Raw genomic sequence first — 72,089 nt, 5'->3', positions numbered from 1 at the left:
CCTTTCTAATCTAGCAGAGCAATGGCCAATAGCTCTCTCTGTAGGTATGTCTTATGAGATGTATATACATATGAAAATACATGAAAAAACACACACATACAATAAACAACTAAATTTCCCCCCCTTCTTAATTGCCATGTTAATCACCCAAAATTATCAGAAAAATAATGAAATTGTGCACCACTTGAACCTTTTCTTCTTTCTTTTTTAAGTATGGGACAAAGTAGATAGTTCAGGGAAATAAAAGCACTTTAAAAAGTTCCTGGTGGATTTCAAGCCAGAAACTTTTTAATAGTTTCCTACTTTCATTTACTATTATAGCCACGGTGTTATGATAACATTTCTTGTAAGGGGAGCTCTATAATATAGTGGAAATGTTTTTCTTTTATTCTCAACAGCGCTGTAATGCAGTCGAGGTTATTATATCATGACTGTTTCAAAGTCACCATGCATCCACTTAACAAAGGAGACCAGACTACACCCCCCATCCCAATGCTGTATAGGTCAGGACTACTTTTATTCTAACAGCTATAGTAACCAACTCTTGCAAATCTGAACGTGCCTCCCCCACCCTTTATTTTTGTATGAACGAAGAATGGCCTGATATGTTTACTCAAATTAATTTCTTGGCCCAGATTCAAGCCCCTCTTACCTGACCATTGGTACCATATGACCTTGGTAGTGGCTCTTCTTCCTGTCTTTTAAGTCCATTCCCTCTGTCCTCTACACCAAGGGATCCCAAAGAGTTAAGTAGGCTGCTTGAGTCTCAGTCTCCTCATTTCCTATCTCATGCTTTAATCACAACATTATACAGATTTTCCCCCTCCCCCTTCACATCCTCTTGGTGTCCTTGGCATAGTATTTAGCATTTATTATTCAGTTTTACAGCTATATAAAGGGACACAGTGGCTCAGTAGCTAAGACACTGAGCTTGTTGGTCAAAATAATACATACATACATACATACCAGTGGTGGGATTCAAAACTTTTTACTACAGATTCTGTGGGTGTGGCTTGGTGGCCGTGGTATGGCTTGGTGGGTGTGGCTTGGTGGCCGTGGCAGGATACTGTAAAATCTCCATTCCCACCCCACTCCAGGGGACGGTTACTGCGAAATCCCAATTTCTTCCCAATCAGCTGGGACTCGGGAGGCAGAGAAGAGATGGGGGCGGGCCAGTCAGAGGTGGTATTTACCGGTTCTCCAAACTACTCAAAATGTCCACCACCTGTTCTCCAGAACCGGTCAGAACCTGCTGAATACCACCTCTGATACATACATATATACATACATACCCTGGAATATAATTCAGAGGATATGTGGCATGGTTAATACTCATAAACACATGTCTAATTCACACTAAAGTCATTAACTTCTTTCACTGATGCACATACACAGACACACAATTTTAAACTTTGGCTGCCCTTCCTTAGAGTTCTTGCAACCTTTCCTGTTTGAAAACAAGATTGGTCCTCCATCTGTCATCCCCGAATCATTTTTTCCATCTGTTCAAAAGTGTGTGGTTAAGGCATACGCAAAGTCACTTTTTTTTTTCCAAGAGTGTCATTTTCCAACTGCATTTAGCTTCCACCTCTTGAGGATAGTCTTGTATCAACCCTCTCCAGAGTGGGAGGAAAAGAAGACAGCCAAACAAAAGTGGAGTCTTAAAACATGCCTTCCTGGCAAACACTTCACTTGAGCAAAATCAACCTCATCCTTGCCATTGGTTTGTTCTTCAGAGAGCAGATCAGATAAGGAAGAACGAGGAGTTGGAGAGGGGGAAAATAACCCTAGGAATATTTTTCATGACCAAAGTTACTAAAGAAAATGAAAAGGCCAATTTTATAGAGTCATAATCACTGAACTGAGTTCATAATCTAGTTCAGAATGCAACTGTTAACAGAATCTGTAGAAAAGCAGAGAACCCTGTTTTCTTTCGGTGATGATAGCTAAAGAAACGGAGTAATATATGTCACTGAACCACTATCGTTTTTCAGCAAGGGGTCCTGAAAAACGTAGTTTGCCAATATCTCACTACTAGTTCTCCATTCCTCAGTTATATACATTCTAAAAATTCAGCAATGTGGCTCCAGGATCTGGTCTGGAAGACTATCGTTAGATAAGAACTAAATTAAAAGTATACAACATACAGTAAATACTAGCGAGAGAGCAATGACCACTAATCAGCCAGGAATTTGGAATTCAGAAATGGCAGGAAAGGGTTAAATCTGCAAAAGGTTAAATAAGGCATCAAAATACTACAACAAAAATCTCAAAGAGATTAAAATAATTAGTACTTTAAAATCTAAATGTGCATAGCTCACCCAGCATCTCTCCCCGCCCCCCTGCATCCAGCTTTGAAATACATGCTCCAACATTTTAGATCTGGAAAGAGGTTTTAAAGGATTAGTTTTGAGAAAAATGCCTTATTTGGATTTCTAGAAATGTAACATCTTATTGACCAAAACAGAAATAGTAGTGTTGCCTGAGGTCAAATATTTCCTACCTGTTGAATGAAGAAAAGCAGGTTGCAGAAACTTGCCAAAATTTATCTTCAGTGCCTTTATTTGTACTAAATGCACAAGCTTTAGAAACCTAATTAATATAACATAATATAATAACAGAGTTGGAAGGGTCCTTGGAGGTCTTCTAGTCCAACCCCCTGCCCAGGCAGGAAACTCTACACCATTTCAGACAAATGGCTATCCAACATTTTCTTAAAAATTTCCAGTGTTGGAGCATTCACAACTTCTGCAGGCAAGTTGTTCTACTTATTGATTGCTCTAACTGTCAGGAAATTTCTCCTTAGTTCTAAGTTGCTTCTCACCTTGATTAGTTTCCACCCACTGCTTCTTGTCCTACCCTCAGGTGCTTTGGAGAATAGTTTGACTCCCTCTTCTTTGTGGCAACCCCTGAGATATTGGAACACTGCTATCATATACCTTGATGAAGGTATCTTTTCTTTTATGTACACTGAGAGCATATGCACCAAGACAAATTCCTTGTGTGTCCAATCACACTTGGCCAATAAAAATTCTATTCTATTCTATTCTATGTCTCCCCATGTCCTTCTTTTCATTAAACTAGACATATCGAGTTCCTGCAACCATTGTTGCAGCCTTTTGTATTTCATGGGGCCATGTGGCTTAAGATATTTCAAGAAAGCGTTTGGCAATTTAAAAAGATCTTATGAGAAAGAGGACCTTATTCTGTGTGCTCTTATTTTGCATACGTCCCTTGTTATAGAATTAAACTGGAGGACCAGTTTGGTCTAATTGTTAAGGCACCAGTTTGGTTGTTAAGATACCAGGCTAAAAATCAAAAGTCTGAATTTTATGCCTTTAAAAAATGAAAGCTAGCTGGGTGACTATGGGCCAGTCACTCTCTCTTAGCCCAACTTGTATTGGATGAATGAGGAGGCAAGAGACGAGTCTTCAGCAACAACAGCTCTTTAATGCATGGTGGGAATCCAGCAACTGGCACCAGGGAACAGCTCCCCTTTTATACCCACTTGGCTGAGGCACCAGCCAATCAACAGCGTGTATTTTCCCACCCAAAATTCCCTCCTAAAGTTCCATACATAACACCACTCATCTCACAAGGTCGTTATGGAGAAAATAGGAGGAGAAGGAAGGAGTATAGGTATGTGCAAACCAGAATGCGTCTTGCTTCAGTAACCAGGTTAAGTGTGGGAATACAGTCTACAGTACTTTTGATCTCACATTTCTTTGCTTTTGAATAACAACCATTGAACAGAAAGCAATCAAAGTTGGTTGCAGTCCTATAAATCGGTGATTCTCAATTTAAAGATGTGTGAATGTCAACTCCCAGAATTCTCCAGGCAGCATGTTGGTTCATATATCTTGAAGTTGCTCTGGCTGAGAATCACTACTGTAGATACCTCAGCGTGAGACCAGAAATAAATTCTTGAATATAATTTTATTCAGAATATAAATGTGACTATGATGCATTTAATATATTCCTGAATAGACATAGTTCCATTATTAAAGAGTGTAATTATTAAAAGACAAAACAAAGCATGATTTTTTTTCAATTGTGGCATCAGAGAAAAGTCACGGTCTGAATTTGCTACTAATCACTTAATGGTGAAAAAAAAAGTTTTTGAGTATAAGTTTTGAGAGCTGCAAACATAGCTACCATAGAGCTATTTAGAAGAAAGCTGCAAGCAGCTTTTGTTATTGTTGTTGCTGTGTGTAATCAAGATAGCTAATGAAAAGTTCTCCGAAATCAACCCAAGGTCGTCATGAGATGGCTAACTCAAGATGTATTTGGCAGCTGAAAGCAAATAACCTCCATTAAATACATCCAGCCCTACTAATGAGGCCAGCAGGAGACATCAAAGCCAGAATGAGTTTTCACTAGCCTCTTCTGAAATTCTTGAGGTACATTAAATTAACAGACAATTATGGGAAATGGGAAAAATTGCGGCAGCTGGGGAAATCTTACACAATCTATCCTTGAAATAAGAACACTTTAATGACAAAAGTGTTTTTCCTGAGCATCTTTAAACAACTAGAAATTATTTGAATTCATGCTGCATAGTCTATATACCTTTTAGCTAAAAGTAAACACTATTTATCAAATTAAGATTTACAACTAAGTCATGTGTTGCTGTTGTTATTGTTTCATGGTCTAAATAGTCTCTTCCAGCTGTAATTTTGATTACCGTAATTGTTCTTTTTCTAACTCAATGCTTAATGGCTTTATACAATAGTCTAGAAACAGTATTATTGACATAGTGCTCATAAAAAAGTGCAGAAGAGAGCAACCAGAATGATTAGGGGACCAGAGACTAAAACATATGAAGAACGGTTACAGGAACTGGGCATGGCTAGTCTAGTAAAGAGAAAGACCAAGGGAGACATGATAGCAGTCTTCCAATATTTGAGGGGCTGCCACAGAGAGGACGGGGTCAAGCTGTTTTCCAAAGCACCTGTAGGCCAGACAAGGAATAATGGATTAAAACTGACCAACTTAGAGAGATTCAATTTAGAAATGAGGAGGAACTTCTGTCAGTGAGAACAATCAACCAATGGAACAGCTTGCCTTTGGAAGTTGTGGGAGCTTCATCACTTGAGACTTTCAAGAAAAGATTGGACTGCCATTTGTTAGAAATGGTATAGAGTCTCCTGCTTGAGTGGGGTTTTGGACTAGATGACCTATAAGGTCCCTTCCAACTCTGTTAATCTGTTAAAATCACAAGAATCACTATTTCTCAATCTTTTCTGAAGTTGAGTATTTCTCAACCTTTCTTGAAGTTGAGTGTTTTTCAACCTCAGGAACTTTAAGATGAGTTCAAGTCAGCTTTATCTACTATATAACATAGAATAAACTTTTCATGATAGTTCTTTATGAATCAAGACAATCAGACAGTTTTCAAGAAGTTTTACATAACTTCTATTGGAGTCACACTAATCTGCCCCAGTTGTATGGATACAGGATTCTGTGCTATCCTTAGATTTTTACATTTCTTCAAGAAAAGCCTCAGGTAGATAACATTCTAATCATATAAATTAGGGGTATCTAAGTATGAGTGACAGTTAAAAAAATTTCCTCAAAGGAAAAATAGTTGATATTGAAAGTTAATAAAATATTATTTTATATCCTCTTTTCTTGTAGAACAAATCCCACCTCTATAATTTGAAAAACTAAGGAGATCTTTCTGTTCATTTCCAGAATAGCTGACACGGTGGGAATCACAGAGATCTGGAACTATTTTTGAACAAGTAGAAGGTCTGGAGTCACTCATAGTGAGAAGGTGATAAATAAAGGTTACTCCTATTTTATAGTGATATACTATAAAGTCTCTGGTGGCTCAGCAGACTAAGACAGTCTGTTATTAACACAGCTGCTTGCAATTACTGCAAGTTCAAGTCCCACCAGGCCCAAGGTTGACTCAGCCTTCCATCCTTTATAAGGTAGTTAAAATGAGGACCCAGATTGTTGGGGGCAATAAGTTGACTTTGTATATAATATACAAATGGATGAAGACTATTGCTTAACACAGTGTAAGCCGCCCTGAGTCTTCGGAGAAGGGCGGGATATAAATGCAAATACACACACACACACACACACACATACACACACACACACACACACACACACGGGACATGGTGGCTCAGTGGCTAAGACACTGAACTTGTCGATTGAAAGGTTGGCAGTTCAGCGGTTCGAATATCTAGTGCCATGTAACTTCTCATATTTAGAGAAGTTAATGCAGCCACTTTTCCAAAAGTAGATTTTTTTCCCCCATTCAAAAGTGAATGTTCCACATGGCAAAAAAATTTGTGCCATCTCCCATGCTACTTGGAAGATCTCTCACTTGTCTCTGACTGGCATTCTGTAGCTGGAGCGGAAGGATTAAGGCTATCATAAAGAAAATAAAGAGAACTCCATTTAAAGGATCTCTAAATCTAAATGTGAAAAGTCTCTGTGGTATTGCTTTATTCTCAAAATGTCCATGTCTTTGCTTATGACCAAATTAGAGAATTTCAGAATAATACGAAAGACTTAGCTTTGCTTTCTAAGTTTTTGATAACATCTGTCTTTCCCCTCCTGTTGGGGGTCAAGACCAAACTTCACAGGAAAGCCCTTGATGAATTAAAATGTGAAAAATAATAATGATAATATGCATTTCAAGAAATAATTGCGGAGACGACTTCCGGTGTCCAGAGGCAACGGTCGTCTGGAGGCTTCTCCTGCCTCCAGTGCCCGAATCCGGCCGCCGCCGAGGCCCCCAGGGGCCAGGTGTTCCGAAAAGGACACCTGCCGCACGGACGGCTCGCCAGGGGTCTCCCAGCCGACATACAGGACTGGGGGGACCGATGCTGGCGCGTCCTAGGCTCGGCGGGGTTCGGAGGCCACGGGCCACGGCCATTACTTTGGTCGTCGCCTGGGCCGCTGTGCCCGGTGACACCGGGGCTTTGGATTTATAACTGCAGCAGCCTGGTGGTGAACAGGGAACGGAGAAGAATTGAGGAATGGAGAAGGGAAGGGGATATCGGTAAACGCGAGTGGAGTGCTCCGGAGTGCGGGGGGGTTTTTCTCCCCTGCGGCTGGAAGGAGCACGAGTTATTCTGGAGAGAGGAGAACTTAAAATAAGAAGATTACCGGTTTTGTGGAGCTCTGGAGAGAAGAGGTGATGGAGAAATTTAGGAGGGAGGGTTTGAGGCCCCCCCTCCCTCTGGGGAACAGTGGTGGCGTCCAGCTTCCGCCTTCACTATGAGAATTTTGATGACATCACTTCCCTTCGGCTTCCTGGTTGACTAACTGTACACTGGACTCGTTGCTCCTGTGAGTGCCCCCTGGTGGATCCGGAGGAAATTACAAGGATACTGTGCTTGCCTGAGGATTTTGAATTTTTTTTTTTTTAAATGGCAAAAGGTCAGAGACCAACTGCTGGAGAGATGGAGAGAATTCTGGAAAAGTTATCTAATATGGACAAGAAACTGGATGATTTGCAAAGAGGCCAAATGGAAATAAGAGCAGAAATTGTGACTATCCAAAAGGATTTAAAGGATACTCAACAAGTCTCAGCAGAAAACAAGCAGAAAGTGGAAGGTCTGGAGGGTGAGATGCGGGCAGTGCAGAAAAGAGAGGAGATGACAGGCAATGCTGTGCTTGGACTACAGATGGATAAAATGTCTTATTTCCTTAGGTTTCAAAATTTGGAAGAAGTGGACCAAGAAGATTTGAGAGATGTTGTGACTAAATTGTTGGGAGAATTTCTTGGGAGAGGTGTTGATTTCATGAATTGGGATGTGGATCGAGTTTATAGAGTTAATTCACAATATGCACGCACGCATGCAGTTCCCAGAGAGGTTCATGTCAAATTTGTGAGAAGAGAGACGTTTGATGAAATTCTTAGAAAACATAGGAGTGGGGCACTGACTTACAGGGGCAGGGAGATAGCCATTCTGAGGCAGATTCCCAGACAGGTACGTGAAATGAGAAAGAAATATTACTTTTTGTCAAGCAAATTGTACCAGAAGGGAGTAGGCTTCAGATGGCTGATGCCAGAGGGATTGATGATTTTCCGGGAGGGCATTACGAAAAAAATTAGTACAATTGCGGAGGCTACGGCCTACGTGGAGGAATACAAAGCCCTCCTGGAATCAGATGACCCAGGAATTGAAGAAGGGGAGGTTATAGACCATGGGGCGGAGGCGGCTGCCGCTGTTGCGGCCCTGGAGTTGGGTCAGGCTGAACCCAGAGTTCTGAGATCCAAAACTAGGAAGTGATAAAGATATTTGGTATTGTGTTGGTTTTCCTTATTCTCTTTTGTACGATATTCTGTTTATTCTTGACCCTTCTTTATTGCGTATGTAAGATTTGTAAACTTAGCTACTTCGTGTCACCTGTTTGCCATATGGCTGTTGTATGTGTTAAAAAATTTGAGTTAAATTCTTATCTTGTATAAGAAAAATGAAAATTTACCATACCTGATATGTATTTGTATAAACCTTTTTTGACCAATAAAAACTTTTTTTGGAAAAAAAAAAAAAAAAAAAAAAGAAATAATTGCCAAAATGCCCAGGCACTAGGAAATAAGACACTAAGAAATGCAGTATCAGAAAGCTGAAGAATTAATGGTCATGGGTTTGTAGAAAGGTATAGGAGTAGCAATAGCACTTTGTTGTACATACCGTTCCATAGAGCTTTACAGCACTTTCTGAGTGGTTTAAAAACATCAGCATATTGCAGCCAACAATTGTGGTTCTCATTTTACCAACCTCAAGGATGGATGCTAAGTCAATCTTGAGTTGGTCAGGATTGAATTCCAGGCTGTGGGCAGAATTATCTGCAATACTGCATTCTAACCACTGTGCCACCATGGCTCCATATTATAAGAATCATTTAGCCTAACCCTGTGCAATGTGCAGGAAAACCAACCAGTTAAACTATTCACAAGATGTGGCCATCTAGCCTCTTTTTAATGGCCTTCAGTTAAGGAGCACCCACAATTTCCATAGGGAGACTGTTTCACTGTTACACATAACTTTAAAAAATGTAAGTTTTTCCTTATATTTAAGTAAAATCTATGCAGCAGCAATTCATACTTCTGTTCATTCTTACTGTAGTCATGGAAAAATATTGACAATCTTCCCTGTAGCCTCTCTTTCTGTACCTGCGCACAGCTATCTTGACGTTTCTGAAGTCATAAATTCTGAAACTAAGCCCATCCTCAATCAACTTAATTGTTCTGCCAATCCGAACCCACCCATAAGTTCTATATTTGCTATAATAGTTGGGGAGGGGTTGGCTGGCAACACCCTGGACAACTTTGCTGAACCTGATGCCTTTACAATGACTGGAAATGATAGGGGTTTATGATCCAAAGTATTTGGATAACATCAGGGTAAAACATGCTTATGTTAGTATGTAGTAATGAAAGTCCAACAGATTTATTTTATTTTTTATTTTTTTTATTTTTTTTATTTTGTCACAACAATATAAGAAAAAGTCTACATGTGGTGGCAGAAAGATGATAGTTAGATGATAGATAGATAGATAGATAGATAGATAGATAGATAGATAGATAGATAGATAGATAGATAGATAGATAGATAGATAGATGGATGGATGGATAGATGGATAGACAGACAGACAAACAGACAGACAATAGATAGATATTGTACATCCAGTAAGTCTATGCTTAAAGACAGATGCCTCTACAAAATAGCAGTTGATCTTCCTGTCCAGGTCTTCATCATTCTCAGTTATCTAAGTATTTATTTTAGTTATAACCACATGTAACAACAAAAAAAATCCATTAAAATACCAAGCTCCATCACAGGAGACAGAGGCATTGGGTTATCTTCTAACAGCCCTGAAACAGAAGAAAGTGTTGCAAAGCACTCTAGACTTCTAGTACAAACCAAAAATCCTTAGAGGAAGCAAAAATAAGACTCAAATAACAAGAGTTTATATCATCTATTAAGTGGTTGAGTAATAATATAGAGGGGGAGTATGATTGCTTAATCCCATGAGCATCTGCAAAAATGATTATGGGAAAATACACAGCTCTGCTTTGTTGTCCTCTTGATTAGATAATATACAACCCAAATCTGTTTGTTTACAGCAATGTGTATGCACAGAATTGAATTGAATGAGATTGATTCCCAAGTATGTCTACATAGGATTGCAATCATAATGTAAGTAGAAAATAAAGTACTTGCTACCAATAGGATTTGTTCAATCTTTCCAGCAGGGAAAGACTTGTTTGAAGGGGCAGATCTTATACCTGCAGACCAACCATGGGTTGTGTTAATTCTGTACCAGTCTTTCTTGGTCTGAAAAGCAGGTTGTAATATCAGCATCTATGTAAACAACATTGTCCAAAACAACTATAGTTCAAAAATCTCCTCCAATTTTCTTTTTCTTTGTGAAGCATGTCAAAGAGAGACTACAGCCCAAGATGCTACAATTATGCCTCTATATGTTCTACTTTTCATCTTATAACTAGTTTCCTGTCGATCGTAGGAAACATGGCATAATACTTTTTTAATAATAAGTATGAATATATTATCAGTGGTTCTCAATGTTTGGTATCCTGTTCCAGCAAGTATATATCAAAGAGCCTGAGTCCCACCATGATAGAAGCAAACTCCTACTTTTCCTTTATACGTTTACAGGTACTCTTCTTTGTACTTATCATTTATAATAAATTTCAAAACCTTAAAGTTTCTGTGATTTACACTGAGGGCCACTAGACTATTTCTGAGTCTCACACTTGGCATGTGTACCACCACATGGGAATAAATGCATTAGATTATTCATTATCTCTGTGTGTTTAAACAAAATGTCCTATACTTATCGAATTAAAGTCTGATTTCAATACCAGGGAAGATTCTGGAAAAGATAATCAAGCAACGAATCAGCAAACACCTAGAAGCCAACAAAGTAATAACCAAAAGCCAACATAGTTTTTTCAAAGATCATGCCAGACTAATTGTCAGGTCCCACATATTTCTATAGGGATGCTGGTATTTTGGTGGGAAGAAGGGAGGAATGGAGTGGTCTGTATATAAAGTTTTTGTTTCTGTTTCCTGCATTACTGTGTTAATCTTTATATGAAGTCTCTGTTTCTGTTTCCCTGCAATGATGTAGTATGGGAGGGGTTTGGTTAACATTGCTTTAAATAGCTGGTTGAGAAGCTTCAGTTCTTGCCTAGATCTCTTGTTATCACAAACTTTCCAATAAAAGCTCCTTTTGGAACCACTGCAGTTTTAGGAGTCCTGCTTTCTTGGGAGGTTAGAAAAGGTAAACCTTACACTAATCTTATTGCATTCTTTGACAAAGTGATAAAACTAGTGGACCAGAGGAATGCTGTCGATATAATTTACTTGGACTTCAGTAAGGCATTTGACAAAGCATCACCATCAGATAGATTTGTAACCGGCTGACCAACCGCACTCAACGTGTAGTCCTCAATGGAGGGAGGTGTGCAGTGGGATACTCTGGGCTCTGTTTTAGTCCCAGTACTCTTCAACATATTCATCAATGATTTGGATGAGGGGATAGATGGGGAACTCATCAAATTTGCAGATGACACCAAGCTAGCAGGAATAGTCAACACTCCAGAAGATAGGCTTAAGATAGAGAAGGATCTTAATAGACTTGAACATTGGGCACTATCTAACAAAATGAAATTCAATGGTGAAAAAACTAAGGTTTTACTTTTAGGCAAGAAAAACAAAATGCACAGGTACAGTATAAGTGGTACCTTTCTCAGTAGTGGTGGCTGTTAGAGGGATCTTGGAGTTCTAGTGGACAATCACACTACCTGACTCTGTGGTCTCTTCTCAAAATCCCCAAAGCTTTAACCAAAAACTGTCTACTATTGACTTCACCCCATTTCTAAGTGGTCTGTAAGAGGCATGCATAAGAGCACAAACATGCCTACTGTTCCTGTCCTATTGTTTCCTTTCATTATATCCAATTAATATAGTTATTACATACATACTTATATATATGCTTATATATTATTATATAGTTACTTTCATGCTTATGCTTATATATACTGTTGTAAATAAATAAATAAATAAATAAATAAATAAATAAATAAATAAATAAATAAATAAATAAATAAGAGCCAGCAGTATTCTGCAGCTTCCAAAAAAGCCAACACAGTTCTAGGCTGCATAAATCAGGATCACATGAAGTGTTAATACCACTTTATAATGCCTTGGTACGGCCACATTTGGAATACTGCATCTAGTTTTGGTCGCCAAGATGTAAAATAGATGTGGAGACTCTAGAAAGAGTGCCGAGAAGAGCAACAAAGATGATTAGGGAATTTGAGGATAAAACATATAAAGAATGGTTGTGTTCTGTTTCCCTATCCCAATACTCCCAACAAAGAGTCAGTCAAAGGCCTCTTTTTCAAATTTATTTACATAAATGGCTGGATTAGGCTGGATTCCTATGGCACAGAGATGTTCTGGCCATGTCTACCCACGCGTCTGCCAAGTCTCTGGAGATAACTAGGAAATTATAGATAAGGCCAGAGTTACTTACGAATATATTCTTTCCTCCATTGAAACAGTTTGCCTGCGCAAATTCACTGCTTTGTCCAAGACAAAAAGCCAGGAAGTTCTGTCTCCTGCTTTATAGCCCCTGTGACTCATCCATGACTCATCATTCTTTGACTTTGTCCCAACACCTCCTCTGCTGCGTGCGCCAGTCATGTCTGCACAGTCTTGCATCAAGCCAAGATTGTTCTCGGGGCGTTGCCAAATCAGAAGAAGGCCCGGGGGAAATCAGACCTTACCAGCCCCTCCTCCTCCTCCTCCTGGGTGGGTGCCAGGGAGGGAGAGGGCCCAGGGGAAGCAGGCCTTACCAGTTCCTCCTCACTTTCTGAATCATCGTCCTCCAGGAGTCCAAGTCCGGGAACCTGGGTCACAACAGGTTGCTGGAACTGGATATGTGTAGTCTTATGAAAAGAAGGACTAGGGGTGACATGAGTTCAATATCTCAGGGGTTGCAACAAAGAAGAGGGAATCAAACTATTCTCCAAAGTACCTGAGGGTAGAACAAGAAGTAATGGGTGGAAACTAATCAAGGAGAAAAGCAACTTAGAACAAAGGAGAAATTTCCTGACAGTTAGAACAATTAATCAGTGAAACAACTTGCCTCCAGAAGTTGTGAATGCTCCAGCACTGGAAATTTTAAAGAAGAGATTAGATAACCATTTGTCGGAAGTGGTGTAGGGTTTCCTGCCTAAGCAGGAGTTGGACTAGAAGCCCTCCAAGGTCCCTTTTAACGCTGTTATTATATTCTATTTTGAATTATTTACCTTGTTTCCCCCAAAATAAGACATCCCCTGATAATAAGCCCAATCAGGCTTTTGAGCGTATGGCAATAAGACCAAGGTTTATTTCAGGGTTCAAAAAAAATATATAAGACAGGGTCTTATTTTCAGGAAAACATGGTAGTCAGTTATTTTTGCACACCTACTAGGAATTAAAAAGGAGAAAAGGCAATACTTTTCAGCATAAAATCTTACCTGTGGTACTAAAGCCAAAATAAAATGGGTAGGAAGAAAAGAATAACAAAGACTGTACAACAAAGATTTTTAAAGAAAGAAGAAAGATTAATAAAAAACAGCAGTATTGATCAAATGTAATGCCTTGAGACAAGACAGTGAATTATTGGATTGGAACAGAAAATGAAGGATTTAAAAAATCTTGGAATTGAATTGGCTGGAGAGAATAAATTATATGCGTGTGCGTACTATATATAGGTGTGTGTACCGTACAAATATGTGTTTGTGTATGTGTGTGTCTGTACATATGTGATGCAAAGTAAGTCTCAGACCAATGCACTTTAAACAGCCCTGCTCAAATGAAAAAGAAGTAATAAAAATCAGATTTGAGCCAATTATTAGATATGATTCTAGTCAGCATCCTTCCCTGGTCTAGCTGTATTATGATCTGTATTGTGACTAGAAGTGATACCTGCCAATCATTCAGCCTCCATTTTTTATTGTTTTCCATATCTTTTTTTTAAAAAAAGTAAAACTTTTAAATGTACCTGATATGAAAGTTTTAAATGTACCTGATATGAATGCTCTGGATAATTCCTTTGTTCCCAGTCTCATTCTGACAATGCTATAATGCAGGGGTCTCCAACCTTGACAACTTTAAGACTTGTGGACTTCAACTCCCAGAATTCCTCAGCCAGCTTGCATTCCAGTTGCAAGTTGTATAAAACTCTCTTCCTTCAACATAAGACTTTGCTCCTGAACAACTGAATTGGATACATTCCAAATGACACACACACAAATGGCATTGGCCATTAAAAACAACAATTACAAAATTCATATGAAGGTAGTAACTTTATTAGAAAAATTAAAAATCACAAAAATAAAAAGCTTTGTCCAATGCCTAATCCTTTTTAAGATTTGTTAAATGAATCACTATAGTTGTTAAATTAGGAACATGGTTGTTAAGTGAATCTGGTTTCCCCTTTGACTTTGATTGTTAGAAGGTTGCAAAAGGGGATCATTTGACACTGGGACACTGCAACTGTCATACATGTGAGTTAGTTGTCAAGCATCCCAATATAAATCACATGACCTTGGGGATGCTGCAATGGTCGTAAGTGTGAAAAGTGGTCAACTCGCTTTTTTCAGTGTCGTAATTTCGACACTGTCGAAATGTCACTAAATGAACTATTGTCAGTCGAGGACTATCTGTAATTATGAGGTCTTTCAGTGAGTGCAATTGGATATTTTTTTCTTAGAGTTGTAGGAGGATATAGATGATGGGAAAAAAAAGCTGAAGAAATATAATAGGAAAGGAACTGGTAGAAATTAAATAACTGTGGAGGAAAGATAAATAAATTATTAGCCCAACTAGCTAAGCAAACATACAAATGCTGAGATAGCCAAGATGTTGGTCACTGAAATCCGGAACTTTCCCTACAACTTTCCGTACAACTTTCTCCACAACTTTCTCTACCATGTCAATGCTAAAAGAATTTTTCTCCCAGAAATGTCATTGGTTAGAATGAGGCAGTTTCAGTGCTCTGAGAAAATGAAAAGGGCCGTGGTGGCTCAAGGCTGTAAGAAGCCTGTTATTAAAACCAGCTGCCTGCAATTACTGCAGGTTCTAGTCCCACCAGGTCCAAGGTTGACTCAGCCTTCCATCCTTTATAAGGTAGGTAAAATGAGGACCCAGATTGTTGGGGGGGCAATAAGTTGACTTTGTAAATATACAAATAGAATGAGACTATTGCCTTACACACTGTAAGCCGCCCTGAGTCTTCGGAGAAGGGCGGGATATAAATGTAAACAAAAAAAAATAAATCCGGGCTGAATTATTTCACTCCATCTCAGAACCCAATGTACAAACCTTAATTTTAATATATGCATTGTTTCTAATGTTCTACCTGTGATTCAGGTACATTTATTTATTTCTATTATTTCTATTTGTTTTAAAGGTTTTTCCAGATGGTACAGGGCATTTGGTTGAGATAAACAATCAAAACAATGAACAGTAAAAATAGGAAGGTGAGGAAAAAGAACATTTAAAAACATTTTAAATCTCCTGAAAAACAGACGTAGTTCTTTATAGTTGGGCAGAAAGTTTCAGCATTTTGAATTTAAAAAATGAATAGATGGTTCCCAGTTCGGTATCTTGAATCTGACTTTTCAGCCTTAGAACATTCATATCTAACATTTTCTTTTGCAGATCCATTCCTCTTATTGAATTAAAGCTTATGAATATATATAAAAATCATAGCAACAATAGAAATAGCAATAGCACTTAGACTTATGTAGTGCTTTACAGTGCTTTACAGCCCTCTCTATGTGATTTACAGGGTCAACATATTGCCCCCAACAATTTGGGTCCTCATTTTACCCACATCAGAAGGATGGAAGGCTGAGTCAACCTTGAGCTGGTGAGCCTCGAACTGCCAAACTGCTGGCAGCCGGCAGTCAGCAGAAGTAGCCTGCAATAACTTCTGCGCCACCGCAGCTCACAGCTGGTCTTATCACCAAGATTTTCAAAATAAAATACATCTACAGCTTCCCCATTCATTTAATATAAAATCCTGGAACTGAACAACCAACAGAATGAATTCTTTTAGCTTTCTAACAGAACTGAACAGTGCCTTGACTCAATCCTTCCTGAATATAAGGGATTAGTTGATATTTCAAATCCTGTATTGACTTTTTTGTACTTCCAAGCAATCCATAGCATTTTTGGGTAATCAGATTCAAAGTGCTTCATAGCCACGTACCATTTTTCTCTTTCCCTTTCATATACCCTCTCTTTCACTACCCATTTTCTACTCCTTTTCCATTTCAGTGGGCAACTTGTATGCTGAAGCAAAGCCAGCTGCCTCCACAGAAGAAAGACAGTTATGAGCAGCCTCTTGGTACTCATCTGGGCTTGCATTTCTGATCTGATGGTGGTTGCTGAGCAGCTGGGCTGAACATAGACATTGCTAAGAGTGGCTCAAACAAAATGGCTTTTGAATGGCCATTATATATTTCAGAAAAGTCTGGAAGCCTCTAACTGAGCTTGCAAGAAAGCAAATAGAAATCTTGTTGTTAAAGCATCACCACAGTTGTACATATTAGAAGCACAGAACAAAGCATTTGGAAGGAAAGAAAGTAAACTGAGTTTTAGCTAACAGATTAATGAACAAGTTGCAGGGAAGACTTCCGTGAATAGGAGTTAAGGCTATGTAGGTAAAATTATATCTGCTGATCAAAAATATGAGCAATATATGATGTTGTCAGTTGTCAGTTTTCACATCATCTGCTTTGTTGATCATTAAAAATATGAATTTGAAAATAACTCTCTCTGTCCTCAGTGGGTCATACTCCTTGCAATCTGTGTAAGAGGATAGCTTCAGTCAAATCATCTCAAATTCAGAATTGATTTGACATTTAACTGGCTTCCTAAAATAGCTGGATGGCTAAAGTGGTATAAATATCGTATTGAAACAGAAGAACTTTATATATATTATATTTCAAATTTAGGTTTACTGCATTTGGACAGTAAATAAATGACATAATATTTATTTATTTAATTACTTACCTACTTAATTACTTACTTACTTACTACACAGCCTTACTCCCAAAGACTCAGATAAAAATATAGGGAACAATAAAACTGTCTGTCTCAGCATAGCTGTGCTGAAAACAGTTAATAAGAGAAAGAATATCAGTTTTGAGAAATATCTTAAAGAAACACACATATAGCCGTATACATATGCATACATACATATACATATAACATATACATATACATTCTACACTGCAGAATGAAATCCATGCCGAGAAGGCTCATAAATAACATTTAATTTTCTACAGTCATCCATATTAAGTAAAAGAGCACAGATCCTGTTACTGAAGGCTTCACTTATCTGCAAATCACATATCTGCTATAAATTTAGAAAACCTACAAATGTATTTGACCAGTTTTAAATTTCTCTATGCCATCTGGCATCTATCAGCTTTTTCTGTTCCTTCCCTCTGCTAATGGAAAACAGCAAACTTGGACCTTGTTATAATGTTTTTTACATAACACAACACCAATTTCTGATGCCCAAAACTTTAAAATTTTGAAAATTATGAAGCTTCTCTTATCTCCAAAACACTTCTGTGATTTTCAAAACACTCCCCACTTTGACGTGTCTAGCAAAATATCACTTGTCTTCCCATAAAAATGCTTTCTTATCTTCCCTCATCATACAAAAGAAATGGGCTTTATGTGTGAACAGAATAAATTCCTGGAAAAAGAGTTCACCGACCACCATTGTGCCTTTTCGTTAATTAAGAGGAGTGCACATACTCAACACAATCATACCATAAGACACACTTACACAATAACAATCCAGTTCTGTTGAGCAGTGTTGCTCTGCTAAAGTAGAAAGAGGTGGACATAAGTTTCTCTCCACTGGCTAAACATAGCAGCTGCTGAAAGATCAGGAATTCAGGTATTGTTTTACAATGGTTCCAGTTCTTCCTAAGTAGCTAATATCAGTCATGATAGTGAAGAAAGAGACATTAGTCTGGTATACATTCTAAAAGGGCCACACAAGTATCCATCCTAGTCTTCCAGTTGTACATCACCATTCAAGGACTGAATCAGAAATAATGTGGAAAGCTTGAAGGTTACTGGGGCCTCGGTGGAACAAAACAGGATGAGGTTAAGCACTAACAAGCCAGAAAGGTGTTTTTTTAAAAAAAAAAATGGATTTCATGGTTTTAAAAATCATGTAAAATCATTAGCAACTTTTATTATAGAAAAACTATAGCTCTTTTTCCCTCTTCTATTTTTACATAAAGCCTGATCTCTTACTCTTAAGTGAAGTGTGATGGGGCATTTCTTTGTTCAGGAATTGTAAAATCCAGGCTGCTCCTCATGAGAAAGCTTCAATTAAATTCTGACCCATCCCCTCTCTCCCCATTTCTGAAATGAGGACTTTCTTCCACAGGCACCAACTGTTGTGACCAAGGCCCAAGTAGTGATTACTAAACACAATTCAGTCCTTAACAAACTTATTTTATTACAACAAATTGTTGTAATAGTCCACTAGTCCAAAACAAAAATTTTAATAACCAGTCCCTCAGCCTTATCACCAACCTTTGATGTCTTTGGCAACCTGCCAAAGGCTTTTCTTGGCAAAAAACCCACAAAGTTCAAGAGACGCTGACAAAAAACACAGAACTCAACGTTGCTTTCCTACAAGAACCCAACGGCTCGTTGCTACTCTTTTAAGTCTTATGGGAGTGGCCAATCATCTTCTGGTCTTACTCCCAAGTTGTCCTTTTTTCTTCAGCTGCTCTTGCCTTCTGGCAGCTCTTCGCATGCATGCACGAGGAACAGGCTCCTCCTGTTCCTCTGCCTCTGTGCTGTCTGCCTCTGGACGCTCCAGAGTCCGTGCATCGCTCCCAGAGGCCCTGCATCTGATGCAGAGCCCTCGTCCGGGCCTTCCCCTGACTCCAGGACTGGCCCATTGTCCTCCCCAGCCTCCTCACTGTCTGACTCCACTTCCAGGCCCGCAGGCTGCTGGCGGTCCACAACACCAATATGCACAGAGTCTTATGCAAGAAAGCTTTTCATCTAGAGATTTTCAAGAGATGTTTAGAAATGCTGAATGGACAAATGTCTGCAATAGAAATAGTATATTTGTGTGATGTCAACAGAAGTAGGATTTATCTGGAGCATGAACACTCAGGCTTTTACAATTCTTGAATATGGTTTATACTAGAACTTAATGATATTATGATATATGAGGTGTATAAACACTAGAAAGGCAAGATGCAAATGATACAAATAAAATATACTTGAGATGGAAAAATGGGTTGGCTCCAGATTTGTTCAGCTTTTCTTCTTAATTTTTGATTTTCATGTCTTTTGATACAGAATTGTATATAAATAATTGTGTATATTTCTCCTCTAGCATTTGCAGTTTTGAGTAACTTTTTGCCAGGAAAAAGAAAATAACAAGTTGGTTCAGAATCAAGCATTCTTCTCCAGGTTGCCTTTGGTCTTCCACACATCAAGAGCAGAACCCACTAAAACGTTGCCCATTTTTGAAGGATGGAAAGCCGCCTCTCAAAGGTGAATTGTTCTAGGCTCAAGCTATTGACTTCCCTCTGGGGATCATGGGAAATGCAAAGTGTTGCTTTCTTCTTCCAGGAATCCAGCAGCTTCTTCGTAGTAAATATTCTTGTCCCCACTCCCACTCCAAAAAAGCTGTTAATTTATCAAAGTGTAAAAAGTTTTCTTTAAAAGTTGGACTCCTTAAGAATTTGGCACCATAAAAGATTGTTTTATATGATATTGTGCACCATTTAAGAATACATTTTAGTTACAGATGTTGTTTAGTTCTATGATGAACATTAATTTTAAAAAAAGAGAGAGAGAGAGAAAAAAGCTTTCAACGGAAGACTCAAGGAAAGTTTTCCATGTTTCATTTCTGCCACCTAGTGGATACTAATAACCAATTTTAAAAATTAGGATTAACAAAGAATATGAAGGCTGCAGAAATCAAAATGTTAGAAAAGAATTAATATTTTTTTCCTATAGTTTTGGCCCAAATATGGTTGCTCAACTTTATATAACTAATTTTTAAGTTTGCTAATTGATGCATTTACCTCTGAAGGAGCCAGTAAATAAATTGGAGGCTGTGCAATTAAAAAAAAAACACCTCCCTTTTTACAACCCTATAATCCCTTAATTCGGGGTAGAGCTGGGGCAACTGGATGGAGCTGAATGTTTACTGGTCAGATGCCCTTCCTGATGCTACACAGAGTTCACAGCAGATATTTTTTTCTTTGTGTCCCAAGAGAGAAACATCTGCCACCACCACACCACACATAGGTCAGCTTTACATCCTATATAACAGGGTCTCCAACCTTGGCAACTTTAAGACTTGTGGACTTCAACTCCCAGAATTCCTCAGCCAGCTTTGCTGGCTGAGGGATTCTGGGAGTTGAAGTCCCCAAGTCTTAAAGTTGCCGAGGTTGGAGACCCCTGCTATATAATATATCTCCATTGTTGTTTTTTTCATTTAGCAAATGCTAAATGAAATTTACATTGGCTTTAGCCAACTCATTCTAATGAAGCGGAACCATAGGTTTGTGATTTCCTGTTGGCTTGTGAGAAGGATATATTACTGCCTTCACATATCATAGTTTAAAAAAATCTTTGGTTAACCAACAGGATTTAGTTCTGCTTGTTGTCATTTATAGTAGAGGAAGTCATTCCATTTTCTTATCAATTATTCCCAAATGTTAAGTTTTCTCAACATGGTAATTCATGGTTAATTCAACAATGGTTTATTCAATTAATTGTATTAACTGGATTTTCAAAATAAAATAACCACAACAGATTAAAACCACACAACATATTGGTTCTGTACGGCTACTGTGATGTCCAGTGTGTTGTATTTGAGATGTTGCTTCTTCTGAATTTGGAAATCCCATGATGTTTTAATAATCATCCTGGAGTAGTTTGTCAACTTTATGATTGTACATGAACTTTGGGGCATCAAGTCCATTTTTTCTGCGCAAATTCCAATTTATCGTTTTGCCATTTAATATAATAAGAGAGTTGGAAGAGACCTTGAAGGTCTTTTAGTCCAACCCCCTGCTCAGGAAACCCTATACCAGTGATAGTCAACCTGGTCCCTACCGCCCACTAGTGGGCGTTCCAGCTTTCATGGTGGGTTTTGTCCAATACTGAAGCACTTTCCTTTTTTAAAAAAATTTAATTGACTTTTAAAAATTTTTTCACAGCATTATTTAAAAACATTTTCATTAGGTTTTCATAAAATTCCCGGTGACAATTTAAATTTCTGAAAATATACTATTTGTATTGCCGACGCATAAGTTTAGTTCACGTTACATAAGTGAAACTAAATGGTGTTATAGTGGGACCACAAACAAAAGAGCCTCATCCCAGAATAGCTCCCCCCACACCACCCAGCTGTAACAGACAAGCAGAGCTGGTAGCCGGCGCCCCCCCCCCCACAAACCCAATCCACGATGAGCGAGAGGCATGCGCAGATGACGATACAGGGCACATTACTGTGGAACCCGTGGGTGTTAGAAAATGTTACCACTAACAGAAATACAAAAGTGGACGGTTGGTATAAAAAGGTTGACTACCCCTGCCCTATACCATTTCAGATAAATGGTTTTCTAATCTCTTCTTAAAAACTTCCAGTGATGGAGTACCCACAACTTCTGAAGGCAAGCCATTCCACAGATTAATTGTTCTCACTGTCAGGAAATTTCTCTTTATTTCCAAGTTAGTTCTCTTGATTAGTTTCCATCCATTGCTTCTTGTTTTGCCTTCTGCTGCTTTGGAGTATAGGTTGACAACCTCTTTTTTGTGGCATATAATATTACGATTTCTAATCTAGGCAATTTTGCTATAACTGGTGATTCAATGGAATCATCTTTCTCTGCATAATCTACATTTGTAATTGCTTCCTTTTTCAGTTTTTGTTTTTCTAGCATTTGTTGTTAAGGATTGTTCTTGTGCTACCTTCTTGATGGATCCATTCAGAAACCATTGCCAAGTTTTGTTGCCTTTTCTTTTCAGGTATTGAGCATGCAGAAGTATATATCGTGATCTAATTCCGCAGTGTCCAGTCAATAAAAATACTCTATACAGTGTATTACAGAGACAGCCCAGATATTAATGGCTTTGATTGTATTACATTATGCAGGTTTAGTTTTAGAACTATTCTACTATACATTATTTTAAATTTTCAGTGCTGGTTTAATTTTTCATTTAGACATTCAAAGTATAATTTTCTTCTCTAAAGTGCTGGAACATAATTTGCCCTATTGCTTATAAAACTTAGTTATTTCCTGTTTGCTTTTTTTGGCAGTAGAAATGGCAGGATCTACCTGGGTTAATTTCCTAGAAGCCTGCAATACTACGCCCAAGTATTTAAAACATAATCTGCGCTAAGTCATAGGAATCAATTGTTCACCTGTGTCTTTGTCTTTTGCTAGAAAAAAAAATAACACTTTAGTTTTATCAATATTAATTGTTCCTCATTACAATAGGGGTAGAGTTCTTAGTGCCCACTTCATGCCCACAGAGGACAAAGGGAGAAGAACTGCATCATCAGCATAGAGTAGAATTGGTTGATGTCTATCAGCTAATTTAGGGCATGGATATCAACTCTGAAGAGTTTGAATTAGAGAGTTGATATAAGTTAAAAACAATGGTGATAAAATATGTCTTGACATTTTAAATAAAGTCAGAAAGATCCACCCCCCAGTCTTACTCCAAGGCTGTTTTTATCATGTAGTTTATGAATTAGGAAGAAGAGTCTTTTGTCTATGGAGGATCTTCTCCAAATGTCTCAGAGTCTTACCCTTGAGAAGTTGTCAAAGCTGCCTTGAAATTAATAAAGGCTGCATATACCATACTTTTCAGAGTATAAGATGGTGGAAATGTTTGTGTGTCTTATACACCGAATACAGCCATTTTTTATTTCCCAAAGCCCCACCCCACATATCCCATTTTTGGGAAAATGAGCCCATTTTTCACAAAAATGGGGTGCACAGAGGCCTTGGGAGGCCTGCAGAGTGCTCCAGGGGGCCGGGGAGGGCAAAAACCTTTTTTTTCTTGCTTACCTCTTCGAAATCTTGGTGCGTCTTATACGCTGGTGCATCTTATAGTCCAAAAAATATAGGTAGATTCAAGTCAGAGTGACTTGTATATCTGTCTGCCAGATGTTGAAGTCCCTGCTTGCTCAGGCTTGAGGCTAATGCCAACATGTTTTGAAGTGTGTACAGTATGGGGGAGGCCACACTAGGTAAGATGACAGATGAAACATAACATACAAGGCTCACCTCTTTTGCATGTGCATGCAACACTGATGTACATATAAAGGGGGCACAGCTGGCATCATGATGACACATGCACCATCTTGCTAGTTTTGACCTGTCCCCACAAATATCACTTAAGTAAAAGGATTACAAACTAAAATGAAGCTTCAAGGCTTTGCCATATTCCACCATCAGCCTGAAATATTGGTTCCAGTCACTCTAGTCGTACTTTGGAAATCATTAGAGATTCCAAAATGGGTGCTAAGAGACAAACAGTTATTTACATCTGTGATTGTTTGCAGTTTAGGCCCACCCCTGGCCTATCCCTTACTTACTTATTCAGATGTAAATTCCTTGTTTTAACTATATATACTGTCTAAAGGGATTTTGAGAGGGTCAGGTGGCCAACTGTCATTTCATATAATTCAGAGCTCTGCAACATAATATATTTTCCATATTTAATAAACATTTTAATACGTGTAACTTGAAACTTTTGTTGGGCTAAACATAATCAAGGCTCTTCAATTTTACTCTGCATTATGAAAATATTCCTGTCCAATGTTATATTCTAAGACTATTTATTTTGACAATATGGATCATTGGCAGTTTTATTCTCTGCAACTGGAGTGAAATCCTGGGCTTTAATCCACAAATAGATTGAAATACCATTTTTTGGGTTGAACATTTTGGACATATGCAAAATTGCATTGGCACTTTCCCCATTCCATGTAATTACTTCTCCAGACCATCCTGTTGAACTGGATGTCATCATTGTCAGGATGAAAAACCCATTTTTGAAACATATAGAACAGTGGTTCCCAACCTTTTCTTGTTTGAGGCACAACCTTTTCTTGTTTGAGGCACCCTTGGAAAGCCTTTCAAAAGTTCCCGGCACCCTTATAAGGAAATAGATATTTAAAATCTCCGTAGCTCAAAAGTTCCCGGCACCCTCAAAAGATCTCACGGCACCCCTTAGTGCCGCGGCACACTGGTTGGGAACCACTGATATAGAATGAAGAAGCATAAATTTTGTAAGATATATGATAAGAACTTTACACATGCATAAACAAAGCATCTTAGAGGGATCTTTTGTGTTGTTTTACTTCTTTCATATCCACCCCCCCATCCCATAACACACAAAATTTCATGAATCAATATATGTCCATGGGAGGGAGGGAGGGAGGGAAGGGGAGAAAGAGAGAGGTGATGACCATTAATATAGCAAAAAAAACTAATCTAAATACAACAGCATTTTTTTTTTTTGCAATTGCAGTTTATGGGAATGGCTTTCAAAAGGCAAGGGAAGATTTGAAATATTGCAGAATAATAATAATAACAACAACAACAGCAACAACAACAACAGAGTTGGAAGGGACCTTGGAGGCCTTCTAGTCCAATCCCCTGCCCAGGCAGGAAACCCAACACCATTTCAGACAAATGGTTATCCAACATTTTCTTAAATTTTTCCAGTGTTGGAGCATTCACAACTTCTGCAGGCAAGTTGTTCTACTTATTATTAGTTTAGTTTAGTTTAGTTTAGTTTATTTAGATTTTTATACCGCCCTTCTCCCGAAGGACTCAGGGCAGTGTACAGCCAGAGTAAAACAATAATATACAAAGTTAAAATAACAATTAAAATACATATTCAAAACATGGCCAAAAATTAAAACCGTCAAATTGACCTATACTAAAATACCCCAATCTAAAATTATTAAAAAACCAGAAATTTAAAATTTAAAAATCAAGCCAGTCCCGCTTGGATGAACAAGTATGTTTTCAATTCACGGCGAAAGGTCCGAAGGTCAGGTAATTGGCGTAAACCGGGGGGAAGTTCGTTCCAGAGGGTGGGTGCTCCAACAGAGAAGGCCCTTCCCCTGGGGGCCGCCAGCCAACATTGTTTGGCGGACGGTACCCTGAGAAGACCCTCTCTGTGTGAGCGTACGGCTTGGTGGGAGGCATACGGTAACAGCAGGCGGTCCCGTAAGTACCCGGGCTCTAAGCCATGGAGCGCTTTAAAGGTGGTAACCAACACCTTGAAGCGCACCCGAAAGACCACAGGTAGCCAGTGCAGACTGTGCAGGAGCGGTGTTACCCGGGAGCAACGTGTGGCTCCCTCAATCACCCGCGCAGCTGCATTCTGGACTAACTGGAGCCTCCGAGTGCACTTCAGGGGTAGCCCCATGTAGAGAGCATTGCAATAATCCAGATGAGAAGTGACGAGAGCATGAGTGACTGTGCATAAAGCATCCCGGTCAAGAAAGGGGCGCAACTGGCGCACCAGGCGAACCTGGTAAAAGGCTCTCCTGGAGACGGCCGCCAACTGATCTTCAAACGACAGCCGTCCATCCAGGAGAACGCCCAAGTTGCACACCCTTTCTGTTGGGGCCAATGACTCACCCCCAACAGTCAGCCGCGGTTGCAGCTGACTGTACCGGGGTGCCGGAATCCACAGCCACTCCGTCTTGGATGGATTGAGTCTGAGTCTGTTTCTCCCCATCCAGACCCGTACGGCTTCCAGGCACCAGGATAGCACTTCGACAGCTTCGTTGGGGTGGCCTGGGGTGGAAAAGTACAGCTGGGTGTCGTCAGCGTACAGTTGGTAACTCACCCCAAAGCCACTGATGACCTCGCACAATGGCTTCATATAGTTGTTGAACAGGAGAGGCGAGAGAATCGACCCCTGAGGCACCCCATAAGTAAGGCGCCTCGCGGTCAATCTCTGCCCCCCTGTCAACACCGTCTGCAACCGGTCAGAGAGATAGGAGGAGAACCACCAATAAACGGTGCCTCCCACTCCCAAACTCTCCAACCGGTGCAGCAAGATACCATGGTCGATGGTATCAAAAGCCGCTGACAGATCTAAAAGGACCAGAGCAGAGGAACAACCCCTATCCCTGGCCCTCCAGAGGTCATCCACCAACGCGACCAAAGCTGTCTCCATGCTATATCCGGACTGGAAACCGGACTGAAATGGGTCTAGATAGACAGCTTCATCCAGGTACCGAGGAAGCTGCCATGCCATCACATTCTCTACAACCTTCGCCACAAAGCGAAGGTTGGAGACTGGACGATAATTACCCAAAATAGCTGGGTCCAGGGAAGGCTTCTTGAGGAGGGGTCTCACCACTGCCTCTTTCAAGGCAGCGGGAAAGACCCCCTCCAACAAAGAAGCATTTATAATTCCCCGGAGCCAGCCTCGTGTCACCTCCTGAGTGGCCAGCACCAGCCAGGAGGGGCACGGGTCCAGTAAACATGTAGTGGCATGCAACCTCCCCAGTAACCTGTCCACGTTCTCGGGAGCCACAGAATCAATAATTAATATAATAATAATTAATATAATTAATATAATAATAATTATTATTATATTAATAATATAATAATTCATAACTATTAATTATTCTAACTGTCAAGAAATTTCTCCTTAGTTCTAAGTTGCTTCTCTCCTTGATTAATTTCCACCCATTGCTTCTTGTTCTACCCTCAGCTGCTTTGGAGAATAGTTTGACTCCCTCTTCTTTGTGGCAACCCCTGAGATATTGGAACACTGCTATCATGTCTCCCCTAGTCCTTCTTTTCATTAAACTATGCATACTGAGTTCCTGCAACCGTTCTTCATATATTTTAGCGTCCAGTCCCTTAATCATCTTTGTTGCTCTTCTCTGCACTCTTTCTAGAGTCTCAACATCCTTTTTACATTGTGGCGACCAAAACTGAATGCAATATTCCAAGTGTGGCCTTACCAAGGCATTATAAAATCGTATTAACACTTCACGTGATCTTGATGATCTTGATTCTATCCCTCTGTTTATACAGCCCAGAACTGTGTTGGCTTTTTTGGCAGCTGCTGCAGACTGCTGGCTTATATCTAAATGGTTGTCCACTAGGACTCCAAGATCCCTCTCACAGTTACTACTATTGAGCAAGGTACCATATATACAGTACCTGTGCATTTCGGATTTTTTGCCTAAATGTAGAACCTTACTTTTTTCACTGCTGAATTTCATTTTGTTAGATAGCACCCAATGTTCAAGTCTGTCAAGTTCCTTCTGTATCTTAAGCCTATCTTCTGGAGTGTTGGCTATTCCTGCCAGCTTGGTGTCATCTACAAATTTGATGAGTTCCCCATCTATCCCCTCGTCCAAGTCATTGATGAAGATGTTGAAGAATACTGGGCCTAAAACAGAGCCTTGGGGTACTCCACTGCATACTTCCCTCCATGTGGATGTAGTTCCATTGAGGACTACACATTGAGTGCGGTTGGTCAGCCAGTTACGAATCCATCTGGCAGTGGTGTTGTCTAACCCACATTTTTCTACTTTATCTAGTAGTAGGTTATGGTCTACTTTATCAAATGCTTTACTGAAGTCCAAGTAAATTATATCGACAGCATTCCTCTGGTCCACTAATTTTGTCACTTTGTCAAAGAATGCAATAAGATTAGTCTGACATGATCTGTTTTTGATTTATTTCAGTCAAAAAAAGGATTTTGACATGGGTAAGTGAGGCCTTAATTCTTTACTCTCAGTTGGTGAATATATTTTACCATCGTGCAAATACAAATATTTGACGTCTTCGTACTTCTTTTCTCTCTGTCAGAATCCCAGTCCTGGTTTTATGTTATCTGACATCTACTGTTAAAAACCATTCACACAATCGGATGTTTAAAACATTGGCACTGAATTGTTGGGAGTAAAGAAACATATACATTTTATCACTATTATTGTTATTTTCATTGATAATGGGATAAATCAACCCGTCTATTTTTATTGCAGCAAAAATCATTGTATCTGATGAAGTAGATTTTTGTTTTCAAATATATTGATCTTTAAAGTGTCCTAGATTTGTTACAGATTTCAGCATAAGTAAATCTCCTCATGAAAACATAGTTTTCCCCATAAAAACTATGAGCATGTAATACGTTGGGACCTGCTATATCTTGATGGCAAGTAAAAGCCACTAAGCAACTAAATTTGGGGGCAAGAGAACTAACAGTTCTCTTGTTCCTCAAATGCACATAAGGTAAGAGATTTAAGTAACGAATTGAAAACCCCCATTTTACTACCTCATCTCTGCTCTGAACCAGCTAATTTGCCTTTAAAAATCCATTCTTCCTTCAGCATCATTTCTTCATCACATCCATGGAGGGTAATCACATTGATCTATTTATCTTAGTTTTTCTTTATTTTGTCCCACTTTATTTCACAGCTTAAATACATTAGGATTAACTTCTTTTTTACCTCAGTAATAACTTTGTGTGATATCTTGGTTGGCAAGATAGCTATGGCTTAGAATCACCCAATCAGATATATAGTTGAGCATAGACCCAATCTCATGCACTACCACTAGGCCATGGTTTATTGCAGTGGATGTAGTGGGATAACTCTGAAAGTACCATATATCATCTTTTCATTACTGGTCATTGCATCTTTTTATTTGGAGAGTAGTTTGCTATTGAATAACCAGCTGCCAGGGAACAATAATGGAAGAGATATTAGCTTTGAATTCAACATCTAATCAACCTGAGGTTGGCTACTGGTTCACCACTGAGGTCAATACAGAATGTTGAATTGCAGAGACTGATGCTCTGATCCAGTATTTCTCAACCTTGGCAACTTTCAAAACATGCGAACGTCAACTCCCAGAATTCCTCAGCCAACAAGGCTGGCTGGGAAATTCTGGGAGTTAAAATTGATCCATTTTAGAATTGTCAGGGTTGAGAAATTTTGCTCTGATTCAGAGGTGGGTTTCAGCAGGTTCTGACCAGTTCTGCAGAACCGGTAATGGAAATTTTGAGTAGTTTGGAGAACCAGTAGCAAATATTCTGACTGGCCCCGCCCCCATCTATTCTCTGCCTCCCAAGTCCCAGCTGATTGGGAGGAAATGTGGATTTTGAAGTAACTTTCCCTTGGATTGGGGAGGGAATGGGGATTTTACAGTAACCTTCTCCTGGAGTAGGGTGGGAATGGGGATTTTACAGTATCCTTCCCCTACCACACCCACCAAGCCATGCCATGCCCACCAAGCCACAACCACAGAACCACTAACAAAAAATATTGAAACCCACCACCTCTCTGATTTATCAAATGCTCCTACCCATGTGTCTGAGGATATGGACTTTATTTTCTCACTGTTTCAGCTGGGAAATATTTGGCCCAAATTGAGGAAAATAGATAAATTAACATTATCAAAAGAAAACAATTACTCCTACAGTTTGATCTGTGTAGCCCTTAATAACCATTTATTCAAAATAAGCATTAGAAATTCGTTTAGAAATATCACAGTTGCCAAACATAGCATATAATATGACAATAGCTATCTTAATTAAGAATAGTGTATTGACTTTTTATTTACAATAGCAATAATTCAATGGTGCATGTGCCTGATCAGAAGCAAACCCCACAAAGTATATTGGAACTTATTTCCAGGTATAGAATAGAATAGAATAGAATAGAATAGAATAGAATAGAATAGAATAGAATAGAATTTTATATTGGCCAAGTGTGATTGGACACACAAGGAATTTGTCTTGGTGCATATGCTCTCAGTGTACATAAAAGAAAAGATACCTTAATCAAGGTACAACATTTATTACACAAATGATGGTCAATAGGATTAAAACCTAAATTAAGTGTCATAGGTCTGTAAACATTGGCAGATAATATCCCTTCCCTAAAACAAGCCCTAGTGTAATCTTCAGAGCCCCTAAAAAGTTGCTGCTGAATTTAAAATGTTAGAGAATGAAAAGATATTAAATGCATGAAGAGTAATTACATTATAGTTAATTAACTAAATAAACTAAAACTTACATTATTTTTTAAAAGACTCTTCTGTTTTGTATTCCTAGCTTTCTACTCAAGGGCTAAATGCAGCCTTCAATCCCCAAAAGTTTATGCAATCCTGGTTCACAAAACAATTTAACTAGAAAACATTTTTGGGAAACGAGTATTTCTCTGGCAAACGCAAAGCATCTTTCTTCTTTTTAGTCCAAAGCCAGAATTTTTGTCACAGGTAAAAATAAAAATGGATCTATTTCCCTGACACGTATGGAGCTTGAGGTGTCGTTGCTAAATAGAAGGATTTAGATACACGGACTATTCGTTACCCTGGTTAATCTTCTCAGGAAATATTATATTCACAGAAACATTTTCATCATCATTTGCTTTTAAAAAGCATTCCCTCTCCTTGCGCAGTAAATGGCTGTATCTGGCATTAGCTAGCCATACTTCAAATTTAGAGAAAAATATAATCCCAGTTGTACCCAAAACAACAAGGCATGTAAGAAAGCTTAGGACCATGAAGCAGATCACCTGACTCTTAGTGAGCAAGGATTGTCTGTTTTCAATTGTCTCTTTTATGGTCAGTATTTCCTTCTCTTGCAGCTGAGCTGGTTTAAGGTGCCCTCTCAAATGCAGGTGGCGATTCTGATTCTGTCTTTGTTTAGCCACCACATTCACACTTGTGTTTCTAATGGAAAAACTACAGGTGGGCCCAGCAAAGTATGGTTTGCAAATACACATGAAGCCTCTGCTACGGTGTCCATGACATGTCCCACCATTTTCACAAGGGCTACTATCACAAGCTGGGATGCGGTTACTGCACAACACACCTCCATAGCCAAAAGGACAAGAGCAGTGGAAGCTCTTGCCAATATCCGTGCACGTGCCTCCATTTTCACACGGGTTTGGTTCACAGTCATCGATATCAAGTTCACAAAACTGTCCAGTAAATCCTGGAGAACACACACAAGACGCATAAGGTGCAAACCCATCATTGTCCAAACAACTTCCTCCATTTTGACAAGGCGAGCTGCAATTCAAAAGAAGAGGAAAAAGAAATGCATGAACAAATGGTGATACTTTATAACAGGGGTCCCCAACCGCCGGGCTGCAGCACACTTGTTCAGAACTGGGCCACACAAGTGGTGGCCAAAGGTATGCATGCATCCAGAGCTCCATTTGCAGGTCATCACTTGTGCAAATGGAGCTGCGCATGAGCATGCCTACCACTCTCACCAAGCCATCCCCTCTCCCACCCGCCAGACTGCCAAGCCAGAAAGGTTGGGGACCACTGATTTATTTATTTATTTATTTATTTATTTATTTAATTTAATTTTTATACCGCCCTTCTCCCGAAGGACTCAGGGCGGTGTACAGGCAAGATAAAAACCAACAATACAAATATACAAGTTAAAATACCCTTTAAAAAACTTATTTAAAATAGCCCAAAGTTAAAAAATTGCCATCAGTTAAAACCCCATTTAAAATTAATAAAATTCCCCTTATTAAAATCCAAATTTAAGCCAGCCCCGCGCAAATAAAAAGATGGGTCTTCAGTTCGCGACGGAATGTCCGAAGGTCAGGTATTTGACGTAAACCCGGGGGAAGCTCGTTCCAGAGTGTGGGAGCCCCCACAGAGAAGGCCCTTCCCCTGGGGGCCGCCAGCCGACATTGTTTGGCGGACGGCACCCTGAGAAGTCCCTCTCTATGGGAGCGTACGGGTCGGTGGGAGGCGTGTGGTAACAGCAGGCGGTCCCGTAAGTACCCAGGTCCTAAGCCATGGAGCGATTTAAAGGTCGTCACCAACACCTTAAAGCGCACTCGAAAGGCCACAGGCAGCCAGTGCAGTCTGCGCAGGAGCGGTGTTACATGGGAGCTACGCGTAGCTCCCTCTATCACCCGCGCAGCTGCATTCTGGACTAACTGAAGCCTCCGAGTGCACTTCAAGGGGAGCCCCATGTAGAGAGCATTACAATAATCCAAGCGAGAGGTAACGAGCGCATGAGTGACCGTGCATAAGGCATCCCGATCAAGGAAGGGGCGCAACTGCCGAACCAGGCGAACCTGGTGGAAGGCCCCCCTGGAGACGGCCGTCAAATGATCTTCAAACGACAGCCGATCATCCAGGAGGACACCTAAGTTGCGCACCCTATCCTTTGGGGCCAATAACTCGCCTCCGACAGCCAGCTGCGGCTGCAGCTGACTGAATCGGGATGCCGGCATCCACAGCCACTCCGTCTTGGAGGGATTAAGCTTGAGCCTGTTTCTCCCCATCCAGACCCGTACGGCTTCCAAACACCGGGACAGCACTTCAACAACTTCATTGGGGTGGCCCGGGGTGGAAAAGTACAGCTGGGTATCGTCAGCGTACTGCTGGTATCTCACCCCGAAACCACTGATGATCTCGCCCAACGGCTTCATGTAGATGTTGAACAACAGGCGAGAGAATCGACCCCTGTGGGACCCCACAAGTGAGGCCCCTCGCGGTCGACCTCTGCCCCCCCGTCAACACCGTCTGCGTCCGGTCGGAGAGATAGGAGGAGAACCACCGATATACGGTGCCTCCCACTCCCAATCCCCCCAGCCGGCGCAGCAGGATACCATGGTCGATGGTATCGAACGCCGAGAGATCTAATAGGACCAGGGCAGAGGAATAACCCCTGTCCCTGGCCCTCCAGAGATCATCAACCAATGCGACCAAAGCTGTCTCCGTGCTGTATCCGCGTCAGAAGCCGGACTGGAACGGGTCTAGATAGACATCTTCATCCAGGTATTGGGGTAGCTGTCGCGCCACGGCACTCTCTACAACCTTCGCAACAAAGCGAAGGTTGGAGACTGGACGATAGTTACCCAAAATAGCTGGGTCCAGGGAGGGCTTCTTAAGGAGGGGTCTCACCACCGCCTCTTTCAAGGCGGCAGGGAAAACCCCTTCCAATAAAGAAGCGTTGATAATCCTCTGGAGCCAGCCTCGTGTCACCGCCTGAGTGGCCAGTACCAGCCAGGAAGGACACGGGTCCAGTAAACATGTCGTGCCGTGAAGCCTCCCCAACAACCTGTCGACGTCCTCGGGAGCCACAGGGTCAAACTCATCCCAAATGAGCTCAACAAGACGTGCCTCCTCTCCCTCGCTTGGATCATCCCAAATTCGGTCCAGACCGTCCCTCAGCTGAGCGATTTTATCGTATAGATAACCGCTAAACTCCTCGGCTCGTCCCTGCAAGGGGTCATCCCGTACCTCCTGATGTAGGAGAGAACGGGTCACCCGAAACAGGGCGGCCGGGCGGTTATCTGCCGACGCAATTTATAATTCACACCAGTAGCAGTTCTGTTTCCTTACATTTTTCTCTCTCCCCTCCCCGTTTTTTTAAAAAACTCATATGTGTAAAATGAAATGTTTTAAGTTTGAGGCAAAATACCACCCCTGGAGGTGTTTTACTAGAACATTTCAAACACAATCCATTTGAAATGTTCTCCGTATTAGACTACAGACAACACAGCAAACTCAAAGTAAGATGTCGGTCCCAGATTCATCTAGGCCCACAAAGGCCACTGTTTCACTGTTGTGAAAAAGGATTGACAGCTTGACTGCCTGAGATCGTAAGCAACTCTTTGGCAAAACTGCAATTTGATTTGGAAAGACTTCATCCATATCTTCTTCCTGATTGTGTATGGGAGAGTAGACAATAGTTATACTGCTTTTATTTGTTCATTTACTTCAACCCTGATGTATTCTATAGTATTGCAAAGTTCATTCGTACTGAGCAGATCTTTTAAAAATAGTTCTCTTCTTCCTTTTCTCTGCCTTTGTTCCTTTTGAAGGAATTGTATCCTTCAGTTGCTGCATTCCAAGAGAATCATATACCATATGTCTGCCATGTTTATTAAATCATTTCTGCTTTTTATACTATGAGCTGAGACTCATCTTATTTCCCATGATCTTAATATTAGTTTATAACTAATGAAAGTCATAAATTTTCTGAGCCAATATTCTGATTTTTCTTTGGGTGTTTTCAGAATCTCATTTCAGCCATTTCTACAGTGCACAAGTTTTTATGAGGTTTTATTGCATTTCCACCACTCATTGGTTTGTAATTAAAGTCTTCCTGATCAACATATTTTTATCAGTTCCTTCAAGGCACATCCCATCTTGTGCCAGCAACCTATCTACAAAGTTCAGACCATTTTGATTCTAAAAACCAAATCTTTTCCTTTGAAAGAAGTCAGATATTAAGTTTCTGATACTTGTATTAAATATCACAAAAACCTAGGATATGATCAGTCTAGAACAGGGGTGGGTTCTACTTACCTTTACTACCCGTTCGCAATGGGTCCACGCATGTTTGTGTGTGCATGCGCTTCTGCACATGTGCAGAAGCTTCCTGATGATGTCTGGGTCAATGGGTGGAGCTTCCCGCTGGTTTTACTACCAGTTCTTGCGAACCAGTCCAAATCGGAGCCAACCCACCACTGGTCTAGAACCAATAGGATATATTCTTGAGCCATGGCTTTTCCCCATGGTATTCATGTTTAAAATGAATGGTGAAAAGTAAATATTGAGGACTGAAAAGCTACCGGTGTCCAACAAATATCTGCAATGCTATTAGATCAAAAAATATTTTAGATGTGTCTCTCTATTCTTACGCTTTGTGTCTTCATGTATTTCATCTATTCATTGTATAATTTACTATGAAAAAATCAAAAAGGAAAAAATTGATATTGTAATTAGGAAAAAAAGGTTACATAGTCATGCTTATAAGTCTAGGTTTTATATGATAAATGTTAAAATTCTTGTCCAAAGCTGCTATTCTGGAACATAGTTGAGTAGAGACTTTCAGATTGGGTTTAAAAACATCATATAAAACATGGCAGCTAACTAACAGACTTCAATAGTTTGAAGTCTTATTTTTCTGAAACAAAATATACATTTTTTCCATTTGTATGGAAAGTCATCATAAATATTGAAGATATAACTTTTGGAAACTTTGTTGGGATTACTTCCCAATTACTTGTTCCAATACATGTAATTCTGCTGGAAAGAAATGGGAAAATACAGAATCTACATTGTTTTCCTCTAGTCCACTGTGGTGCTACCACAACTTTCCAATCAAAATGACACTCGTTGTGTTGTTGTTTTTTACTCATGAACTAAGAAATGACTTAACCATATTAATTTGTTTTACTGCTCTAGAACAGACACATTTGTAGCAAAACAGTCTCCTTTTAATGGAAAAAAGGTACAAATTTCCTTCTTCGGGTCTTTGGTTTTTTTCTCTCTGTTAGATACTGAAGCCAAAAGTGTCTAAAGCCAAATTTATCTAAAGAGAGGGCTGGAGAGTAACACATCAAAAACAAATGAATACATCAAATTTATCTAAAGAATGAATTTGCTTTTCCATTTACAAGCTGTATTCTTTCCCCAGTCTCCATTTTATAAAGGTAGAGAACAGGCACAGAAATATAAAGACAGACATTGAGGGGCTGTGATCTTGAGAATTCCATTCAACAATTTTCACTGGGAATTCCAGCAGCTGCCATGCCAGCACAACTGGAAAGTGACAAATTGAAGAAGATTGCGTTAGTTACCAAAGTCAAATGTAAATCAACAAACGTGATCCATATTTACCCATTAACAATACAGGGTCCCTTTTTCATATGACAGTTTTTTCCCATATAGCCGTGATCGCACAAGCAAGTGTATCCACCATTTCCAGTCTCAACGCAATTCTTTGAGTAATTTGAACAAGGCTTGGAAGAACAAGGATGAACAACTGTGTTAAAACATAAAAAAAGAGAAACATAGTCTTGTTGTGTTTGTCTTTCTCTCACAATAACAAATGTACATTTAAGGAAAATATACAAAACCAGAAATATTCTGTTTTATCCAATCAGAACAGCTCTTTAAAATCTGAACTAAATAGCTTATTTATATATCATGTTTTCTGTGGCACCCCAACACTGGGTACCTTATATACATAAAACAATAAAACATCAGAATATTAAAATCATTAAATGAATCATCATCCTGCTCCCTTGGAACAAGCAATCCTGAAAGCTCCTAATACAGTGATGGCTAACCTTTTCTCGATTGAGTGCCCAAAGTGTGTGCCTGTGCCCGAATCCCCACAATGCAATGTGCATGCGGCCCCCCACATGCGTCCCCCCCCTTTGCATGTGCGGCAGAGACCTGAAGACCAGCTGGCCGGTGGGAGGTGCTTGTGCATGTGCATCGGAGTGGGATGATGGCTCGTGTGCCAGCAGAGAGGGCGCTGTGTGCCACCTCTGGCACATGTGCCATAGGTTCGCCATCAAGGCCCTAGTATCCAAACATCAAAACCTTTATAATAATCAACACTTTGAATTGTACTTGGAAACTTACAGCTACCCAGTGGAGTGACCAAAAAAGCAGTGTTACTTTGCTGAATCAGTTTTTGGCCTATCCCAATTATAGTTCCTCCAAATAGCCTTCTGAGACAATATAAGATGCTGATAATTCAGCCACAAGAGAATGAGTGCATGAGTGACTCATCTAGCACACCAACTGAAATTGAGCACAATCTCTCCTGGATACAGCTTCCAGGAGGATCCATGTATCCAAAAGGATCCCTAGACAGAGATTTGGGGGGAGGGGGAGAGAAGGGCAAGTGACAAAATGTGTCTCACAACTTGAATTCCTTCCCTTGCATATTTTCATCTAACAATGCCAAACAAATCTGAAAAAGTAGAGCCTACATCAAAACAACACAATATACAGAAGACAGGAATGGATCCCTTTGTTCCCAGATCATGGACCTGTTCTCTTTTAGGGATAGCACAGATGCCCACAGCCAAAGTTGGAGCCATATGGTTTTAGAATGAACAGCCATCTTGCTGTGTGAACCTGTTTGATAGCTTTCAGACACTGGGTTAGGGCCCTGCTTGGCCCAGGGCAGAGATGTGTAACTGGGAATTATTAGCCTACCGATGATTTCTGATTCTGAGCTGTTATATGAACTCTTCTAATGACTTTATTAAGATGCTAGACAAGATAAGGTAGAGGACCAAGCCCTGGGTTTTGCATATTGTACTGGGCAAGATCTCTTCTCCATCACTACTGATTTGAACTGCTTCATTAGGAAGGAATATAACCTCTAATAAAATATTATTTCTGATTTCCAGCCCTAACCTACATTCCCAAAAACATTAATATCTAGTAAGTTCAAAATAACTGCTATTCCTTTATCTAGATCCTATTGGAGATCATCCATAAGTAATATAAAACAGTTTTTGCCCCACACCGAAGCCTGCAACTGGAGTGATGAGGATTCAAATAAACCACTTTTTCCAATATCCTCTGCAACTGAGACCTAATCACTTTTTGAAGATGGAACATAAGTTGTACTATATTGTCAGACATAAGGAGAGCATTTCACAGTGGGGTTGTCACCTTCTCCTTCAAGATCCTCGACTCTACCTTCTCCTTCATAGTGGGATTCTTATCCTAGCTTCCCAGCCCCTTCTTTGGTAAGTCAAACAAGCTAGAAAAGGCAGAGGTCCAGCCCATGAGGACTGAGGACTGCATTTATTAGAATCCATAAAATCGGATTTATCGGAGATGATCTTGCAGATGTTCTTCCAGTCACTTCATCAAGTCTTCAGCAATTATGAGCAATTTTATATTTGACTCTTTCTAAACTAAAGTTAGCAAGAATTGAAGCCAGGTGCTTTTAATACCAGGGATGCAGTGGCTCAGTGGCTAAGATGCTGAGCTTGTCAATCGAAAGGTTGGCAGTTCAGCAGTTTGAACCCCTAGTGCCGCATAATGGAGTGAGCTCCCATTACTTGTCCCAGCTTCTGTCAACCTAGCAGTTCGAAAGCACGTAAAAATGTAAGTAGAAAAATTTGGGACCACCTTTGGTGGGAAGGTATTCTGTGCGCCTTTGGCATTTAGTCATGCCAGCCACATGACTACGGAGAGGTCTTCAGACAGCACTGGCTCTTCAGCTTTGAAACAGAGATGAGCACCGTCCCCTAGAGTCGGGATCGACTAGCACGTATGTGCAAGGGGAACTTTTACCTTTTTACATACATTGTCTAGCAACTTCTTGCTAGCAACTCAGCAAGAAAATAATCAAGTTCAGAGAACACCAAGGATCCACCATTTTATCTTCTTTTTATTATTATAGTGCCATTTTGTGTGTGTTTGTGTTTTTAAAAAAATTGGATATGTTTTCTATAGTATCTTTTTCTATGTAAACACCAAGAGTTGTTGCAGCATAGCAATATGTTCAATAAATAAATAGGATATCTCCAACACCAGATGGAGCTCCAACTGTTTTCATCAGGATTTTCATTCAACAGAAGAGGAAATGATCGCCAAACCTGTGTCACAGCGGCTACCAATCCATCCTTCTTCACACATGCACTGGCCTGGTTTGACACATGTCCCATGCAAACAGCCAGGGAAAGGAACACACCAATCACAGAAAGGGCCTTGCCAACCAGGTCGGCATCTAGCAAAAACACAATATGAGATAGCAAATCAAGCTAAGATCTTTTTGCAAATAGAATTAAGAAACTAGATACTGTAGATAAAATTATGGTAATAAGATCCCTTATTCTGATTGTTATGGAAATAAGATTCCTTATTCTGATTAAAAGCAACTACAGAATACTGGTGTGGTTTTCTTAGTGAAAGTTCCATGATAATCATTTCATTAACACACTTTTCATCATATAGACAACCACACTGCATGGCCATGTGCCGTTTCAGTGCTTTTCTGCATCTCCCACAGTTACCCAAGATTTTGCTGCTGAAATCTGCTGGCATGTAGCAGCTTTATGATTTTTCATTTTTTTTTTAAATAAACACTAAAATAGGGTCCAATGCTCTGAACACATCTAGTTCAGTTAAAGTTTCCCTATAAATGAAGGGGGGGGGAGAGGAGATTTGTTAGTGAACTGAGCATTGTCATTGTATCCTGGGCATTATTTCAGTACGTATGAAAAATAGTTTATAAATGCATCAAATATAGATGATGCTAACTAACACCACCAATGGCAGAATACATGAATTATGTATAATAACATTAATGAACCATGTATTAGCATATTATTGCCACTAGCATAACACCAATTACTATATAATACTAAAATATAACAACTAGTAGTTTTATGCCATTTATTTGTATGAATGGACATGTATGAAAAATGGAGCGTGGGAAATTTACTCATAGCAGGACAAAAAAGCAGGAATGTAACTTGGGAAAATGTCAATTTAATGCAGCATGTTATAAATTCATATCAGATTGACGACTTTAAAGACACCACAAGCTAAGTTTCCAAAGAAATAAATGACTCCCAAAAGAACTGAATGAGGCTAAGTCACTAAGATAGAAAAGTGTCACCAAGAGTGAGAAAAGTGTGAAGAAAGATTGGCCAAGCTTTTAATGGACTGGTCCATTAAACTTCTGCTTTATAAAACCTTAGTAATACTTCAGCTGGAATACTGCATCCAGTTTTGGTCACCACATTACAAAAAAGATATTGAGACTTTGGAAGTGCAGAGAAGAGCAGCTAGAATGAATAAAGGCCTGGAGTCTAAAACATATGAAGAACAGTTGCAGGAACTGGGTATGGCTAGTCTAGAGAAAAGAATTGGGGTGACATGATAGCAATATTCCAGTATTTGAGGGGCTGCCACAAAAAAGAGGGGGTCAACTTATTTTCCAAAGCACCAGAGGGCAGGACAAGAAACAATGGATAGAAACTAATCAAGGAGAGAAGCACTTTGGAATTAAGGAGAAATGTCCTAACAGTGAAACAATTAACCAGTGGAACTGCTTGCTTTCACAAGTTGTAGGTGCTTCATCACTGGAGGTTTTTAAGAAGAGACTGAACAGCCACTTAACAGATTAACAGAGTTGGAAGAGACCTTGTAGTTCTTCCAGTCCACCACCCCTCGCCCAAGCAGGAGACCCTACACCATTTCTGACAAATGGCAGTCTAATCTCTTCTTGAAAGTCTCAAGTGATGAAGCTTCCACAACTTCTGAAGGCAAGCTATTCTACTGGTTGATTGTTCTCACTGTCAGAAAATTTCTCCTTGTTTCCAGGTTAAATCTCTCCTTGTTCAGTTTCCATCCATTATTCCTTGTCTGGCCTACAGGTGCTTTCGAAAATAGCTTAACCCCTTCCTCCCTATGGCAGCCCCTCAAATATTGGAAGACTGATATCATGTTTCCCCTGGTCCTTCTCTTCACTAGATTAGCCATGCCCAGTTCCTGCAACTGTTCTTCATATGTTTTAGTCTCCAGTCCCCTAATCATCCTGGTTTCTCTTCTCTGCACTTTTTCTAGAGTCTCAACATCTTTTTATAGTATGGTGACCAAAACTGGATGCAGTACACTAGGTGTGGTAATACTAAGGCTTTATAGAGCGGTATTAGAGTGGCATTACTTGTCTGAAATAGTATAGGGTCACCTGCTTGAGCAGGGGGCTGGACTAGAAGACCTCCAAGGTCCGTTCCAGCTCTATTCTGAATTGAAAATTGGTCAAACCTAGTTTGAAACTATGAAAATGCATAAGAATCATATTAATCAGGAGCCATCAAACTCAATGTATGTCTATATAGTGCCCTGCCTTGATTCTTTTGGAACTCAAATATGGACTGCCTAGAAAGACTTGAGTTGAGAAGATATGCATTGATGTGTGAATGAATGGTGCTTTTAAGTCCAAAAGTGAATAAGAAAAATCAGGGTTTCTCCCCCCCCCCCTATATATCTATTGTTGTTGAACAACATCCAAATTGTCCGAAGAGACTTCCCTTTCCTCCCACATCATAATGCATACAAAGGGGCCTCTATTCCTCTGGAGCAAATTTCAGAGGAAATCTTTGATCTGCCTATTCTTTTTTGTTCTGCTGGTTTGAGAAAACCTGTTGTTTTTTTCCTTTTCTTGAAGGCTGTTGTATATTGTTGTTTCTAAAAATGGTTGCTAAAAGTTTAAGTCAAGTATGAAGAATACTCCAATTAAAATATTTGGTACAATAGCACTTAATTAAAATAATATTTGTCCCTTTCCCCCCCCCCTCCCCTGCAAACAGGCTATCAATGAACTTACCTGCATTCATTGGAAACTTCACAAAATCCATTCACTGGGTGACAACCAGGTTTGCAATCAGCTCCTAGAAAAAGGAATTGCTATATAACATTTCAGACGTTCTTGCAAACATGTTTGCAATGACTTTAGAATAGTAAACTTATCAACACAATAGTCTATTAGCAATACACTCTAGACATTCTGGGACTTTAGGAAAAGCCATATACTGGTACCGTGTATGGTTTGGCTCGTTTTCTGATTTTGTTAGGCATTTTTAAAAAGTGCCCTGTTGTTTCTTTTTTCCTTCACATTTTTGAATTTTACAGTTACGATTTTCAGCCCTGGATGACTTTTTTTCTTTTCTCAGACATTTTCACCCTAAGTAAATAATTTTAATTACATTAGCACTCATTGTTGTCATACTGTAACAATTCTGCACTGACCCGGTGAGTGGGCATGCAAATTCACAGAAAACACAGTTACTGTTTTTTGCTTTTTATTGTGTTTTTCAGAGATTTCCCCCCCACCCATTTTGGGTACCCTTAAAATTTGGCACCCTGGGACAGTGTCTATTCAACCTTTGCAATATAATGGTTTACTGAAAAATGTAGCCATAATTTAAAAACATTTAGTCACTTTGTATTTTTAAATTCTCCCTTTTTTGAAATTTGGACTGTAAATATACTTTCCTATGGAGCCAGATCAACAAGTACAATACAACTGTTGGAAGAAACAATGGGAGGGAGGAGGAAATGATATTGAATGGCATAGATTCTGACCAATTGCACTTCATACTGCTACAGTCTGTTTCAAGTCTTCCTGTTAGAATTGTACAATAGAATGTAAACTTTTCAGTTGTGAACATGAATCTGCTATTTAAAGTTGTATTAAATAATCCTTGTGGGAGGAATCCCAGCTCACTTACACTTGAATTCTTGTTTATATGCTTTCAGTTGAAAGTACAATATGGAAATAAAATACTGTGGGTTTCAGATGCTTGCATTTGTTCAGCAATAAAAGATCAAAGAAAAGGCACTACTAACTCCAAAATGATTTGGCTTTTGGTTTAATCCACAACACCAATATTAAATAAATCCAACATTCCTCAGTTTGATATTAAGTAATTGAGAAAAGCAAAAAATAAACATAGGAATTAGAAGTTCATTATATTGCCACAATAGTAACTCCTAAAACAATTTAGTTCACTCAAAACAGGGTGAAAAGGGCAGTCCTGCACACGTATCTCTGTGAACAGGCACCAATGAATTTCAGAGGATAAAGTAATATATAATTGACCTTGAACCTTATTGCACTCAATGGGACTTCTAAAAAAATTATACAAGATGTAGCTATTTGATATTGCCACAGTCTATCTTACCGTGTGATTGTAAACTTTAGCTAAAATTAGAATGTCAAAATTAGTACATAGGACATATAATTGATTCAAAGGATGAGATCTTTAAATGCCTAGGATAACATATCATTTGACATGATAGACTGGGTACCATGACTGCAGTGTTGTATGATTTCATACAAGATCTATAACAGAACTCAACATGCCACTTGTAATGGCATGACATTACATGACATTTGTAAAAATATCTACAAATCAGAACATACATTAAGTTGCAATCCTACTGATAGATGTAATTCATTTGGAATCTGGCTGGATTAAGAAGCATATAAATTGCAATGAATAAATGATAATTGTGGTGGATGGTCCATAAAAGTTCAATTCCCATTGATTTAATGGGAAAAGTTAATTTCAGAATGATATCACTGAAATATATGATACTTAATCAAGCTAGACTTAGGGTGCAAGGTTTCAGTCTATAAGATGTGTACACATAACACATGTTTTACACAACATGATTCAAAGAAAAATCACATCTGGCTGTTTCATATTTATCAATTTCTCACTGATGATGTCCATTATAGGAGATGAAAAATACAAATGACCGAAGTTCGGATACGCTGGGGAAAAAAACCACAAGCAAATGTACTTCAGTGTAAGAAAAGATATGGGCATTTCTCATTCTAATTTAAAATGAAAAAAAAAATGTCACAGAAAGTTTGTCATATCTTTGCAACTGGCACTCATTACATTAATTAACAGATCTAAACACATCCCTAACTCCTTTTCAGTTCCTAAAAAGGATTGAAAAATTAAAACAAAATCATTATCTAAAACAAGCTTATTATTGATGTCTGAAACTGTTACCCTATAATAAATACAACGTTCAAAGGAAATAAAGTTTAAACATAGCCCACTCCTTCCTTCCTTCCTTCCTTCCTTCCTTCCTTCCTTCCTTCCTTCCTTCCTTTCTTTCTCTCTCTCTCTCCCTCTATCCTACACACAAACACACACACTCTTTCCCACTGAAGTACCAACCTACGTTTCTAGAATAGCCAAATTAGCTGTAGATAATAAGGGCTATAAAGTCGAGAGCATCGGATTGAGGATAGGTGAGTTAGCCCATCCCTTTCAAGTTTCCACCATCCCGAGTTTTCAAAAACCCGACGGGCACATTCAACCAGAAGAGGGAGAAAAAAAAATCTGAAGAAGAGGCAAAACTGTCCACAAAACGCATTTTCTTGTAAAGTAGGCTCCCAAAGCCAAGAGCCTCGCACCAAAGAAAGTGGTCTGCCCAGGCTATTAGGAGCAGGTTTTGGAAACGTCACGTGAAACCATCGGGGCTTACTTCCGAGGGGAGCAGGGTTTAAACCGGCTACAAACCCATCGCGGCTCTAAAGCCCTCCAGCTGCTTAATCCTAGCGCCTTACGGCGAACTAGCGCCCATTCGCCCAAGCAACAGACCCTTACCGGGCCCCGCTTAGCTGCTAAGCGGGGCGCGCGTTTCAGTCATCCCGGGACTCTCGTCTTACCTTGGGCCAGCGGCAGACAGACGACCAGCGGCCAGAAAAAGCAGCCCAGGTATTTGGCGGTGTGAGAATCCATCGCCAAACGCGCCCGGCGAAGGGGCTCATGCCCTACTTTGAATGCCTACGAGGAAAAAGAAGACGGAACCCGCCGCAGCTGCACGCGGGAGGGGTGTATTCCCTCCGCCCAAGAAGCGCCCCGGTTGCCTTCGCCTAGAGGCGAGATTTCATGGAGATTTATAGATATATATCTATTTGTATGTTAGGTCATTTATTTTCCTTTTTTTTCCTTCCAGGAAGGAAAGGGAGGGGAACTTTCTGCCGCAGCAGCAGGAGGAGCAGGAGGAGGAGAGATGGTTCTAGCTGCGAGAAATGCAAGCTCCACCTAATCTGGGGCGAAGCTGTTCTCTCTTGACCAAGGAAAAGGGGCAAGGCATTCTCACGTTCGCGCTCCCCCTTTGCCGGGAATCTGCATGGGAGAAAGGAAAAAAAAACCACAACAGGCGTAGGCGTAGGAATAGCAAAGAGGCGGAGAATGGGGAGGGAGGAAACAACAACAGCAACAACAACAACAGCAACAACAACAGCAACAACAATAATAGCAGTTAGGATTGCACTTCAGCTAGTTGGGTCTTTTCGCTGCCATCCTGACATGCCTATGTACTCCTCCCCCGGTTCCACTTGTTGCCCAATAAGCCGCATCCCACCCATCTTTCCTGTGGCGACTGAAGGAAAGCGAGAGAATTCGATTCCTCCCTCACTCTCTCAAAACGGGCCCCGAACTTTATAGATCAGGGGTTTCCAACTTGGCAACTGTAAGGCTTGTGGACTTCAACTCCCAGACTCCCTCAGCCGGCTTTGCTTACTAATGGCAGAGTTGCTCTGCTTAGATGCAGGAGCGTTTGGATTTCGCTAACAGCACTTGCTGATTTCCGAAGACACAGGTTAGATGCTTTCTATCTTATTCCAGTCGTTTTGAGAGCCTGTTGGGGCAGCTTCCTTTGGAAGCCACCTGCAAAGATATAATGGAAAAGGGCCTCCCACAGATTTGTACAATAATGAGATACATAGAATCATAGAGCTGAAAGGAACCACAGAGATCTTCCAGTCCAACCCCCTGCTCAAGGAATGAGATGTGATATCATCCTGGTCAAATGGTTGTCCAGTCTATTTTTTAAAAACTCCAGTGAACTTGCTGCTCACTTTATATCTCCCTTAACAAGTTTGATCTTCAGATCCCACTGGTGGTTTTTTTTTTGGAGGGTTATTTAGAGTTTGAGATATTATTAGAGGAATCCCTTGAAGAAGGGACTGGCTCCCTTCAGTCCAAGTAGCAAAGACATTGGGCAGAGATTGGGATGGTTCTAATCCAGCATCAGGAAAGCTATAGAACCCCCGCATGGCCCAACAGCAGATGATTTTGTGGAAGATCCATAACCTTTTAGCTCCTTGCAAATGTTAAGATTCTTTAACAGATGCCCAACATTTCATCTTTCAAAATCAATTTTATTTCTCAATTCCCCCTAGGACTTGAGGAGAAAACAGATCTTGATTTTTCAAAGTTGCAGCCCATCTGAGTTTCTTACACAGTCTTATAAAATCAGTTTATCAAGTAATCTTCTCCTTAAGCATCATTCCCTAGTTTCTATTCAGGTGGAAACCAAGGACAGGCTTAAACTTATAAATTTATGAAGTTTAAGTTCTCCATTGGTTAGGTAAATTAATTCTTAAAAAGTGAATTATTAAAAAAAAATTCAAAACTAAAATGTGATTAGACTTTTTCAGGGATAGGAACAAGGAAAGAAGGAATCGTCTTTGTTGCCCAAATGTAAGTGCTTACTTAAACTATTGGTTAAAACATAAAAACATTGTTGACCTGATGGTTCAGAGCCTTGGCCGATCTAGTCTGGTAGCCTGTTCTCACAGTGGGCAACCAACTACACAAGGATGCCCCTAGTGTTACAGAAGATGGCCTTCAGAGGTATCAATCAAACCATTGATCCTCATGATTTTCATGAATTGATCCAACCCTTTTTTGAAACCAACCAACCAACCAAGCTCACTACACCTCAAATTCCAAAGTTTCATTATATGTGTTGCGTTTTAAAAAAAAAGCCCACTTGTCTGTCAAATGGTTGAATCAAATCAAGTCAGTAATATTTGACCAAGATTTATTTGACTGATGATCCACCTACCGTATTTTTCGGAGTATAAGATGTACCGGAGTATAAGATGTACCTTAAGTTTTTGGGGAGGAAAATAAGAAAAAAGCTGATTGGCAGGTGGATCGGCCTCCCAGAATACCCCCAATCAGCTGTTCCCAGAGATGCATTTTAGCAACAGGTTCCTTGGTTGTGAGTTCTGTGCCTTGCTTTTTTTTTTTTTTTTTTGCTTTTTTTTCTGCCTTTGATACTTCTGCAACTCTGTTTCAGAAAAAAAAAATCTGCCTCTGAAAAGCTCCGAAATAGCTTCAGAAAAAAGCCTCTGAAGCTCTGTTTGGGGGCTTCTTTTCTGAAGCTTTGTTTCTGATGCTTTTTTCAGCCTCTGAAACCTCCTTTTGTGAAGCTGGGCAGGGCTACGTTTGGAGTATAAGACGCATCCAGATTTTCACCCTCTTTTTTAGGGAAAAAAGGTGTGTCTTATACTCAGAAAAATACGGTAGCTTGCGTGCTACAGAAAAAAGAGGCTAACCTTTTCCAGCTCTTATGGACCTGCTACAGTAGCCTGAAGATACCTTTAGGTGGATTATTGCAGATGCGGTGCATTTCCTCTTATTCCATGCAAAGACTTTCTGCTCTGACATCCATAGTGAATGGAGGGGGAGACTTGATGTGGTCACAGGCAGCAAGTTGGTTGATCTTGGTATGGCAGATTTCCTGTGGAATTGCTCCTTCTGTCCAGTCTTTGGAACCAGCACCTGTACTTCAGTGCTGATTTGACTGCAAGGTGAACCAGAAACTCAGCATTTGCAGTCATTTAATTTCCCCTTTTTAAATAATCCATAATGAAATGAAACTCTGAAATTGACCAGTCTCTGCTTCAAGTATGTAACTGAAATGATTTGCCTTTTTTTTAATGGCTTATATGATATGGAATTCCCTTATCTGGTTCCCTGGCTCCTTTGCAAGTTAAGTTAATTTACAGTTCCTGCCCAGGTCTTTAACACTTACTGATTATCTGCCTGTACTCTAATCCAAACAACCACTAGATGGAAGCTAAGAGATGCCTCAAACTCCAACTCATTATTTCCCTAAAGTGATCAAATAGTCAATGCATGGTTATAAGGAACCATAAAAATGTCCACTCAATTGATGATATGATGAAAAATGCAACAAATGGCAATATTGTGCCATTTGGAGGAGGCTTTTTACATGATCAACAAATGAGATTGAATAAGAATGGCATTTCAGCTGAAGGAACCACTTCCAAATGGCCTTATAATATGTGTTAAGGTTGTATAGATGGCAGCAGAGACCAAACCTATTCTGGGTGCTCAAAAAAGGCATGTTGAAAGGGCAGCAAAATGTGGTGTGATATGCATCACTTTCCTTCATTAGAATAGAATAGAATAGAATAGAATAGAATAGAATAGAATAGAATAGAATAGGATTTTTTATTGGCCAGGTGTGATTGGACACACAAGGAATTTGTCTTGGTGCATATGCTCTCAGTGTATATAAAAGAAAAGATACGTTCATCAAGGTACAACATTTACAACACAAATGATGGTCAATATATCAATATAAAAACTTATATATAAAATATATATATAAAAATACAAAAACTGAAGAGAGGTTGTGATTGGCTTTCTGACATTAATATGAGTTTGCACCCATTGAATTTGATCCAGTGGTGGGTTGCTCCCAGTTCGGTCTGGTTCTTGTAGTAAAAGCAGCAAGAGGTTCCGCCCACCCACCTAGACATCATCATGGATGATCTGTGCAGACGCAGAAGCGCACATGCTCCCGTTGCGAACCAGTAGTAAAGGTAAGTGGAACCCACCCCTGGTTTGATCCCCTCATTCAATTCTAGCTCTGTAAGGTTAATATTATTTTAGGCTTTTTGTTTTCTCTACACTCAATTTCTTTACTCTACCCAACCATAAACATTTTTGCAGGTGCAGGGTCTGCTTTTGTGGGGGGGACTAACAGATTGTTCATCTATTGATTGTGACAACTGGCCCAAAGACATGTTTGGGCTTCATGTCTAAAATGAGACTAGAATCCACAGTCTCCTGGTTTCTGACCTGGTTTGCCAATTGGCAAAGAAAAGCTTTAAGGCACAAAGTTTTATGGAAGTTTAAATAAATATGTGATTGGCAAGATCTGTCAGAATGTAAGAGCCTAACAAACTGATTTGGGTTTCTCTGGATCACAGTATAATAGCAGAAAATAATAATAGTTTTGAGTATTTTAAAATAGAAGCTGTATAGCACATTCTCCCTTGTCAACTTTGCAGCAATGCTAAAGGAGAAGAAAGAGAGGGAGAGATTTATTATATTGCTTTGTTTGTTTATCTTACACTGCTGCCTTACCTAGCCTGGTGCCTCCTGATGTGTTAGGTCATGATCCTTATCTGTTCCAGGAGTATGTGCAAAAAATTATTAAAGCAAAACACCGTTCAAAGAAATCAGAGTTCATACGGCAATGTCTTTCTGTGAGATATACTCCAGGTGAAAATATGTCTCCTTTCAGATCTTAAATTAACAAATTTCTGCTTGTAGGAACACAATAAAAAATTGTACTGCCTGTGAAGATTATTTTTTCTGTCATTTGAGGACATTCCCCTTCAGATTCCTCCCTCTTTCCCTCCCCATAAGTAGATAAAATCAGATTTCACCTTCCTTCTCCAACCTCAAGATTCTTTCCAGTGGCCTGACTTCATTTCCTCACCATTGTTCTTGTCATAAAATGCCTTCCTGGTGTTTAACCTAAGTCTTTCCTTTGCAACCTAAAACCATTTCCTTCTTGCTGACAAAAAAAAAAAAAAAGCCCCCAGAACAATAGACTGCTCAGAGCATAAAAAGAAGTGGCAAAGGGAGCTGCATGTTCAGATCTGTCACTCTTCTTTTATTTTGAACAGTGAAGTGGAGTCCTGGGAGTCACAGTTTTAATCAAGTCCACCCATGTACTAAAGGTACTAAAGTGGTACTAAACCTTTCTCTCTCTCCCCTCCCCCACATCTTCTTCCCTGAATCCTTTGCCCATTGAAAATACCTTGAAGTATTTATTTATATATTCTCATTTAGCACTACACTTTTATTTCTACTTTCATCCAGGAGCTCAAAGATAAGATAAAAGTAAAGGTTTCCCCAGTCCAGTTATGTCCACCTCTAGAGGGTGTGTGTGTGCTCGTCTTTGTTTCCTAGCTGAGGGAGCCAGCATTATACAAAGACAAACGCTGAGACTCATGGAATGCTGTTACCTTCCTACTGAAGTGTACCTATTTCTCTACTCGCATTTGCATGCTTTCAAACTGCTAGATGGGCAGAACCTTGGGAAAGGGACAGGCACTCACCCCATCACGTGGCACTCGGGACTTGAATCTGGGCTGTTAGTTTTCTGCCTAACTCCTGTCAGTTGGATAGTGGGAAAGAGTTTCTAATGGTACAAAGTGCTACATCTGTGATATAGTTTATATATCTGTGGTATAAGAGTTCAATCCTGATCGGTTCAAGGTTGACTCAGCCTTCCATTGGGGTGAAATCTACTTATCTTCCTTATCGGCTCAGAAGTGCACACGTGCGCATCACATATGCGCACAGACCTGCGCATGCGCAAAACCTTCCGTGCATGCGCAGAAGGTAAAAAAACGGGCCACAATCGCTACCAGATCGCATGATCCAGTCCGATCCGGTAGCATTTCACCCCTATCTTCCATCCTTCCCAAGGTTGGTAAAATGAGGACCCAGATTGTTGAGGGCAGTATGCTGATTCCGGAAACCATTTAGAGATGGCTGGAAAGCACCATGAAGCAATATGTAAGTCTAAGCGCTATTGCTATTGTTATCATTAGAGTAAAGCTCCAAGGTTACATCAAGTTTTGAAATAACATAACATAACATAACATAACATAACATAACATAACATAACATAACATAACATAACATAACATAACATAACATAACATAACATAACATAACATAACATAACATAACATAACATAACATAACACAACACAACACAACACAACACAACACAACACAACACAACACAACATAACATAACATAACATAACATAACATAACATAACATAACATAACATAACATTAGAGTTGGAAGGGACCTTGGAGGTCTTCTAGTCCAACCCCCTGCCCAGGCAGGAAACCCTACACCATTTCAGACAAATGGTTATCCAACATTTCTTAAAAATTTCCAGTTTTGGAGCATTCACAACTTCTGCAGGCAAGTTGTTCCACTGATTAATTGTTCTAACTGTCAGGAAATTTCTCCTTAGTTCTAGATTGCTTCTCTCCTTGATTAGTTTCCACCCATTACTTCTTCTTCTACCCTCAGGTGCTTTGGAGAATAGTTTGACTCCCTCTTCTTTGTGGCAGCCCCAAATGCTTGGATATTGTTCCAGGATGTGCTTTAAAATTTCCCATCAAACTGCAAAACAGGGGTAAATTAATTATTTATAGCTTGATTTATATTAATGGTTGTTTTGACTCCATGCTTTGGACTACAGCCCTAGCAGACCAGGATGGATTTGGTCCTCCCAAAGGTACAAAACAGAGCAATCTGCCCAGAAAGTATTAAATTCTTTTTTTTAATTATTTTTTTCAGATGGCAGATGAATGATAATCAAGGAATGCAATAGCAACACATTTCCTGAATCAGATGTGCCTAAGACTACATGATCTTTGTGGTAATTTCAGGATTTATGATTTTAAAATTCTACATATCCTCCTTGGCGAAGGAGATTTCCTGAGGCTGCTGGTGCCTTTTCTTCAGCAAAAGAAGCAGATGGTTGAGGAAGAAATGCCTGTCTGGGGAAACCCAAATTAAGAAAATTCTAGCTCCTTTTAAAATGATGGGGAATGAAAGAAAAATCTTCCCTTACCACTATTCAACAATTCCCTCCAATTATTTTTCATTCCTATGCATCTTTCCCTTGTGAAGAACTCTGTGGTTTATGCATTGGGAATGAAGGGTCTATTTGCATGCCAAAATAAGCGATAATGAATTAGCTGCTTAAGTCAGTGCTTCTGCTGCTGCTGCTGCTCTGAAGATGAGAGATCTGCTAATTTACATTTCATCTCCCCTCTGGGTAGAGATGGTGTTATTCTGCTAGCACTCTTCCTCTTGTCTTAACCCAGAGCTTCCCAAACTTTTGCCTTCAGCGCCCAAAACTTCTTATCAGAGAGTCCTTTTTATGGCTGATCAGAAAGCTATTCATTCATTCATTAATTTCAAGCTTGTAGGCTTGACTCTAGAGCTGTAGGATTGACTCTGTAAACTGCCTAGAGTCAAAGGTGAACAAAATGAGCCATAAAAAATTAAAACAATAAACTGGAACAATAAATTTCAAATTCAATTAAAATAAAGCTAACCAGGATGGAGAAGAAGGGAGCAAAGGGCTCACATGGAGGAGATGGGATGTTATTAGCCACCGCTAATGGAGGTGGCATTAGCTACTCCAAAGTGCCACACACCCCATTGGGACCCCAGGCTAGTTAGCATAGCCATGTGTTCAAGGGTTTTCAGAAGGCCAAAAGAAAAGAAGGAGCGGGTCTGACCTCAAGGAGCAAGATGTTCCAGAGGGCTGGAGCCATGGCAGAAAAGGCTCTTTTTCTGGACCTCACTAGCTGGAATTCCTTGGCTGATGTTCCCTGGCAGTATTCCCCTTCTGCTAGATGGGTAGTGCAGGCTAATCCCATTGGGTGAACTAGTTGCACAGATAGCCTGGACCCCTGTCATGGAGGGCTTTAAAGGTGATAACCAACACCTTGAATTGGACCTGGAAGCAAATTGGCAGCCAGTACTTGTGATGAAACAGTGATGAAAGATAGGTCACCCTAGGGCCCCCCCAAAACTGCCTATGCAACTGCGTTCTGCACTAGCTGAAGCTTCCCTATACTATTCAAGTGTAACCACATGTAGAGGCATTGCAGTAGTCCAAATGAGGTGACAAGGGCTTGAGTGACTGAACGCAGGGACCCCCAATCCAGGAAAGGGTGCAACTCAGGGGTTCTATTCAGCAGGTTCTGACAGGTTCTGGAGAACCAGTAGCGGAAGCTTTGAGTAGTTTGGAGAGCCGGCAAATACCACCTCTGGCTGGCCCCAAAGTAGGGTGTAAATGGAGATTATGCAATATCCTTCCCCTGGAGTGCTGTGGGAATGGAGATTTTGCAGTATCCTTCCCCTGCCATGCCCACCAAGCCGTGCCCACCAAGCCACACCCACAGAACCGGTAGTAAAAAAATTTGAATTCCACCACTGGTATAACTGATGCACAACATGAAGTTGTTCTAAGTCTCTCTTAGCCCTTACTGTTTCTTGCTTGTCATGTATGAGTCGCAAGTCCAGCAGAACCCCCAGATTTCACACTGGGTCTGTCTGGGGAAGTACCACCTCATCCAGAACAAAAGATGTTAAAGTCCTGGAGCTGGAAGCTCCATGGATCCCAAAATACTTGGTCTTACCACAGTTCAGCCGAAGTCTGTTGTCTTCCATCCAGATCCCCACAATCTCCAAGCATTGTGGGCCCTCTGAAGCCACTCATTCTATAATCTTTCCTAAAAAAGGAAATGGGAGATTGGATGGAAGGCAGATAGGGTCAAGAATTTTTTTTTAGTAAGAATTTTTTAAAGTAAGAAATGTCTTATTAAATGTACCTGTTGTGATTGGGTAATAGGTTGTCGCCCAAAAAAAAAGCACTTTTATCCAAATTTTGGATAATTTACCCAGGTTTACGAAGCACTGCTTTAACCCTTTACTGGCTGAATCCATGAACTCATAATGACTGCTGAACTGAGCTTCAAGCAAGTGAACAACTTGGGAAAAAAAGGTTATTTTCCCAGGAATTGGGAATTCTTAGTAAGATTTGCTTGTTTCTGTAGTAGAGGGTTCTTGATTTTCTGCACTTTCTTTCTCCTCTAGCAGCCTCATCCTACATTTCCGATGTGGAGGGATGACTTTTGGTAATCGTATTTGGTAATGTCCCCTGGGAAATATTGTCACTGGCAAATCCTTTAAATCCAGAAGCACCTTTCAGGTTAGTTTTGTAAGTATTTCTGACATGAATACAGGCTGTCGTCAGAGGAGAAATAATCCTGGGCAAAGGCTTTTCAGATCCAGCCCTTGAACAAGTTATTGTGTTTGACTGAAACAACGATTAAGGATACTTTTCCACAAGAATGCTATCCAGTTTTAAAGTAGTTTCAGACCTCCACCGTTCTATCCTGTTGGTAGTACCTATAAACAGAACTGATTTAGTGCTGCCTCAACTGCCATATCCTCAAAGCCATAGTAAAACCCTTCTTTTTATTTACTGTATTTTTCAGTGTATAAGACACACTTTCCCCCAAAAGTGGGTGGAAATGTCTGTGCATCTTATAGAGCGAATATTGCCGAAGCCCCGCCTACCCTCCAGCCCCCCGCCCCCCTTCAGACTCTGCCTCCCAGCAATTTGCCTCCTTGCAGCAAACAGCCTAATCAGCTTCAGTATAGCCTGATTTAGCAGGAGCAGCTGATTGGTGGTTGGATCTGCCTCTCGGAATACTGCCAATTAGCTGTTCCAGGCAGCGGGGATTGCCGCTGCCACCCATCACCATCGCCATCTATTGCTGCATCAACGCACCCCATTTTTGGCCTCTGTGCACCCCATTTTCATCCTCATCATGGCCCATTTTTGACCAGGTGGTAGGGATCACCGCTGCCTGGAATGGGCCAAAAATGGGTATGTGGAGGCCAAAAATGGGGTGTGCAGAGGTGGCAATGGGTGGCGACAGCGGTGACAATGATTCCAGCAGCTTGGAACAGCTGATAGGTGGTATTCCAGGAGGCAGATCCAACCGCCAATTTAGCTCCTGCTAAATCAGGCTGTGCTGAAGCTGACCAAGCTGTTTGCTGTTTTACTGCAAGGAGGCAAATTCTTGCAGCGAACAGCAAAGGCAGAGGCAAAGGCAGATTTTTTTTTCTTGTTTTCCTCCCCAAAAAGGTGCATCTTATAGTCCAGAGTATTTTATAGTCTGAAAAATATGGTATTTTTTACTTGAAATGCTATAGCTTTGGAGACTGCATGTGGTCAGTCTGTTTCACATTTGCAGGAGCTCTATCTCACTACACTTCCTGGGAGCTTCAGATCTTTTCACATAGGAACTACTGAGACCTATTTGCATTTAAAAAGACAAATATGCACAACTGGAAGAAAGGCCATTGTAGAGGTTGCACATGCAATCTATTGTTCTTTTGTGTGAAGTGAGAAAAGAGGAAAAATTTGTTACTGCAACACTTGTAGCAGCTTAGGCAAAAAGAGAGAGATTTTTGCTCCTTCTTAACACATTTATCTTCTGAAGGACTGGGAAAAGTGGCTGGCAGTGCCCTATTTTTTCTTCATTTCCCCTTAAAATGGGATAAGGATGGTGTCAAGTTCATTGAGAACATTCGATCAAGGAACTACCAAGGAGAAAACAACACCTGTCCCAACAACAATGATAGGATAAACTACTGTGTGTAAACAAACTCTATTCCCTTCTAGCACTAAAGATATTACCTAGTCTGGTAATGAAACATTTGCAAGCAAACAACCAACTTCAGAGAGCACCAAGGACTCTGCAGTTCAACCCTGAGCTACAAATATTCCAATCTATTGGTAACTGAAGTGTGTGCCTGAATGAAAGACTTATAATGGAAGCAGATTCACGGATCAAATGATTAACTAGTGGTCGAGTTGCATTCCTCTTTCCAAATCTCAATTCCAGCCTGCACTTTTTGGAGAGAGAGGCATTTAGGATTTTGCAGCTTCACTGCGTAGACAAGAGAATTTTGCTATGGATTTGAATACAGGAACAGAACACAGACCTTCTAGGATCTAAGAATCCAGGTAAATTAATAACTGAAGGGGGAAGCCATGGTTCTAAATTCTGTAAAAATTTAATCCTTTACATATAGTTTTAGATCTGTCAAACCTAAGGGGGGGAAACCCCAAGTTATTTTAACTTATTATTTTTTATTTTATTTATTTTGTCAAGCATGTATTTTATGACAGATACAAGTATAAACATAATTATAAATACATGTAAATAGAATAGAATAGAATGGAATTTATTGGCCAAGTGTGATTGGACACACAAGGAATTTGTTTTGGTGCATATGCTCTCAGTGTACATAAAAGGAAAAGAAAAGAAAAAAAATACCTTAATCAAGGTACAACATTTACAAATGATGGTCATAGGGTACAATTTAACCCTTAATGATAGCAACAAAAAGTTACAGTCATACAGTCGTAAGTGGAAAGAGATTGGTGATGGAAATGATGAGAAGATTAATAGTAGTGTAAATTTAGTAAATAGTTTGACAGTGTTGAGGGAATTATTTGTTTAGCAGAGTGATGGCCTTTGGGAAAAAACTGTTCTTGTGTCTAGTTGTTCTAATGTGCAGTGCTCTATAGCGTCGTTTTGATGGAAGGAGTTGAAACAGTTTATGTCCAGGATGTGAGGGATCTGTAAATATTTTCATGGCCCTCTTCTTGATTCGTGCAGTATTCAGGTCCTCAATGGAAGGCAGGTTGATAACAATTATTTTTTCTGCAGTTCTAATTATCCTCTGAAGTCTGTGTCTTTCTTGTTGGGTTGCAGAATCAAACCAGACAGTTATAGAGACGCAAATGACAGACTCAATAATTCCTCTGTAGAACTGGATCAGTAGCTCCTTGGGCAGTTTGAGCTTTCTGAGTTGGCGCAGAAAGAACAATCTTTGTTGTCCTTTTTTGATGATGTTTTTGATTTTTTTTTTTTAATTCAAAAAGTTTTACAAAAAAAAAAAAATCCCCCCCCCTTTCCCCCCAACCCCTCTCCCTTCACAAACCCCCTCCCCCCTCCCCCCCTGGCTTCCCGGAACAAACACAAGGTATAGTTAAAAATAAAACAAACATATGCTAAAAAAAAATTTTTTTCCTAAAACTATTATACCAATTCTCCCTCTCTAGCTCTGACTTCCTCCTTACATAACCAAATCCTTCAAAAAATTAACAATAAACAGTAATAAAATATATAAATCAGTAGAACAAATTAATCCTAAAATATTTAAAACCAGCTAAAGCATAAAAATCCAATCCAGTTCAGAGAATATCTCCCTTATAGCTTCTATAACCATATAACCATATAATTTCCCACCCAAGTCCTTCTTGCATAAGATCTTTCAAGAATATTCTATTTAAAATTCAATACAACAGATTATAAAATTTATAAAATTTCAATAGAGAAAATTACAATATTATTTAATTAATTACAATATCTATTCAGTCCTTCCTCATCAAAGTCCAGTATATCCAAATATCTAGTCTCTTATAATCACGAATTGCCTTTCGGGGACACTAATATTTTTGTCTATTAATATTTTAAAAAAACCTTGTTTCAAAAATAATACTTTTGTCTCTTGCCATTTTTTTTGGTGCATTAACCTCTGTCTTTCCTTCGTTGCTCCTTTTAAAAAGTCAATCACAATATTTCCTAGTAATTCCTTATGTCCAGAAATCCAAAAATTACTGCCGTATATTCCATCAGTCCAAAAAGAGAACTCTTGGGAAACATTAAGCTTGTGAGTCTTTTCCATTTGAATAACAATCTCCTGTAGCACAAATTGAGGCAGCTCATCCAAACTATTTAAAGAAAACTTCTTTAGATCACCTTGTTTCTTCACGATCAAATCTTCATATTTATCCACTTTTATTTGTATGTCCTCCATTCCATTTTCCGAATAATTGCACTGGTTAATTTGCTCCAAACTCTCATCCAAAACGTCCCCATTTTTTATCAATTCGTATTTTTGAATAATTAAATACATACTTTCTGTGTAGTCCTGTATAAAGTCACGAATCCATTCTTCTGAAAGAACCTCCATAACAAAATTCCTGCTGAGAATTCCCTTGTAAAGTACTTAAACAGCGTAATATAATCCAACAGTCCACAGTCAAACACAATAAGATAAAATCTCCATTCAGTTTCGATTCAACAGCAAAACTCCCTTTGATGTATCGCTCTGCTTTCAGTTTCTCTAAAACGAAACTGAAGGGGGGGCGGAAGTCAGAAAATCAAAAATACTTGCAAACCAATAATTGTTCCTCACACTCGTTCCGCCTGCTTTTCGTATCCACAAAAAGAAATCAATTGTTAGCAGAAGTGGACACCTTCCTCTTTTCCTGCTTTTTCAAGAGCGCAGAGAATACTGGAGGTGGGGGAGGGGTAAATAAGGGGATTCGACCGTTCAGGACTTTGTATTACAAAAACAAAGCCCCTAGGGGAATCTACCCAAATCCTCCCCCTTGCTCTGTCTCTCTCTTTCAACCAGAGAGAGAAATGAAGCCGGGATCAGTTGTTAAATCCGGCTTTTACCATATTCAATGCGGAGTGCCATAAATTAGCACCCAACGAGAAAGGTGGCGCCACCCAGAAGCCTGATGTTTTTGATGTTAACTGACCATCTTAGATCTTGCGATATGATAGAACCTAGAAATTTGAAGGTTTCTACTGTTGATACTGTGTTGTCTAGTATTGTGAGAGGTGGAAGTATGGAAGGGTTTCTCCTAAAGTCTACCACCATTTCTACAGTTTTGAGCGTGTTCAGTTCCCGATTGTTTCACACTCGTTCGATCTCACGTCTATATGCGGATTCGTCATTGTCTCGAATGAGACCAATCACTGTTGTGTCATCTACAAACTTCAGTAGTTTAACAGATGGATCATTGGAGATGCAGTCATTGGTATACAGAGAGAAGAGAAGTGGAGAGAGCACACAGCCCTGGGGGGGCCCTGTGCTAATTGTACAGATATCTGATGTGATCCTGCTGCTTCCTGTTTGTTAGGAAGCTTGTGATCCACTCACAAGTCTGTTCAGGTACTTGTAGCTGGTTTAGCTTAGTTAGAAGAGTGTCTGGAATGATGGTATCAAATGCTGAACTAAAGTCTACAAAGAGGACTCTTACATAGGTCTTTGAAGATTCAAGATGTTGTAAGATGTTATGCAGAGCCATATTAACAGCATCATCTATTGATCTATTTGCTCGGTATGCAAATTGCAAGGGATCTAACAGCGGATCCGTGATGGTTTTCAAGTAGGGAAGCACTAGCCTTTCAAAGGCTTTCATGACTACAGATGTTAAAACAATGTAGTTCCTTGATGGTGGGCTTCTTCGGCATTGGGATGATGGTAGAGCATTTGAAGCAAGAAGGAACATAGCACATCTCTAGTGATTTATTGAAGAAACGGGTGAAGATTGGGGCCAATTGGTCAGCACAGACTTTTAAGCGAGAAGAAGTTATCTTGTCTGGGCCTGGAGCTTTTCCTGGCTTTTGTCTGTGAAATAGATCCTGCACTTCTTTTTCTGTGATCACTAGAGGTTGTGAACCCAATGGGATGGGGTCAGTTGTAGGAGACTTGGCTGTTGTTGGTGTGTCTGAGATGGGGGTTAGGGAGATAGGTGGCTGTAGTTTCCTTTCAAACCTGCAGCAAAACACATTCAGGTCATCTGCCAGTTGTTGATTTCCTTCAGCCTGGGAGGGAGGTTTGCCATAGCCGGTGATATTTTTAAGAGTTTTTTACATGTTTGCTGGTTCATTTGCTGAAAACTGATTCTTTAGCTTTTCAGAGTAGCTTCTTTTTGCTGCTCTGATCTCCCTTGTTAGTACATTTCTGGCCTGATTGTACAGCATTTTATCACCTTTCCTGTAGGCTTCCTCTTTGGAATGACGTAGTTGTTTAAGTTTAGGTGTGAACCAAGGTTTGTTGTTACTGTATATTCGCAAGTTCTTTGTCGGTACACATAGGTCTTCACAGAAGCTGACATATGATGTTACAGTATCTGTGAGTTCATCCAGGTCTGCAGAGTTATCTTCAAAAATGTTCCAATCAGTGCAGTCAAAGCAGGCCTGCAGCTTTAATTTTGACTCTTCTGTCCAGATCTTCACTGATTTAATTGTTGGTTTTGTGGTTTTAAGTCTTTGCCTGTAAGCAGGTACAAGGTGAATCATGCAATGATCAGAGTGTCCTACAGCTGCCCGTAGGAATAAAAGAAAACATTAGGACAGGGATGATAGGCACACTGATGCGCTCATGCATGCCCCTTACAGACCTCTTAGGAATGGGGTGAGGTCTACAGTAGACTGTTTAAGGTTAAAGTTTTGGGGATTTGGGGAAGAAATCACAGAGTCAGGTAGTGCATTCCAGGTGTTGACCACTCTGTTACTGAAGTCGTATTTTCTGCAGTCTAGTTTGGATCAGTTTACCATGAGTTTGTATCTATTGTGTGCTCTTGTATTGTTTTGATTGAAGCTGAAGTATTCATTGGCTGGTAGGACATTGTAGCAGATTATTTTATGTACTACGCTTAGGTCAGACCGAAGATGGCAAAGTTCTAAGTTGTCTAAGCCCAACATTTTGAGTCTGGCTATTTTGTTGCAAGCATAGGAGTGGAGGATTCTTCTTGTGAAATATCTCTGCACTCATTCAGTTGTATTATTCTATGAAGCTAGAAGGCTAGAAAGGGATAGGGTGGTTTCCAGTTTACTGCACCAAATTTTAAATGTATTACTATTTGCCCACAAGCTGTGCTTGGTGCAATATGCTCCTGGCTGTCGGGGAACCAAATTATTCCATTGAAATTTGGGGTGAGGTGGGAATGAGCTAGAGATCCATAGAGAGTCAGAGAAAATACATAGATGAGACTGTCTAGTATGAGATAGCTTTATCTCACTTCCAGGATGATAGCTTACTAGAAGGGCCCTTGGAGAAAGAAGACATCACTCGGAGGTTAATGGAGATAGTCCTTTAGAACAGGGGTCTCCAACCTTGGTCCTTTAAGACTTGTGGACTTCAGCAAAGCTGGCTGAGGAACTCTGGGAGTTGAAGTCCACAAGTCTTAAAGGGACCAAGGTTAGAGACCCCTGCTCTAGAAGTAGCCCAGTCCTTTAGTAGTAAACACACTTCATTGATCCAAAGTGGATGAAGGGCTGGAAATGGAAGGATTTTGGTTGTGGGTGATTTAGAGATCTATGTGGGAATAAATTACATGTGACTTGCTTGCCTGATGTGATGTCCTGTTCCATCTAGGAAAGTCATATTTATCTAGATATGCTGTTCCATCTAGATAAAGTGATTCTAGATCTAATTCTAGATATCCTGTTTCATCTAGATAAATAGTGAAGAGTAAGAGGTTATGGGCCAGCAACATTAGGAAACCTAATCGGCTAATTGTGGAAGCCAACATTTAATTGCTAGGAAGCAGAACAAAGTCTAACTTTCTTGGAGTATAGGAAGCTGAACGAAGGATCAGACAGCAATATTAGGTACAGGATATTTGTAAGACACTAGAGAAATTTTTGGAAAAAGAAAAATGGGGTCTGTTGAAATTGAAGTGAAACGAGGCTATTGGCACATAATATCAAAAGGACAGCAGAGCAGCTATTAAACTGATCTATGGGGGTAGTCAACAGTTCTGAGCAATAACCACTATAAAATATTGTAGATTTTTTTTTTAGAAAACATTATGAAGGATGGAGCTAACATTGGAAGTGGAAATGGGACTTAAGGGAGGAAAAAGAGAGAGAGAGAGAGAGAGAGAGAGAGAGAGAGAGAGAGAGAGAGAGAGAGAGAGATGAAACAGGCTAGCATAAAATTAAAAAAGCCAATGTGTTACCAGCTAGGAATCTCCAAGTCAGGATGTGGAAATAGTATGCTGGGTTACAAGTGCTGAAAAGTAAGTACTAAAATTCCTCAAGGATTAACAGTAGCGTTGTTCTTTGGTATACTGCTTTTATAATGTCATTGATTGATTGATTATGTGCCATCAAGTTGATAATGACTCTTAGTTACTATATAGGTAGACTTCTGTAGGATGGTGTAGTATTTATAATCGTATATACACTGTTCAAGATGCTGTTACTAGGGTATCATTTTATGGAAGACATAAGTTAGAACATATCTGCCTAAAGGAAAATAACACTGAACTTGGCTTTTTTCACACTATATTCGTGGACGACAGAAAGACTCAAATACATGCATGCAGACAATTTTATTTTAATGTTCTTGACCTATTCTATAGTATTTAAATATTCACATAGGGAAGTAACATACAGGTAGTCCTTGATTTATAACCCAAATTAAGCTGAGAATTCTGATCATAAATCATGCATGTCACTAAGCAGGTCACTATGTGACTATGCCCAATTTTGTGATCTTTTTTTACAATGGTCACTAAGCAAACATATTTTTTTTGCCAAAAAGCAGAAGTAAATACTGTTTTCTGCAAAGTAATTTCATACATTGCAGTCATGTTAACTGCAAGACCTTGCAAATGGATCTAAATGCAGGTCAGTTGCCAAGCATCGAAATGTGATCACATGACCACTGGGGTTGGGGGAGGGGTTGAGCTGCCATCGGAACTTTGAAACTGGGTTCTAAGTAGCTCTGGAGAGATCTGCCATTATTTCAAACGGTTGTTATGCTATCGGTTGCCAGGCAAGGACTAACTGTAACTTGAAATCTGAAAATTATCTTAAATTTCATAAACTTCAATTATCTTGTTTTTTAATTTGCAAATTTAATAATGCCATTTGAATTGCCATTTCCTACTTCATTTTAAAATTTGACACAGGAGATAGAAAAGTGTAGGTCTATTGTACCAACAGGAACACATGGGCCTGCTAGTTACAAAAGCTTTCTGCTAGGCAAGTTCCTATATCACTTACTTTTGATTTTTCAAAGACATTAAGTTAATGCAAATTATAATTATGCCTGTCTTAGCACTATTCAACGTATGCCTAAGTATAACATAATTATACCTTCACTATAGGGTTCTTGCTTGCAGTAGCTTTTCCAGCAGGAAGTCTACTGCATTGTCATCAAACTCTCAGATGGGAAATTAGGGTTAGTAAATCCTTATTTTTATGTTAATTTGAATTTTTAAAAACTGAATATTCAGTAATGGTGCTCATTCCTATCAAGCAATAGACTATTAAGTGCCTTGGAGAGGATAAAGATGTCCATACTGAGCTATAACTAATTAATTTTCTTCTTCCAGTTGATCAAGTTAAATCTTCAAAAGACAGGTTTTTCTTCAAATATTTTCTTTTTCTTTTTTCTTTTTAAAGATAATCTTTCCACAAAAGGAGATTTCCATAATAACTTGGTGGTATGGCTATCGAGTAAAGAAGTACAGAATGTCTTAAGAGGATAATACACAACACACAAATGATTTGTGAAGCTGCTTGTGGCTGGTCTTTTTATCTCTCAGCTGTTTATTAGCAATGTACCCACCTTTTGATGCAAAAATAATACAGAATTTATATAACTTTTGATAGATCAATTCTTCTTCTTCTTGTGCCATATCCATCATTGGACACTGGAGATCATGTTGGCAATCCTATTTTTATCAACAGCCACACGAAAATGTGCTGTTGAGTTTTGTCCAAACCATTTCCTTAGATTTTGAAGCCATGATGTTCTTCTTCTGCCTAGGCCTCGTTTGCCTTCAGTCTGTCGCATCACATGTCCAAAGTATTATAACTTTCGCTTTTTTATGGTTTTGATGATTTCCCTTGGCTTTCCCAGGTGGTTTGATCAATTACTTATTAGTAACCCGGAACAGGACTAATGCTTACTAAAGTTTTACCTACCACTAACATTGGATAGTGAGAATACAGTAACGTGTTTTTAGACACAGATCCATTCTCACTTTAATATGTAAGTTTGACTTCCGCTTAAATAGAGGCCATGCTAAATATTTAAAACACCTGGGTGTCTTGTTTTAAGGGCAATACAACGGTTCACATTCAGGGGTGAAATGCTCCCTGTTCAGACAGGATCACCCGATCTGGTAGTGATGGCAGCATGTGGTTCGGAGAACCAGTAGCAAAAATCCCTGCCCCCCCCACCCCAGCTGAGCCGCACGATCATCAGGGTTTTTTTTTTTTTTACTTTTAAAAGCATTTTTTCTTCGGCCAAAAAATGCTTTTAAAAGTAAAAAAAAAGCCTCTGATGATTGCGCGGCTCAGCTGGGATCGTCAGAACCCTTTAAAAGCATTTTTTCTACCTCGCCCGAAGAGGTTGTAAAAAAAAAAGCTTTTAAAAGGCTTTTCTGGCGATTCCAGCTGAGTTGCCTGATCATCACAGGCTTTTAAAATAATTTTTTAACAACCTCTTCGGCTGAAGAGGTTGTAGAAAAAAAGTTTTTTAAAGGTTCTGACAATCAGGCAACTCAGCTGGGATTGCCAGAGGAGCCTTTTAAAAGCTTTTTTTTTACAACCTCTTCCGCTGAAATGCTTTTAAAAGTAAAAAAAAAAAGTTGGCCATGCCCACCCAATCACATTACCCACCCACCAAGCCACGCCCACAGAATCGGTAGTAACAAATTTTACATTTCACCCCTGTTCACATTATATGAATTTAAAATGATAGCTAGGTATTTTATGTATGACAGCCCCCCTAAAGCACTCAAAAAATGATAATTAACAGGACGAATGGTATATCCGTATTTCTCTTTATATATATATATATTTACAAATAGGACATACGATTTTTAAAATCAGAGAGCTGAAAGACTAAACATCTGAACAATGAAAGATTTTTTCTGGGATTTTAACATTGTGTAGTAGATTTTCTGATTTGAGGAAAGCCTATTTGTTAATGAAGCAAATATGTGAAAATCACATATTTTTGGAAATCTTTGAGAAGCTAAACAATACACTTAGTATAAAGTATACAACACAATTCAAATGTATTATAGGATGGCAAGATAAGCATATAAGGACTCCGTCTCTTTTTTAATAATTCAATTTCCAAAAGAGGAAAAACCCAGTATTCTTAAATGTACAATTCCTTTTGTTTTGGGTTAAAACCTACAACATCTACCAATAAGCTTGCAATATTAATACAGTACATGTGACCTTTATCTAGAAAAATTAGACATTAGTCGCAACACGTGGGATTATAGCAGATCATTGGGCTGAGACCCTATGTTTATTTTTTGAAAAAGCTAATAGTGAGAGCTTATATATATTTTAAAATGCCTGGTTCTCTAAGTGTAGCAAAGGGCTAAACAACCTGAATATGTATAATCTTGAGAATGAAGAGTTTGAAAGACTTGATTGTTGCTGCTGGATTCCATTTCCCATTATTTGCCATCGATAGAATTTCTTCTGTAAAAAAATGGGGGTATGGGGATTAATAATTATATCATTAGATTTATTTAATATGTCCTGCTCTCATGGGGGGGGGGAGTATGACCTTCAATAATGCAATTCAAAGGCCAAATATGGTCCTTAACTTGAAAACGGTTGTACATTCCTAGTCCAGACTTTGAACGATGGCAATCAGGGATATTGGGAATTTATATCTCAATATATTTACTTTGCTTTTTTATTCGATGAGATAAACTTTCTGGGTAGTCATATGCATCATCCTTGATTGGGAAGGTCTAAAGCAGGGGTCTCCAGCCTTGGTCCCTTTAAGACTTGTGGACTTCAACTCCCAGAGTTCCTCAGCCAGCTTTGATCTAAAGCAATCACTGGGAGAAAGAAATCAAGACGAGTTCAATTTTTACTTTATGTTAAAAGTGCTGGCTGAAATGGCAGTTTATAAATAGTCCTTGCAAGAGGATTCAGTTAATTTTTTTTCATTTTACTTCAGTTTGAATTAGAATGTGCATCACGGATTCTTTTTGTCTTAACTTTCTTTTTCTGGAACATGACGGATTCAATGAGAAATGAAAGCAGATTCTTTGATGTCTCTACCAAGATACCTTTTGAAATGCTAACTCAAAACATGAGCATGGTACTCTTTTTCATCTCATTGATGTTCTTCTCCTTTTCAACTAGTGACGAAACAGTTCTAAATGAGGAAATATGTTCAAGGGAGGGTATGAGGAGGGGGAAGGAAAGAAAGAAGTATTCAAAATCTTAAGTGCTTATTATGGAACACTGTTTTCCATGTAACACAAATCTAAGCTGTACACTAAGGTTTCCTCCCCATATATTTACTTTAATTTAATTTAAAGAGAAGGAATTGGGATAATGCTATATGTTTCTGGTTTATATGGTTCTGATCTTTTAGTTTCTCATTTGTTCGTCCTTGAGCTGGCCTTAATGGTAAGATTTCCTCCTGTCATTGTCATATCATTTTGTGCATCAAAACATTACAAAAGATGAGATGTTACAAAAAGGCAAAAGAAGGAAGAAGGTAACCCTCTTTTCTCCCAAAATCTGCTAGCCAATCACTAACATTTGCTGGAAAAGAGCTGCTATATACAAACAGATAAATACAGATTGTATATACTTTCTACTTAATTAACATTCTGTTCATGAGATATGGATAAGAGCCGCGGTGGAAGAGTGGTTAGAATGCAGAACTTCAGGTTACTTCTGCTGACTACTGGCTGCCTGCAATTTGGCAGTTCAAATCTCAGCAGGCTCAAGGTTGACTCAGCCTGCCATCCTTCTGGGTTGGTAAAATAAGGACCCAGATTGTTGGGGCAAAATGCTGAGGCTGTAAAGCATTGTGAAGTGGTATAGAAGTCTAAATGCTATTGAAATGCTATATGGATATATCCAGAATTCACATCAATGGAAGAACATGTAGAATTTCCCATTTGCATGTTCAGCAATACATGGACAAAGAATAGCAAAAGTTGGAATCAATATTAAAAAGGTTATATGCACAAGATTTTGTGATAGGGCAGGAACAGAACCAATGTATCCTGGGAAAAGTAATTTTATCTAGAGAAAATCCTCACATTATTTTTTAGCAAGTTCTCATTCAGTTTGATAAAAGAGTACTTACAAGGGTAGCGAAGGAAAAAGACAGCCACCTTGGGCAAGATGGACAGCATACAAGTTTGATAAATAAAGATAAAATAAATAGAAAGGAGTTTCGGCAAATGAGCTGAGGTTTCCTTACATACATTCTTGGTTAAAGGATGGTCAAGTGGGTTTTATTCTATAATGATCTCTCAGTCATCAGCAAGTTTTCCTAGTTTCTCACACTTCCATTCAGGCATGAGGAAGGACAGCAGAAGCAGGGGTGAAGTGCTCCTGGTTTGGGCCAGATCACCTGATCCAGTAGTGATGGTGGCGGGTGGTTCGGAAAACTGGTAGCAAAAATCCCTGCTCCCCCCATGCCCAGCTGAGCTGCGCAATCATCAGAGGTGTTTTTTTTTACTTTTAAAAGCATTTTTTCTTTGGCTGAAAAAATGCTTTTAAAAGTAAAAAAAAGCCTCTGATGATCACGTGGCTCAGCTTGGATTGTCAGAACCCTTTAAAAGCATTTTTTCTACAACCTCTTCGGCCGAAGAGATTGTAAAAAAAATGCTTTTAAAAGGCTCTGATGATCCCAGATGAGTTTTCTGATCATCAGAGGCTTTTAAAAGAATTTTTTACAACTTCTTTGGTTGAAGAGGTTGTAGAAAAAATGCTTTTAAAAGGCTCTGATGATCCCAGCTGAGTTGCCTGATCGCCAGAGGCTTTTTTCCCTTTTAAAGGCAAAAAAAAGTGCTTTTAAAAGAAAACAAAAGCCTCTGACGATCAGGCAACTCAGCTGGGATCGTCAGAGTCTTTTAAAAGCATTTTTTAACAACTTCTTCGGCTGAAGAGGTTGTAGAAAAAATGCTTTTAAAAGTAAAAAAAAAAGTTGGCCATGCCCACCCACTCACATTACCCCCCCCACCAAGCCACACCCACAAAACTGGTAGTAATAAATTTTACATTTCACCACTGAGCAGAAGGGAAATCCTTCCGTAGTGGTGTGCTATTGACACAAGTAAGGGGAAGTTCTGCTTCTGAGACGTTATTGGAGAATTCTGGAGAAATTGGCTACTCCATTTCCCCACCCATCATTTCAGTAGAGCCTTTCAAAAGACAATGCACAGCTCTAAGAAAAACAGATTTTGGAGAGTTTTAGGGCCATTGTATCTGTGCTACAATAATCCAGATAGTCACTGAATTGCAACAATGAGCTTTCTGTATCTCCTTTCTGCCATCTAGTCATTCAGCTTCTTGCAGCCCAGATGTGGTAGCATTTATTAAAATGCTTTCAGGAGAATTTGAGTAAAGTTCAGTTTACAGAGATTGTGAGCTCTGTTCTCGTCTCTGAAATAAAACCCAACTTTTAGATGTTTAGTGGAGATTATGATTATGATCAGCGGTGGGTTGCCTCCAATTCAGACCGGTTCTATAAAACCAGTAGTAAAACCAATGGGAGGCTCCGCCCACTGAACCGAACGTCATCAAAAATGGAGGCACGATGCACAGGCACAATGTGAACTGATAGTAAAGATAAGTAGAACCCACTCCTGATTATGATGTGTATATATATTTGTTTTCGTAGGTTTTAACGGGTATAGGTATGTAGGTCTTGGCATATTCGGGTCTTTTCCCATGTAAGGTTGAGGGTATCTTGGCGACATTTCGACGAGGTCTCACTCATCATCTTCAGGCTGGTGCTTTTGGCTTTGTGCCCATGTGAGCAAAGCCTGGTCGGAGCTGCCGTCTCTCTATAAATACTGGTGGGGAGGTGGGGAGTGTTGCTGTGAGCGGGCTGGTTGGCTGTGTGGATGCATCTTGATTGGTAGATGGAGTGGGTGTTTGCAGATTGGTCGGCTGTTTTGCAGCATCCTGTGTGGGTGTGGTCCTAGTCTTTTGTTCCTGAGCTTTGGTGTTATAGCCTCTGGAGTTCTGTGATGTGATGTCTTGAGCAGATTTATTTATTTATTTATTTATTTATTTACATTTATATCCCGCCCTTCTCCGAAGACTCAGGGCGGCTTACAGTGTGTAAGGCAATAGTCTCATTCTATTTGTATATTTACAAAGTCAACTTATTGCCCCCCCAACAATCTGGGTCCTACCTTATAAAGGATGGAAGGCTGAGTCAACCTTGGACCTGGTGGGACTAGAACCTGCAGTAATTGCAGGCAGCTGTGTTTTAATAACAGGCTTCTTACAGCCTGAGCCACACCCCGGCCTAGATGGCTGTGATGCAGCATCACGGGTTTTGATTTGGCTCCGTCCGAGGTCTAGTCATGTGTTCCTGGAGTGTGTCAGCTTGCTTTGTGTGGGGATCGGACATGGGCACAGCAGCCAGTGGTGCCAGCATGGTCTGGCTTCTGGATGGTGGTTGTGTTTCAACCTTACATGGGAAAAGACCCGAATATGCCAAGACCTACATATAGATATAGATATAGATATAGATATAGATATAGATATAGATATAGATATAGATATAGATATAGATATAGATAGATAGATAGATAGATAGATAGATAGATAGATAGATAGATATGATTATGGTGTGTATATAGTATTGTATATGATACACATGAAGTGGACAGAGAGATAACCACCAACCTGAACAGAAAATTGGACAAATTCACAGAGGATAAGTCTCCCTCTCCTTATTAATCCATTTTTTCCACTTTTTAGCACCTTCTCAGAGCACTCATAGTGTTATATCTATGCATGATCATAAAAGGAACCATTATCCTCAACATAAAAGAGCATACAATCCATGTAACAGATGCTAAAGAATGCACAAAAATGTAATACGTTCTCACATATCTTTAAGCTGCACATCAGTAATGGAAAATAACCATCAATAAGACAAATTTATTGTCCTTCCCCATTATAAAAAGGCTTGTCAAGAGTTAAAAGTTTGTCAAGTCTTATTATAAATTGAGACATGGTGTTGCGTTAAAATGATACAACTACTTTGGCATGAACTGCACTGAGCAATACTCTATTTAGGTCCACATGACATAGAGCTATTATTTTTAACAATTCAATCTCCTTTTGTGTTCTGGTGCAAGCAGAGAAATGTTATGACTCACCTATATCTAAAAGGTATCATTTAGCCCAATAACACCTTTGCTGGGGGTGGGGGATGAGGAGGTGGGAGGAATAGACTGTGCCACTCATTTCAAGGCAATGAATCATTTAAGCCAAAACACGTGCATTTAATCCAATTTTCTTCTTTTAAAAGAAATCAAAATTACAGAAAAGAAAAGGAATAACATGCTCCAATGATTATAGAACAGCTAATAGTAAATTTTAATTGCACCAAATGTATGTGCTCTAGTTCAAGAATAGACATCTGGCTCAGCTAATCTATCTCCCACCATACCTCCCTCTTTTTTCTGTTTTCTTTTCCCCTTTCTCTAGAATCCCTGCCTTCACCGACTAGTTTTTGTACTAAAGACATACAGTTAAAAAACTTGGAGTCCAGACATTTACTTTGAATATCAGGACTGACTGGAACACTAAACCCTTTTACACAAGAATCTGCTTTTGTTCATGTCACACTTTTTTCACTTATACTATATCATCTTAAGGGTGCAGAAAGGATCATTTTCCTGCTTTTATTATTCAAAAATGGACAATCAGAAATTTTCCCCAGTCTTCATTAAATTATCCAGATAGCTTGTATTCTGTTTATCTTAATATTGCTCTGACATAATTTACTTAAGGGTCAAGCTGCCTCCTTTCTATTTACAGGTTAAACACTTAGTGTTAATTAGTACTGAATAACTGAATAGAGTTGGAAGGGACCTTGGAAGTCTTCTAGTCCAACCCCCTGCTCAAGCTGGAGAACCAGAGATGGGTTTCAGCAAGTTCTGACCAGTTCTGACCGGTAGCGGAAATTTTGAGTAGTTCAGAGAACCAGCAAACACCATGTCTGGCTGGCCCCAGAGTGGGAAGGGAATGGGGATTTTGCAGTATCCTTCCCCTGGAGTGGGGTGGGAATGGAGGTTTTACAGTATCCTTTCCCTGCCACGCCTACCAAGTCATGCCATGCCCACCAAGCCACGCCCACAGAACCGGTAGTAAAAAAATTTGAATCCCACCACTGAGGAGAACCTATACTATTCTGGATAAATTGCTGTCCAATCTCTTCTTAAAAACCTTCAGTGATTTGTCCTGGCATTTTATCCGCCATAAAAACCAAAGTGAAAGACAAATAACATATATACAATTTACACAATGCTAGTCTTATACAATTATTTTTGACCAACAAATTCATTCTGATACATATATAATATCTCATTTCAGGTTTACTTAGCCTAATTTCTCTGTGTTCCAACTCCCACCTCGTGCTTCCAGCCATTGATAAAATCTATTCCTTGTGTCATGCTATTCTGTCTCTCCTGTTTTTTTAATTCTAACGTTAGTCTATCCATTTCTGCGCATGTTGCTATCTTCCTTATTATCTCCTTTTCTGTAGGGGTGTTTTTACTTTTCCATTGCTGCGCATACACCGTTTTCGCTGCTGTTAGGATGTGAAGTATTAGGTATATTGACCCTTTGCTATAACCACAATTTGTGAAGGCAAGCTCTCTCTTTAACAAGCTTTTATCCATTACTTCTTTTCATGCTCTCAAGTGTTTTGGAGAATACCGATAGTTTACTTCCCCTTTATGACAGTCCCTTAAATATTGGAAGACTGCTATCATGCCACCCCTAGTCATTGTTAGAGTAGACATACTCAATTCCTGCAGCCATTCATCATATATTTTAGCTTCCAACCTTCTGCATGATTCAGATCTTGTATCATTACTGAATACAAAAACAGCATGGGAAAAGCTAATCACCTCTTCTAGAATATCTCAAATTTCAATCTTAGTGGTAATCATTTTACTTACATTTTATTTTTTTTAAAAGCCAACTAAACAAAAGAAGAGTGAGGAGGAGAACAATTGGGTCTCTAAAAATGGCACTTGAAAATTGAGCTTTATAAAATAGAGAAAAATCCAAATATCCAATTTTGAAAAAAAGCCTTCTTAAAAAAAACACCTCTAGTTTTTGTTTGAATATTTATTGTGAAAATGGAGGAAAACCATGCTGTGGTTGTGATCAATTTACTTTTTGGAGTATAAGACACACTTTTTTCCACCCTAAAAGAGGGTGGAAATATTGGTGCTTCTTATACACCGAATACAGGCATTTTTGGCCTCCAGAAACCCCACCATACGTATCCCATTTTTGTCAAAAACAGGCCCATTTTTCACAAAAATGGGGCATGCAGAAGAACTGGGAGGCTTGCAGAGTGCTCCTGGGGGCTGGGGAGGACAACACTGTTTTTTTCTTGTTCACCTTTTTGAAATCTTGGTGCGTTTGATCCTCTGGTGAGTCTTATAGTCCAAAAAATACAGTAGCTGTCTGCCTGCCTGCCTGCCTGCCTGCCTGCCTGCCTGCCTGCCTGCGATGTGAGAGGCTACTTTAATAAAATTAGGAAGTTGGAAGTGTCTTTAAAGGGCATTTAGCCTAACCTTCTGCATATACAGAACCCATTACAGAGCATCTCTCACAGGTGGTAAACAAGTCTCCCTCCCAATGAAGAAGAACTAACCATTTCAGCTGGCATCTTTCATGTGACTGACAGCTTGTGAAGTCAAGAATTTCTTCCTGATATTTAGCCCCAATCTATTTCTTGCAATTTTAACTCTTTGATTCTAGGAACTGCTGATGTTTTTTCAATAAATTGCTTCACACCAAGAGACAATGAACTTTGATCTGTCACAAAGCAACACAGTTCCCCTCCAGGAATGCTTCAAACACTCTGAATTCTCATCTGCCAGTTCCATAGCTGGGAGAAGCTGCACCTGCATGTTGCAAACACAATAAAGCAAAAGACAATAAGGTGAGAAGACATATTGCAGCTTGGAAAGGATGGTTTGCATGACTCACTACAGAGGCAAAGCATCTGCCAAACAGTGTTATGTATATATTCTTCTTAATCTGTCCTGGCTTCTTTTCAATATGAATGGAAAATCAGATTTAAAATAAAAATAAAATTTTTATATAAGTTTCTCTTTTCTCCG

General features: G+C 39.5%; 1 protein-coding gene across 1 annotated transcript; it reads right to left on the bottom strand.

The window, feature by feature from the left end:
* Positions 1 to 29,516: 29,516 nt before the first annotated feature.
* DLK1 (delta like non-canonical Notch ligand 1) lies at positions 29,517 to 44,433 on the bottom strand. Its single transcript, XM_058162713.1, has 5 exons — positions 44,076 to 44,433; positions 41,211 to 41,274; positions 38,473 to 38,603; positions 35,738 to 35,882; positions 29,517 to 31,144 (listed from the first exon to the last, which is right to left on the bottom strand). Exons 1-5 carry the CDS (start codon positions 44,146 to 44,148, stop codon positions 30,430 to 30,432), a joined length of 1,128 nt encoding a protein of 375 aa, XP_058018696.1. The 5' UTR covers positions 44,149 to 44,433; the 3' UTR covers positions 29,517 to 30,429.
* Positions 44,434 to 72,089: the final 27,656 nt, after the last annotated feature.

This window comes from Ahaetulla prasina, chromosome 1, assembly GCF_028640845.1.
Source record: "Ahaetulla prasina isolate Xishuangbanna chromosome 1, ASM2864084v1, whole genome shotgun sequence".
Lineage (NCBI taxonomy): Eukaryota > Metazoa > Chordata > Lepidosauria > Squamata > Colubridae > Ahaetulla > Ahaetulla prasina.
This window is presented reverse-complemented; position numbering and strand designations above follow the sequence as displayed.

What these genes read in the sequence shown, in the direction of transcription:
- DLK1 (XM_058162713.1), bottom strand. Translation starts at nt 44,148, where the DNA reads ATGGATTCTCACACCGCCAAATACCTGGGCTGCTTTTTCTGGCCGCTG. An exon ending in CTGTCTGCCGCTGGCCCAAG is followed by an intron (nt 41,275 to 44,075) that starts GTAAGACGAGAG and finishes TCCTTTTTCTAG; the next exon opens with GAGCTGATTGCAAACCTGGT. An exon ending in GAAGTTTCCAATGAATGCAG is followed by an intron (nt 38,604 to 41,210) that starts GTAAGTTCATTG and finishes TGTTTTTGCTAG; the next exon opens with ATGCCGACCTGGTTGGCAAG.